The 71,878-nt window shown below is 44.3% G+C and overlaps 3 protein-coding genes across 4 annotated transcripts; all 3 read right to left on the bottom strand.

Annotated features, from left to right (window-relative positions):
- Positions 1-11,888: 11,888 nt before the first annotated feature.
- LOC120059445 (rho-related GTP-binding protein RhoA-B) lies at positions 11,889-17,875 on the bottom strand. Its single transcript, XM_039008494.1, has 5 exons — positions 17,697-17,875; positions 15,643-15,800; positions 14,201-14,321; positions 13,790-13,920; positions 11,889-12,713 (listed from the first exon to the last, which is right to left on the bottom strand). The coding sequence occupies exons 2-5, from the start codon at positions 15,796-15,798 to the stop codon at positions 12,540-12,542; spliced, it is 582 nt and encodes a 193-aa protein (XP_038864422.1). The 5' UTR covers positions 15,799-15,800; positions 17,697-17,875; the 3' UTR covers positions 11,889-12,539.
- A 7,709-nt stretch (positions 17,876-25,584) lies between these two features.
- On the bottom strand, positions 25,585-31,322 carry tmem115 (transmembrane protein 115). Its single transcript, XM_039008493.1, has 2 exons — positions 29,450-31,322; positions 25,585-29,130 (listed from the first exon to the last, which is right to left on the bottom strand). The coding sequence occupies exons 1-2, from the start codon at positions 30,304-30,306 to the stop codon at positions 28,899-28,901; spliced, it is 1,089 nt and encodes a 362-aa protein (XP_038864421.1). The 5' UTR covers positions 30,307-31,322; the 3' UTR covers positions 25,585-28,898.
- A 3,172-nt stretch (positions 31,323-34,494) lies between these two features.
- Positions 34,495-66,545, bottom strand: LOC120059443 (helicase ARIP4-like). Of its 2 annotated transcripts, none has more exons than XM_039008491.1 (20): positions 66,423-66,545; positions 65,783-65,914; positions 55,281-55,509; positions 54,530-54,666; positions 54,230-54,361; positions 52,165-52,397; positions 51,729-51,911; positions 51,381-51,514; positions 50,427-50,620; positions 48,825-49,167; positions 48,411-48,588; positions 48,061-48,273; positions 47,695-47,813; positions 47,246-47,361; positions 45,245-45,344; positions 44,849-45,054; positions 44,061-44,236; positions 40,170-40,366; positions 39,537-39,940; positions 34,495-39,418 (listed from the first exon to the last, which is right to left on the bottom strand). In XM_039008491.1, exons 1-20 carry the CDS (start codon positions 66,424-66,426, stop codon positions 38,493-38,495), a joined length of 4,356 nt encoding a protein of 1,451 aa, XP_038864419.1. In that variant the 5' UTR covers positions 66,427-66,545; the 3' UTR covers positions 34,495-38,492. The 2 variants fall into 2 exon arrangements, with proteins under 2 accessions (XP_038864419.1, XP_038864420.1); XM_039008492.1 differs by having other exon boundaries at positions 39,561-39,940; positions 66,423-66,544.
- Between the last annotated feature and the right edge of the window lie 5,333 nt (positions 66,546-71,878).

Here is a 71,878-nt window from a genome sequence, read left to right as displayed (position 1 = left end):
ATCACTTCCAAGATCTTAGACCTCGTAAGGAAAAGGGATCGCTACCTGGCCAGATTCAGAAGGACAAATCTACAACAAGATTATGATGATATTAACTGTAGAAACCAGGCAAGATACAAAATGGATAGGGTCAAATCCCAACATTATATGGATGCCGATAATGACAGCTTACACCGGCCTTGTAAACTGTGGAAAATGTTAAAGGACATTGGCTCAAAAACTCCCCATAAGGTAAAATCCTGTAGTATTGGCCTGGATATTGAGGATGTTTTATGTTATGAACAGGCAAAGGTTGCAAATTATTTTAACACATTTTTTACCACTATTGTCACGCCCTGACCTTAGAGATCCTTTTTATGTCTCTATTTTGGTTTGGTCAGGGTGTGAGTTGGGGTGGGTATTCTATGTTCTATTATTTGTATTTCTATGTTTTCGCCGGGTAGGGTTCTCAATCAGGGACAGCTGTCTATCGTTGTCTCTGATTGAGAACCATACTTAGGTAGCCCTTTTTCCCACCTGTCTTTGTGGGAAGTTGTCTTTGTTTGTTGGCACTAAAGCCTTTAGCTTCACGGTTGTTTTGTAGTGTTTATTGTTTTGTTCGGCGTTATTTCTAAATAAAAATAAAATGTACGCTCACCACGCTGCGCCTTGGTCCTCTTCTTTTGACGGTCGTGACAACTATAGCCTCATCTCTGGTTAAGAAGTTACCCACCTGCTCTGGACACTATGGCCAGTCTTTCATTAACCACTTTTACCATAGCAAAGGTATCACAAATTATTTGTTTGAGCTGTGCATGGTAACAGAGGACAACGTTTCCAGTCTACAATGCTCAGTGAGCACAAACAAAGAAACTGGGCTGGATAACCTTCCTGCGAGATTCATAAAGGATAGTGCTTGTGTCACTGCTAAAACGATAACGCATATTGTAAACCTTTCTATTAGTAGTGGTACATTTCCCAAGAATCTCAAAACAGCCCGGGTGGTTCCACTCAACAAGACGAGCAGTAAACAAATGTAGGAAACTACAGGCCTGTGTCAATCCTCAGCACCTTATCCAAAGTTGTTGAGAGATTCCTTTTTTTTAAATCAACTTGAGGGAGACTTTCTCGAGCACACACTTCTTTATGAACTACAATCTGGCTTTAGAACAGCTCATTCCACTGATACTTGCTGTATCCACCTTTTTGACCACATTAAGCAGGAAAGTGAGAAGGGGAACTCTACAGGTATGGTCATGTTAGACTTGCAGAAAGCTTTTGACACTGTGGACCACGATATTCTCCTGATGAAACGGAAATGCACGGGTCTAAATTATATGGCAGTGAATTGGTTTAGGTCTCATCTGACCAACAGAACACAAGTACAGTTGAAGTCGGAGGTTTACATACACTTAGGTTGGAGTGATTAAAACTTGTTTTTCAACCACTCCACAAATTTCTGGTTAACAAACTATAGTTTTGGCAAGTCGGTTAGGACATCTACTTTGTGCATGACACAAGTCATTTTTCCAACAATTGTTTACAGACAGATTATTTCACCTTTAACTCACTGTATCACAATTCTAGTGGGTCAGAAGTTCACATACACTATGTTGACTGTGCCTTTAAACAGCTTGCAAAATGCCAGAAAATGATGTCATGGCTTCTGATAGGCTAATTGACTTCATTTGAGTCAGTTGGAGGTGTACCTGAGGATGTATTTCAAGGCCTACCTTCAAACTCAGTACCTCTTTCCTTGACATAATGGGAATATCAAAAGAAAGACCTCCACAAGTCTGGGTCATCCTTGGGAGCAATTTGCAAACGCCTGAAGGTACCACGTTCATCTGTACAAACAATAGTATGCAAGTATAAACACCATGGGACGACGCAGCCGTCATAACGCTGAGGAAGGAGACACGTTCTGTCGCCTAGAGATGAACGTGCTTTGGTGCGAAAAGTCAAATCAATCCCAGAACAACAGCAAAGGACCTTGTGAAGATGCTGGAGGAAACAGGTACAAAATTATCAATATCCACAGTAAAACGAGTCCTATATCGACATAACCTGAAAGGCCGCTCAGCAAGAAAGAAGCCACTGCTCCAAAACCGCCATAAAAAAGCCAGACTCTGGTTTGCAACTACACATGGGGACAAAGATCGTACTTTTTGGAGAAATGTCCTCTGGTCTGATGAAACATAAATAGAACTGTTTGGCCATAATGACCATCATTGTGTTTGGAGGAAAAAGGGGGATGCTTGCAAGCCGAAGAACACCATCCCAACCGTGAAGCACAGGGGTGGCAGCATCATGTTGTGGGGGTGCTTTGCTGCGGGGGGACTGGTGCACTTCACAAAACAGGTGGCATCATGAGGGAGGAAAATTATGTGGATATATTGAAGCAACATCTCAAGACATCAGTCAGGAAGTTAAAGCTTCCAAATCTCGCAAATGGGTCTTCCAAATGGACAATGACACCAAGCATACTTCCAAAGTTGTGACAAAATGACTTAAGGACAACAAAGTCAAGGTATTGGAGTGACCATCACAAAGCCCTGACCTCAATCCTATAGAACATTTGTGAGCAGAACTGAAGAAGCGTGTGCGAGCAAGGAGGCCTACAAACCTGACTCAGTTACACCAGCTCTGTCAGGAGGAATGGGCCAAAATTCACCCAACTTATTGTGGGAAGCTTGTGGAAGGCTACCCGAAGCATTGCCTTTAAACAATTTAAAGGCAATGCTACCAAATACTAATTGAGTGTATGTAAACTTCTGACCCACTGGGAATGTGATGAAAGAAATAAAAGCTGAAATAAATCATTCTCTCTACTATCATTCTGACATTTCACATTCTTAAAATAAAGTGGTGATCCTAACTGACCTAAGACAGGGAATTTTTACGAGGATTACATGTCAGGAATTGTGAAAAACTGAGTTTAAATGTATTTGGCTAAGGTGTATGTAAACTTCCGACTTCAACTGTATGTAATGTTGGTGATGTTCTGTCAGAGGCCAAAGAAATATCCTGTGGAGTCCCGCAGGGATCAATTTTAGGGCCTCTCTTATTTATTATATACGTTAATGATATGCCAGATACAGTAAAGTGCAAACTCTTGCTTTATGCTGATGATTCAGCCATACTGGTATCAGGGAAGGATACAGTTTACATAGAGGAGGCCCTGAGTAAGGAATTGCATTTTGTTAGAGATTGGTTGTCTGACAACAAATTGTCACTACATTTGGGAAAAACTGAATCGATTTTGTTTGGAACAAAACGTAGATTGCTTAGGGCTGACAAGATAACGGTAATCTGTGCAGGCAAGGAGATTGATTCTAAAACAAGTGTATCTTATCTTGGTGTGTCGCTAGATCAATCCCTTTCTGGAGACCTGATTGCTGCTAAAATTCTTTCAAAAATGGCAAATAAATTGAAATGTTTATATCGTAACACTAGATATTTTAACATTAATGTTAAGAAACTGCTTGTCTCAACCTTGATTCAGCGTCATTTTGATTATGCCTGCTCTGCTTGGTATAGTGGGCTATCAAAAAAGCTGAAAAAGAGAATGCAGGTCCTGCAAAATAATGTTATCAGGTATATGCTGAATGTCCCCCCTAGGACCCACATAGGGGTACAGTAGTCCCGGGAGGTGGGCTTGTTGCCTTTGGAGTCCAGAGTGGAGCAACTTAAACTCCATCATATGTTTAACATCTTAAATAATCATGCCCCAGGTTACATGAAAAACCACATTGATATGGTCTATGACCAACACAGTCACAATACCAGACCTGGTGTTATGTCTTGTAAAATCCCAAGAGTAAACAGTACTGCGAGGAACATGTTTTTCCATACAGGCATTTGTCTGTGGAATAGCCTCCCCTTAGAGATCAAGCAAAGAAAAAGTAAAAATAGCTTTAAAAAGCAGGCAAAGGTTTTCATTTGGACAAGGTTGTCTAAGTAAGAGAAACCACTCCACTGCCCCTTGTGCTCCTTACTGCTGGTCAGGTGTATTTATTTGAAGGATCGGTATGATGTGAAATTAATAGATTGTTTTAATGTGAAATGAATATGGTTGATCTTTTAAGGTTAGGGAGAAGTGCAGCGAATAGTGCCACTTTATAGGATGTCAATATAAATGAATGTATTTATGGTTGTTTGTCATTTTGTCTTGCCTTTTAATCATTATATGTGTTATTGTTTTGACCATCGAGCACCACTTTGGAAGCAAGCGTTTTAATTAATACTTTCAAGTGATATCCTCTGGGTCCACATTGTACGTTTGTTGTATATGTCTGTTACCCAAAATAAATTCAATTCAATTCAATGGAAACAGGATACAATTTCGAGTCTCACAGCAAAAGGTCTGAATACTTATGTAAATTGGGTATTTCTGTTTTTTATTTGTAATAAATTTGCTAAACTTTCTAAAAACCTGTTTTCACTTTGTCATTATGGGGTATTGTGTGTAGACTGCTGAGGTTTTTATTAGTTTTATTTAATCCATTTTAGAATAAGGCTGTAACGTAAAAAAAATGTGGGAAAAGTCAAGGGGTCTGAATACTTTCCGAAGGCACTGTATGTCTACCATAGCCAATAACTAATCAAAATAACTGTTGGTGTCTTGAAGACACAAGGACAAATACTCACTTATATGTGTATTAAAGTACTCCAATGTGTATAATTGTAGGGGTTGATGCATTTTTTGTTAGGGCAAAAAGTTTGCATTTTCTAAGTGGAAATTATAAACTTTAGTTTTTGTTTTTTACTTAAATACACTACAAATTTGCATTTCCTTCTGTAAAGGGAAATTCTCAGCAGCAAAATAATGATCAAATTAAGATCCTACAGCTGCATAGCGGTACAGTGAGCTACAAAAGTCTTGGACAGTGACACATCTTTTGTTGTTTTGGCTCTGTACTCCAGCACTTTGGATTTGAAATAATACATTATACAGGTTAATACATAATACAGGTTAAAATGCAGACTGTCAGCTTTAATTTGAGGGTATCCATACTGGGTGAACCGTTTAGAAATTACAACACCTTTTGTACATAGTTCCCCCCATTTTAGAGGACTAAAGTATTAAAGTAGTCCAAAGTGTAGTATTTGGTCCCATATTCCTAGCACACAATGATTGCATCAAATTTGTGACTCTTTAAACCTGTTGGATGCATTTGCTGTTTGTTATGGTTGTGTTTCAGATTATTTTGTAAAAATGTATCATCTCATTTTGGAGTCACTTTTTATGTAAATAAGAATAGAATATGTTTCTAAACACTTCTACATTAATGTGGATGCTACCATGATTACGGATAGTTCTGAATGAATCGTGAATAATGATGAGTGAGAAAGTTACAGACGCACAAATATCATACCCCCCTGCTATTGTAATGGTGAGAGGTTTACATGTTTTGGGAGTATGATATTTATGCGTATGTAACTACGCTGCCCTCTCATGACTACTATGGGTACAGCCTTGAGAATGAATACAGCGTCCATTTTCCCTTTACCTGTTTTGATTTTATGACAAGGAAAATGTTTCAAAGTTAAAAATAAAAAAAAACTGAAATGGCATGATTTTTTGGGGCTGAGTTGGCGTCATCATCTAGCAAGGGTGGTTGACCTGCTAGCATATCTATTTAAGATATTAGTAGTATTGTTCATATCAATTACTTTATCAATGAGTTGTTTGGCCTGCATAAATACTATCCGGTCATGATTTTCAATGATGTAACAGTAAGGCATGATGTGGAATGGATAGAACAATTTAAATACTATGTTCATGGTTTGTTGATGACGTCACAAAACATAATGCCATAGTTGTCACGGGGAAAGAACCTAAAGAATTAAAATGCAAGAGCTTCGATAGTGGGGAACAGACAGAGACAGACAGTTGAGTGGTGGATTTTGGTGAGTAGACATAGCTAGATTTATCAAAATGATCTGTGTGACCATAGACTGTAGAAGGGTCGCAATTGCAACTTTCTGACTCCAAAGTATAAATGCAATTGTAAAATGTAAAAAGACACCGGGTATGCCATGGGTAAAAAAAAGAAGAAGTTCAAATGGGTGTTTTTATGAATAGGCCCATGGTCCTAGTAAATAACGGAAATTGGTAGAAGCGATCAGTGTGGGTGTGGCCATGAGGGTCAAGTTTTAGGGTTAGAGGTGGCGGTAACCATGGAAATAGAATGAATAGAAAGGTCATCCCCATTCAAGTCAATGGCCATTTCTCAATTGAATTTGCTAAACTCCTGTGTCCTCTCTCCTCCATCCTCTCTTGCCTCCTTTTGAAAAAGGTCAAAGGTAATCTAGGAGAGGCGACGAGGAGAGGGAACGTGGACGAAAATGCCCTTGTATGAAATGAGACTGTCCTCCACTCGCACATCATCAGGCAAATTAGGTTTACTGGGGTGGATCCCAAAATAAATGTGATAAAAACCAACAAAGTAAGTTGTGCAATACATTTTATAGTATTTATTTTTACGTAGCAAGAAGCACATTGTTTTTTAAACATGTGCATGTGTAACAGTATAACTTTATCGCGTCCCCTCGCCCCGACACGGGCGCGAACCAGGGACCCTCTGCACACATCAACAACTGACACCCACGAAGCGTCGTTACCCATCGCTCCACAAAAGCCGCGGCCCTTGCAGAGCAAGGGGAACCACTACTTCTAGGTTTCAGAGCAAGTGACGTAACTGATTGAAACGCTATTAGCGCGTACCCGCTAACTAGCTAGCCATTTCACATCCGTTACACATGCATTTCTCCTCTGACAAAACAAAAGCTGAATCAAAGAGGGTGTGGCAGATATCAAAACTCTTCCGTGAAGGCCTCAGGTAGGATAGCCTACACATGACTATCTCCATGAATGGTGGCTATCAAGAAGGAAAGGACACTCTTCCGTTCCCCTATTAACGAACTGACATCTCCTCTGAGATATACAACACTATTTTCTATGAACAGAAAGTGGATTTCTATGTTTTACAGAATTAAGAATGGCGGATAAATTGAACAATCTTAACCCGTGGGTCAGCGGTCAAAATGTATTTAAGAACAAACCAGTGAGAACAAAGACCATCACTGCAAAGCTGAGGTGCAAGTGTAACAACTTGATGCACAAAGGAATGGAGAGGTGTAAGTAGAGCGAGAGCGAGGTAGAGCGCTTGAGAGACGAACTCTGTCAAATGGAGGAGGAACGAGAAGGAGAAGTGGAGAGAGCGCAGGAGGCCAGGAGAAGCCTAACTGTAAGGTGCAAGAGAAGGATCCAGAGAGAGGTGGAGAGAAGAGAGGAGTTAGAGGACGAGAGAGAAAGAGAGAGAGATGGCGAAAGAAAAGGAGACCCAGAGAAAAATGGCAAGGAAGATGGAGATAGTTCTAAGGGAGAAGATAGAGTTTGGAGAAAGAGAAAAGCTTCAGAAGAGACAGAGAGCAAGAAGGATGCAGCGATGGAGGAATTCAAAACTCTTCTGCCGGGAAGACCAGAACATGAAAGACTAGGACTATCAGCTCAGAATGACTACGATGAACAAAGCCTCTCGAAAGAAACAGCAGCAGTTTCAGAGAATGAGACGGTAGCAGGTGAGGCAGATATTATATGATAGGATTATCATTAGTAGCAACTGTAGTACAGTAGTAGTAGATGGTAGTTGTAGCATTGTGATAGTTAATAAAGCATGTAAAACTGTAATTACAAAAACAGAGTGGGATCATGAGAAGCCCTGAATCAGAGAGAGTTGCTGGTAGAGGATGGTGAGACAGGCCAAGAGGACATGGAGAAACAGGTAGAGAAGGAAAGCCATCAGATATGATACGACAGACTTATTTCTTTGAATTGTGATGTTGTTATTATAGCTTGAGAATATTAGCTGAGTTAACAGCTCAGCTGTAGAGTCCAAGAGTATCCTTGTTTAATTACTCAGTGTTCGCATTCAAAGGACAAAGAGAGGAGAGAGAGAGAGCTGGAGAAGGAAAGGGAGAGAAAGAAAAAGCTGGCTTAAAGAAGGAAATACGGGCAGAAGAGCTGAGGCAGAAGGCTTTGGAGAAAGAGACGGAGGAGGAGAGAGAGATAAGGAAGAGCAGAGGCATCATGAGGTGGAAAACCAGTGGGATGAGAGACTGAGGGAGACAGTTGTAATGACCGAGGGAGAGACCCACTTGGCTGTGAAACAGCAGGGTAGATTGAGGGAGTTCAACAGACTCAGAGAGATGGAGAGTCTTACCAACCTGGACAAAAACAGGTTTGTATGTATTGTCTGTATATGTTTGGATTTGTCAGTGTGTATGCTTGATGATGATGTGTAATAAAGTCATTGTCTTATCTAGTAGAAGATGGCAGAGGATAGACCGGTTGGAGAGGAAAGGCGACAGAGGAGGGAGAAAACCTGGGAAGGGATGTATCTGGAGAAGGTGCAGAATAAGGTGCAGAATGAGAACAAGAAGTGGCAGCCGGCTGTGGCTTTTCCCGTGTCCAGGTTCATTGTCTGCAAGGGAAGGTCTCAGGCCGACCTCACATCTGACTGTTGGCTCCAGACCCAGAATGACCCAGCTCTAGAGTCCGACCAAAATCCAGAGCCTAGCCAAGCCCCAGAGGCCACGATGGCTGCTGCCGAGGCCCAATATTAGGTACTGGACATTGAGTTTGATGAGAACGTGTAGATGTAGATGTGGTTTACAGGGGACGGATCATTCCCCTTGAAGAGCTCTGAGAGGCTAAGCAGCAGCTCCTCCAGGAGGCTTGGGACACTGAATTCCAGGCCGAGGCCAAATCCTACAAAACTCAATGGAGGAACTACATTGACCAGCTGAAGAGGAACTCAAAGCCCTTCCTTAGTGATAGAGGAGGAGAGAGTCCAGTGGCAGCGAGAGCTCCAGCCTCAGTGGTGAGACTAGGAAGATGGAGGCACGTGCCAATGAGGAGGAGGGGAAGGACCCCAGAGAGGAGGAAGGAAGTGAAGAGCGCAAGAAGAGGAAGGGCAATGAAGGAAGGTGATTCTGGGTGAATGGAGAGGTTAAAGACCGCTACCAGAAGAGGGTTGAGCAAACCAATTACAACGAAATGCAGAAAGGAGACAGAATGGGGTACTAGGGGGCGTATGACATCACCCACACAGAGCAGGAGCAAATTAACCTGGGCAAAGCTGCTGAAGGCTGAACAGAAGAGGCAGAAGCTGGAGGACCGCTGGACAGAGTGGGAGAAGGAGAGAGCTTAGAAGAAAGAGGCCAGGAAGCTCAAAAAGAGGGAGAAGGAAGGTTCCAATTCTAGAGACAACATCAGCACATTGAAAATGGCCAGGGTAAATATTGAGCTGAGCTGAAAGGACATGGGGACGAGTAAAATGAGGGGAAGTGTTTTTAGTATTGAGATCAAGGTCAAAGTTTTCTGTGGGATTTACATCACTTGTATGACCCAAATATTACAATTGATATTTTGCTTTAATTAACTAGGCTAACACTCATTTGCCCTTTTCTGACCTGTTGTCCTTGTATTTTTCAGCTTATGGTGTGCTTGGAGACTCTTTCAACTCCAGACCACCTCCCCCACCAGATGACCTTTCATTTATTGTTTGTTTCTCCTCTACTATCTTATTCTTACTACTTAGTAGTAGTACTTCTAACTATTGTTTCTAAGAATTATTGCTAATTTGTGGCTAATGAAAGTCAATATAGCTAATTGTATTGTTTCTTTGTCTCTTTGAGAAGCCAATTAACCAGACCTATTAACATTGTCTCTACATGTCACATCTTACGGCAGAGTAGCATAAAATCAATTGCCAAATTGACCTCGTGGTGGGGCAGAAGGAATTATGCATTTTAAATGCCAGGCTTTAGGTTGTCTACTACTTATGTCCTTTTTCATAATCATAGGGCCTTGGCGCCACCACGTGGCTTAGACTACCCAGTGGCCAACACCATTTGAGCCAAAGTGCAACTACAGTAATTTACCAAAGGGCGTCGCTGCAAGAATGCAAGTGGAAAATAAGAAAAACGTTGCAGACCGTCATGTCCCAAAACCTGTTTTGGGACTGGGCAGTGGGCACAGGATTTGCATGATCTTGGCTTCGTGGTTGCACGAGATTGGTGACAATAAGGGACCACCGTCTTTTACCCATGTCACTCACCTGTGGAGTTCAAAATCATTTACAAAAATAACATGCTAATCGATAATAAACCATTAAAATGTACCTACTGATCGAAACTGTAAGTTTGTCTTGAACTTAATTTTGAAGCATTTGACATTTTAGTCGTTTAGCGGACGCTGTTATCCAGAGCGATTTACAGTAGTTATGTCAGTATCTTGTTACCTGCGCTGGTGGACAAAGGACAATTCAGTGTCGAACAAGAATCTCGCACATCAAGGCCACGTCTTTCTTTTTTCTTTACAGCCCTTTGGAATGGGTTATGGGTGAAACTTGTTATCAGACTTGTAGGCAGTATGTGTTATAGGGCTAGGCCTACTATATTCTAGGAATGTGAAATGGAATTTGCAGAGGGATGATAGCTCTAGGTAAATAGAACAACGCTCGAGTGTGAGATAGACTGTCTAGATTGCACAATAATGTGATGGGTTATCTGATCAAGTGTTGCCATTTCTAATCTATTTTTACTGTTATTATAGGGTGTAGCATATGTCAAGGCCAGAAAGAGCAACCTACTAGGTAAAAACAAGCCTAGACATCCGGATACTGTTTTTGTAACGGCTCTTCACTGAGTCATTTGTGGATTGACAGACTGAGGTGACTTCGATACACTGTGGGAACGGACCATCGTCTTGGCTTTCCAGAAGCAACAAAGTGTCATAAAAAATAGTTCAGACCAAAAAAACTGACCATGGGTATGGTGTTTTTCATCTGGGCGAGTCCAAAACATTTTGGCGCCGATGAATCACTGCAAAGCAATCTGTGTCGTTTCGGTAAGATATTAGACACTGGGCAGGTAGAGCAGCCACTCACAGCAGATAGGCCTACTCGTTGTTTAACCCGCCTCCAAACGACCCATCCCCCTCATTGGGCGGCTCAGAGAAAGATGAGCTCATATTGGTTAAAAATAGTTTCACTCTTTGAGGCTAAAAATAGCCCGGTATATAAAGCAGCAGTTTGACTCTACAGTGCGCTACTACCAAACTGGCCTCGGTCGGTGGAGGCTGAGAGAACAGGCCGAGAACGAAAAGGCGGCAACGGAGGCTTTTTCAGCTCTAGCCTCATGTCACGGCTCCTCTCAATCCTTGCACAAGAAAGAGCGAAGCTGTGCAATACATCAGCCTTTCTCTAGATGGGTGTTTGGGTGTAACCGGCTGAAGGTGGGGGCTCGGTGACGGGTTTCCTTCCTTTTTAGCAGCTGTGTCAGATTTTGCTGCCTCAAATGGTTATCCGTTGTTTTTTCAGTTGCAGTCTTGACAGCAGACAAATATTGAAGCTCCGCAAACAGAATGACTTGTCTCTAACCTGGCACGAAATATTGTGCCAGCTATGAAGTTGTAATTTATTATCCAATTGTCACAATGTAAGGGGCTGGAAGCTTGACCTTCTTACAAACAGCCTAATTGATTAATATTCTACAATAATGTAATTGTATATAAAAAATATATATATAAAAAACTTAGAATCCTTATTGACCCCAAGCTTTGTCAAAAAATAGCCAACCCAGATTTGGACTGGTCACCACTGAGCCTGGGCACTCCAGGTTTCTTCCTTCTAAGGCTAGGAAGTTTTTCCTGGCCACTGTGCTTCTGCATTGCTTGCTCTTTAGGGTATCTGTTAAGCGTTTTGTAACAACCACTGATCTAAAAAGGGCTTTGTCAAATAAATTAGATTGTTGTCAGGTGGTTCTCAACTTTTAACATCTCAGAAAAACATCCCCATTCTAGCGCAGTCATTCAATTCCCACACCACAAAAAAAGGAAATGTGTTAAAGAATGTAATTTATTACACAATGTAACTAAGGCTAGTTTAAAAATACAGTTTCCAGTTATGTACGTGTGTACATATGAATATACCCATGCCTTATATTTACAGATTTGCATACATCATGTTTTCCTGTTTATTTGTTTCAACACTTACTTTACGGTTTCACATCCAAAAACTAAGAATGATTTGTACATAACAGAGACTACAATTTAAAGCAGTTATCAGCCCTGTTTGTGTTCCAAACAAACTGAAAGCAGCCAACACACAGAGTCCAGGCAGGCAGAGCACTTAACTGGCAGTCCCGAGGCCAGCCCTTCTCCCGACAGGCCCAACAACAGCATTTGGAAGGGGAAAGATTTCAAGGTAAAGCAGTTTAAAACAAAAAGCAGTCCCGGGTTCTCCCCTCACCTCCAATTTAAATACTGATAAATGTTTTCCATGACTTTTTAAAAATGAGTACAAAAAAAAAAAAAACTAGAAAAAAAATCTACGTTCAGGGATCATCTCCCAAAGCAAGGAGACAAGTTCCAGCGGCCGGCGAGTGTGAGGGGGGTGGAGGAGGGGGTCAGGGATTTGGTGGGATGTAAACGGGTGCTTCTCCAACCACACACTTGCCAGAGCCCCTGGTACATGGTCCTGTCATGCACTCTACAGCAGGAGACATTTATTGCTCTTCTTGCCCCTCCGGGCCTGTAGCGCCGCCCTGGTGGCCATCTCAAACACCTCCCGCACCCCATCCTTCGACTTGGCTGAGCACTCCATGTAGCCGAACGCTCCAATCCTGTTGGCCATGTCGCGGCCCTCCTCTGGCTTCACTGGCTCCTACAGAGTTAAGAGACACTGTCAGGACAACCAATACACTGAGCATATAATGGGGAAAGAGTGATACAGTTGAATGGTATATGCCAGGAATGGAAAAGGCCGTCATTATAAATAAGAATCTGTTCTAACTGACTTGCCTAGTTACATAAAAGGTCAAATAAAAATTATATAAAATAAACTGGCGGCCAGTAGGCACTTTAAGGCCCTCGTATCAATTGTCTGATTCTCTAATAATGGTATGGGAATAACAATGCATTTTATTTTGAAAGTGGTTTCTTTCATCAAACATTTTCAGTCACCTTGTCTGAAGGACAAGTGGATAAGCAGGTTAATGTCAAGCCCTGCATATTCTTTTCGAAAGTCTTGTGGAATGTAGGCCTACATTAAACACCACACATTGGCTGCTACTGTAGGCTGAATGATAGAACAGCTATTTCCATGTTTAAATGTTATGGGATGCATTTTCTTATATTGTTTTTGGTGGTAGGCAACTCTGGTAGGACCACATTGTGATCATATAGCCACAGTAGCCTAATTGGCAACTGTTAAAACTTAAAGCGGGTACAGCCGCAGTGTTCACAGTAAACACACGCTGGAAGTAACACTTCATTTTCAATGTTTAAGTTTGCGCTCAGCAAACCAGTGCCGGAAAGAATTTGAGGGAACATTGCCAGGTGCCCCCATAGATTTCACTAGTCAGTCTCACTCAGATATCATATTAAAAACTACTAACAATTCTTTCCACCCTTGTGGCAAAATGTGTAAAATTGCAGGAAATGAACTCTAAAACTTCAACAATGTCTCCCGCTGTCAAGAGGGGGGCCACTAATGTTTTGCTCACAATGTGGGAGGGATGGATATGGGTACGCAGACCCCCCGAGCAACTGCGGTCCCTCAAGATGAGTTTGGATTTTGTGGCCCCCACCCCCATCAAAGTTGCCCATCCCTGGTCTAGACCTAGGGCGAGTCCCCCAAAAGCTTTGTGGCCAATGTGGAACTTTATTTCTCAGCCCAGTTTGTTAATCATCTGACGAGTTGGTGTAGAGATGGGAAACATTGGGGTTCTTCCTACGTGCCTGTTTCATCTTGGCCAGCTCGCGGCGTGTGTGTTCATCATTGCGCAGGTCCTTCTTGTTGCCTACGAGGATGATGGGAACATTGGGACAGAAGTGTTTGACCTCGGGAGTCCATTTCTCTGGAATATTCTCTGTAAAAGAGCAAAAGGTTGGGGGGGGGGGGGGGGGGGGGTCAGACAAGCACACGTGCCAATGCCCCAGTGCGCTAGGCCAGCTGTAGGTAGTGTACAGTACAGAAGGTTGGAGAGAAGAGCTATTGCTGTCTTATGCTTGTGTGTGAGTGAGTACTTCACTAGCCAGAATTGGCTGAACAAACCACCTTTATTCCCGTAATGGCAATGGACATAAAAGGAAACTGTGCTGATGATGGTAAGACAGAGGGCAAGTCTGAGTGTGTGTGTGTGACCTCACCCAAACTGTCTGGGCTGTCAATGGAGAAGCACATGAGGATGACGTCAGTGTCGGGGTAGGAGAGGGGGCGAAGCCTGTCGTAGTCCTCTTGGCCAGCTGTATCCCACAGAGCCAGCTCCACCTAGTACAGAGGAGACAACCACCACTGGTAAGCCACATAGGGCTAGACGTGCAACAACAACAAACATCTCTATACCGCTGAGGATTGTGATACTTTATGGACTTGCTATACAATATACATATGGAACTGCAATATGTATCAAACCAGGACCTTGTTTTGAAACCGGGGCCGTACTACCAGCAATCCAATATATCTATTATTCATCTTAGAAGACTGCCCATTTCAAAACCATTTCCTATTTAGTCCCCACTGAACAAGAACACGGTGCTGCTCCTATTACCTCACCAAAAAACATTTGCACAAAGGAGAAAGTGTATGTGTACAGCAGCTGTTAGTGTTCATGTGGATGGATGGCAACTGTTAGTGTTCATGTGGATGGATGGCAGCTGTTAGTGTTCATGTGGATGGGTGGCAGCTGTTAGTGTTCATGTGGATGGATGGCAACTGTTAGTGTTCATGTGGATGGATGGCAACTGTTAGTGTTCATGTGGATGGACGGCAGCTGTTAAGTGTTCTAGTGACTTGGGTTATCAGAAAAACCCGGCAACAGAAATAAACCACAGATATGCCATCTATATATAAAGAGTAAAATGTAAATTCAACAGTTAATGAGGTCTGCCTACCGCAGACTTTCGTGAACACACAGGACATTGTTTGGAAACATTTGATAAATGGATATTGGTTTTAGAGGTAGGTTAACTTCCATGACTAATGCATAGAGGACAACGTCAGAAAAACACAAAACTCTTTGAAAATGGATAACTGAACATTTCATGAAGGCATTCATCACTGACACACTAAAGGGGAAAAAAGAAAATTCACTACCAACGGTAAGTGGGGAAAGGAAATTAGAGCAAGACACTTCTACAAGTATGACACACGAAGTGGAATTAATTTAGCCAATAAAAACTAGGCTTGACGTCCCAGATACCCAGTCAAAGCATATTGAGGACAGGGCACCTGGGTTTATAACCCCCTCGGACCTCTATCTAATAAAGTGCCATAAGATCTTACATTACAACTTTAGATTACATTATTCAGGAGCATATGCTGCACCTAATATGTTCTTATTACTTGGTCAACTGAATAAACATGTGCCATGCCATTATACCAGTCTGCCTCTATAGCTCCTGGTAAATTCAGCTCAATCCCAACCAGCCGATACCACGACAGCCAAGACCAGCAATGCCACCGTTGAACACACCAACACTGAAGCCACCCCTGAAAACCTGCTAGCAATTAGGCCTATGTATTTCACCTAACCTGGTAAACACCTTCAACAGAGAAATAGACAGTGTGTGGTTGCGTCTGTATGCATTACCTGCTTGCTGTCCACCTCGATGTCAGCCACATAGTTCTCAAAGACAGTGGGTACGTAGACCTCGGGGAACTGGTCTTTACTGAAGACTATCAACAGACAGGTCTTCCCACAGGCACCATCTCCCACGATCACCAGCTTCTTACGAATCGCCGCCATGCCTGAGAAGAGAGAAGACACATGAAGAAACAAGCAAGACATCCTGTTCAATATGAGACAGGTTTTCACAACGTCCGTGGCCTCATACGATCAGTGTGATCGATTGACTGGACACTTCAACACCATTGTGGGGAAAGCAAAGCTAACAGCCAAACTTGTATTCTTGAATGACCCTCCCCAGAGGAAAAAACACAGGGTTCAGCACCAGCAGAGGTTAAGGGATAGTTTATATTTAACCCACTGGTTGTCTGTCAGTGTCCTACAATTCCCTGCCTGGGCAGAGCTCAACAACCAATGTTAACCAATCAGGCTGTTGATCCAGAACAAACTGCAGGTGTGGTGTATACCCTACACCGTACGCTGGTAATTCCCACTAATAACCGTTGAGTGAGGTTCCTCATGTAAATATGTGTGCAGGGAGGAGGGAGAGAGAATGATGCCGTCCATTTAGTTATTGAATTGATGGTCGGGTTAAACTAATTGTTGAACGTTAGGATCACAAGTCAGGACCCACAATGAATGGTGCATTCAAGGTGGAAAACATGCCCCCATGTATTTTAGACTGAGTGACGTGTGGCCGACAAGTATGCACCACACAGAACGCAGTACAACTGCCCCTGCAACTCAATGCTGCAAGGCAAATACAGTGTTCCATTGGAAATGAATGTACTTCTGGTGTACCAAAACGCAATTACACTGTCGAGGCGTTAGCTTCTAACACCGCATGGTGTCCACAGGGTGGTCGTCAAATGATGGCTAGACAGAAATGGTAGCAGAATGTGAAGGTTGAACTTTTGTTGCACCGTATCCAGACCCTGCTGCATAGCTACCATTTTGCGCAATAACACTGTTGGTGTGATCGAGGGGTAAGTATTTATGTCACGCAGTATCGTAGTGATCAGTGATGTCCCCATTAACCGCATGAGCAGTGCAATGAAGTTCCTCACATACAAGATAATCAGAAACCGTCATGCAGATTTTAGTTTATTGGCTGACCAGACATCAACTCCGACTATTTAGGACGGGCAAGAATTTAAGTAGGCAACGTTAGCTACAATAACTAAGTACATTTCCCTATAGGGTGGGTCATTAAAATGTTCAGTAAGATGGCGTCAAGACAACAGATCGTCACATTCCAAACAAACTCACTTCGCTAACTCTCCACCAGCTAAACAGTCTCTGGTCACTGAAGTGAAAATTGTAAAAAATTAAATACAAAAAAGCTAGTTAGAGACCAACGCTAATAGTTGCAATTTATGGGCAAGAGCTGAGCCACCCAATCAGATCTAAACAAATGGGGTTTGATAGCTAACACAGTTAGATAACTAGCTAAGAAGAGTAGTTACCGTAGCTAGCTAATGTTAGAACCCGCTTACAGGATTGCACGTAAAAGTAAAAAAATACCACACAAAAAACAGCCACTACTTGGCAGAGAACAGTTAACATAGCTAACTAACTGATCAGAATATGGTCGTGATGATGATCGATAACGTTCGAGTTTGGCTAGTTTGCCTTGGTCAAGTTAGTTAGCTAACGTAATTGTTACATTAACTAGCAACAAACTGACACGCCGGTTTGTTTGAAATACTGACTTGTTACTGCTAGCTGTACCAAGCTAACTTCTGTGGATACGTTAACTACATGGCGTGATTCAGCGATTAAATTAATTTGAGGATAAACACTTTGTAATAAAACAATGGAGCTTATTTGTCAAGTGTTGGCTAACTAGCCAGTTGGCTGTCAGTGCGGAAGCTATCGAGGACGTCCTCGGCTCGATTGGAAAACCGAGACAGACGACGGTAAGGGACAACTTTCTAACAATTTATCCTACAATTACACTCCACCAATGTTGTCATATGAAACTTTTATTGCGATAAGTGATTCAAAAGTAGTTTTACCTGTTGTTTAGATGGCTAGTAGTCGTTTTCCCAGGGCAATGGTGCTTCGTCGATAACCCTCGTTTCAATCCGATACAATGAATTACTTCGCGTGTACGCGAAAGGGGTTAGGGGGAGGGGTGGCGGAAACGAGCGTGAGCCACGCCTGCGCGTGCACGTTGCATGAGTAAAGTATTTCTGCCTTAACATATCTCCGTTTGAGATTCGGTTTCGATCAGCATCCAACAGTTTTTTTTGGTTGTTGACATAAAAGCTAGCTAAGTGCATTCAGAAACATTTTCACACAAAAAATGATGCAAGAAAGGACCCAAGAAGTGACGAACTAGTATTCTAAAAGCAGCACACACGATGACGTCGCTTTGTATGGTAATCACTAAACCTTCAAAATAAAAGCCCGCATTTCTAAACATTGCAATATTGATAACTAATTCAAATGATATCATTTTTATCAATGGCCACTTTTATTGTGCCAACAAGAAAATGCCATTAGTAATTTAAGAGAAAAAACAATAATGAAAGAAAATACAATGTTGACACTGATAGTATGCTGACAATATTGGGCTGTCGAGATAACTTTTCCACCTGTCTCAGCTAAAGGGGGGTGGGAAATACTCAGTAGGATATAACCAAATATGGTTAGTTTTGGAGGGGCACTGTGTTATATTATACTAATTCCAACACAATAAATGAACATACTGTTGTTGTGTTGAATATCATTTTTTTTCGCTTGCCTTGTTGCTTCCGGTGTGAAATAAAATGTAAACAAAGACAAAGACACAATGTAAACAGTGATGTACTGGCATACGTGTTAGCGACCTAGATTAACCTAATGGTGATGGTAATAGCTGCACCTTTACACATTTAAAATCAGCCTAAGGCCAGCCTTCACAAATCAAATCAAATTTTATTGGTCACATACACGTGTTTAGCAGATGTTATTGCAGGTGTAGCGAAATGCTTGTGTTTCTAGCTCCGACAGTGCAGTAATATCTAACAAGTAATATTTAGCAATTACCAAACATATATCCAATACACACAAATCTAATTAAGGAATGGAACTAAGAATATATACATACATATATATATATATAGAGCGGCATAGACTAAGATATAGTAGAATAGGATAGAATACAGTATATACATATGAGATGAGTAATGCAAGATATGTAAACATTATTAAAGTGACTAGTGTTCCATTTATTAAAGTGGCCAGTGATTTCAAGTCTACAGTTGAAGTCGGAAGTTTTCATACACCTTAGCCAAATACATTTCAACTCAGTTTTTCACAATTCCTGACATTTAATCCAAGTAAAAATTCCCTGTCTTAGGTCAGTTAGGATCACCACTTTATTTTAAGAATGTGAAATTCCAGAATAATAGTAGAGAGAATGATTTATTTCAGCTTTTATTTCTTTCCCAGTGGGTCAGACGTTTACATACACTCAATTAGTATTTGGTAGCATTGCCTTTAAATTGTTTAACTTGGGTCAAACATTTCGGGTAGCCTTCCACAAGCTTCCCACAATAAATTGGGTGAATTTTGGCCCATTCCTCCTGACAGAGCTGGTGTAACTGAGTCAGGTTTGTAGGCCTCCTTCCTCGCACACGCTTCTTCAGTTCTGCTCACAAATATTCTATAGGATTGAGGTCAGGGCTTTGTGATGGTCACTCCAATACCTTGACTTTGTTGTCCTTAAGCCATTTTGCCACAACTTTGGAAGTATGCTTGGTGTCATTGTCCATTTGGAAGACCCATTTGCGACCAAGCTTTAACTTCCTGACTGATGTCTTGAGATGTTGCTTCAATATATCCACATAATTTTCCTCCCTCATGATGCCACCTGTTTTGTGAAGTGCACCAGTCCCCCCTGCAGCAAAGCACCCCCACAACATGATGCTGCCACCCCCGTGCTTCACGGTTGGGATGGTGTTCTTCGGCTTGCAAGCATCCCCCTTTCCCCTCCAAACATAATGATGGTCCTTATGGCCAAACAGTTCTATTTTTATTTCATCAGACCAGAGAACATTTCTCCAAAAAGTACAATCTTTCTCCCTATGTGCAGTTGCAAATGACGGTTTTGGAGCAGTGGCTTCTTCCTTGCTGAGCGGCCTTTCAGGTTATGTCGATATAGGATTAATTTTTACTGTGGATAAAGATACTTTTGTACCTGTTTCCTCCAGCATCTTCACAAGGTCCTTTGCTGTTGTTCTAGGATCTCCTTCATGAGCGGTATGATGGCTGCGTGGTCCCATGGTGTTTATATTTGCGTACTATTGTTTGTACAGATGAACGTGGTACCTTCAGGCGTCTGGAAATTGCTCCCAAGGATGAACCAGACTCGTGGAGGTCTACGATTTTTTTTCTGAGGTCTTGGCTGATTTCTTTTGATTTTCCCATGATGTCAAGCAAAGAGGCACTGAGTTTGAAGGTAGACCTTGAAATACACAGGTACACCTCCACTTGACTCAAATTATGTTAATTAGCCAATCAGAAGCTTCTAAAGCCATGACATAATTTTCTGGAATTTTCCAAGCTGTTTAAAGGCAACGTCAACTTAGTGTATGTAAACTTCTGACCCACTGGAATTGTGATACAGTGAATTATAAGTGAAATAATCTGTCTGTAACAATTGTTGGAAAAATGACTTGTGTCATGCACAAAGTAGATGTCCTAACCGACTTGCCAAAACTATAGTTTGTTAACAAGATATTTGTGGAGTGGTTGAAACACTTAGGTTGGAGTCATTAAAACTAGTTTATGTAAACTTCTGACTTCAACTGTATGTATATAGGCAGCGGCTTCTCTGTGCTAGTGATGGCTATTTAACAGTCTGATTGCCTTGTGATAGAAGCTGTTTTTCAGTCTCTCGGTCCCAGCTTTGATGCACCTGTACTGACCGTACCTTCTGGATGATAAGGTGGTGAACAGGCAGTGTGGTTGTTGTCCTTGATGATATTTCTGTCCTTCCTGTGACATCGGGTGCTGTAGGTGTCCTGGAGGGCAGGTAGTTTGCCCCCGGTGATGTGTTGGGCAGACAGCACCACCCTCTGAAGAGCCCTGCAGTTGCGGGCGGTGCAGTTGCCGTATCAAGCGGTGATACAGCCCGACAGGATGCTCTCAATTGTGCATCTGTAAAAGTTTTAGGTGCCATGCCAAATTTCTTCAGCCTCCTGAGGTTGAAGAGGTGCTGTTGTGTGGGTGGACAATTTCAGTTTGTCAGTGATGTGTAGGCAGAGGAACTTGAAGCTTTCAACCTTCGCCACTGCTGTCTCGTCGATGTGGATAGGGGGGTGCTCCCTCTGCTGTTTCCTGAAGTCCACAATCATCTCCTTTGTTTTGTTGACGTTGAGTGAGAGGTTATTTTCCTGGCACCACATTCTCAGAGCCCTCACCTCCTCCCTGTAGGCTGTCTCGCGTTGTTGGTAATCAAGCCTACTACTGTTGTGTCGTCTGCAAACTTGATGATTGAGTTGGAAGCATGCGAGGCCACGCAGTAATGGGTGAGCAGGGAGAACAGGAGGGGGCTGAGCACGCACCCTTGTGGGGCCCCAGTGTTGAGGATCAGTGAAGTGGAGGTGTTGTTTCCTACTTTCACCACCTGGGGGTGGCCCGTCAGGAAGTCCAGGACCCAGTTGCACAGGGCGGGGTTCAGACCCAGGGCCTCGAGCTTAATGATGAGCTTGGAGGGTACTATGGTGCTAATGCTGAGCTATAGTCAATGAACAGCGTTCTTACGTAGGTATTCCTCTTGTCTAGATGGGATAGAGCAGTGTGCAGAGTGATGGCGATTGCATCGTCTGTGGATCTATTGGGGCGGTAAGCAAATTGAAGTGAGTCTAGTGTGACAGGTAAGGTAGAGGTGATATGTTCCTTGACTAGTCTCTCAAAGCACTTCATGATGACAAAAGTGAATAGTCATTTAGTTCAGTTACCTTTGCTTTCTTGGGTACAGGAACAATGGTGGCCATCTTGAAGAATGCGGGGACAGCAGACTGGGATAGGGAGAGATTGAATATGTCCGTAAACACACCAGCCAGTTGGTCTGCGCATGCTCTAAGGACGCGGCTAGGGATGCCGTCTGAGCCCGGCAGCCCTGCGAGGGTTAACACGCTTAAATGTCTTACTCACGTCGGCCACGGAGAAGGAGAGCATCAGATCAATTGCTTAGCCTGACAAATAAAATATCCTGCATATATAACATACACCTATTGGAATTATCTAGTATTATAGCATTTTCAGAAAGTAACCCATTTGGGAAATAGTAAACATTACATGGCAAACTCAAGTATCAATATATACCTTAGAGAATGTCCAATCATTCCTAAAGCAAGCTGTGTTCTATCTGGTATCGTACGAAAAGTAACATAGTGAAAAAGTGCAAAATTTTCTTCAGAAAGACAAAAGTAATCTGTGTTCTGACAAATGACTCATCTGGGTCTAAACGTCAAATTCCAGAGACAGCCAAAAGTCTTCCATCTCCACTTGCTAAAGAGGATTATAACATATTATTAAGCAGTGACAACAAGTGGTTCAATGACCGAATAATTGATGGGTTCAATGATCTTTTGAATTCACATCTGAAGGAGCAATTTGTGTTCATGTCTTTTGTGAGTCAGGAATTATTGAGTCTGTTTTGTGACAGCAAAGAGGTTATGCCAATTGTGGCTGGAACGGTGCACAATTGGTGGCGTTTTGAGCACGTAATAGTGCCTGTCAACTTAAAGTCACATTGGACAGTTATAGCCATAGATTTGCAGCATATAGTTAGTAGCTGTAATTGCATTACAATAAATCTTAAAATGTATGGATTCCTAAACCAGTATGAAAGAGAATTAAAGGACACACTACTTCCACTTCAGAAATACATGGCATTACATTATCTGGCAATGCATGGAATTGTAGTGGAGGTGACACTAAACTATGATTTTCTCATTGGTCCCACCATTTTATAAAACACTTAGATGCTAGTAGATGGGGTGTTTATGTGTGCTTATTCTGTAAAGCAGTCTTATTAGAGGGCAGTGTGAATATGCTTTGTCACAATGGCATGCAAGTGTATGTTTTATATTTGAAACTCTACAGAAAAAGCCTTTGCTGACCTTGATAGATAATACAATACAGAGACGGAATTATGTATTATCTTTCAATCTTGTCTCTGTTATTGGTTTAGAAAACTTGGTTGACAGGCATTGACAGTATACTGCTAAAGCAACACATTAGAGGCCTGTAACTTGTAAATGTTCTTCATTGTTGTTCTGAAAGCTTGATTATACTGTTTACTGTCAGCCTTGTCTTCTGTAATGCATTGTAAACTCTACAAAAAGTGCCGTTGCTGTCCTTGATCGATAATCATGACAATATAGCTTGTAAATAATCCACCTTTTTTGCTGAAACTAGTTAATAGGCCTTTACTGTATACTGCTAACCTTGCTAGATCAAGAAGCACATATCGGCCTACAACTTGTAAATATTTTTCTCCATTGCTGTTCAGCAAGTGTGATTATACTGTGTCCTAGTAGCCTGGTTAATCATCACATTTGTAAATAAATGAGATTTATTTTCGCTAAAAAAAACATTCAGCTTTTGTTGTTGTTGAGTGTGTATTCATTTCAAGACCATATTTGGTTAGTAGAGACCCTGCTGAGTATTTCCCACCTCACTTTAGCTAGGACAGGAACTAAAGTGTTATCTCTACAAGCCAATATGCATCTCATGTAGTCTATTACAGTGTATTGAATGAAGTAAGTAGCGTAAGGAGTCACCATCACTCTTTATTAAATCGATTGCCCAGCACCAGAGACCCATTTAAGTTTAGGAGACGATTGAGTAATTCCAATAACATATATTTGTATTTTATTAAGTGTATTTCTTTAAATATAGCCTACACAATAGCTTTCAACATACCAGTATTTGAGTAAACTTTTAAAATAAATGCTGGTATAAATAATAAAATGTTAAGAATAAAGTACGTACCAATATCCATACATTTTTTCAAAGGTGGTTGCAATGCTGTGAAAACAAGATGTACTTCACTAGAGCAACAACAAAAAAAAAATCGATATGCCCAAAGTTTAGCATGTCTTTTGCAGGACGACTCTTATTTTGATTTTTTTTTTATATGCCAACATAATATCCTGCTGCTAGGAGAACGATAATCAAGGAGTGGACCGGTTATGCTTCCTTCCTTCGTTTAACAAATTTAAACTACCCTTATCACGGCTGTTAGTGTTAGTCACACATATCAGAAGTCAAGCTAGATACATGCTTACCATTACTATTAGGCCTTTTAAAGGAAGTCAAGGTCACCTAAATAAGGCTAGGAGTAATCCATGGAAAAGCTTGTCACTTCAAAGCTCTGGTCACTTTCATGACATACAGTGCATTGGGAAAGTTTTCAGACCCCTTGACTTTTTCCACATTTTGTTATGTTACAGCCTCATTCAAAAATGTATTAAATTGTCCCCCCCCCCCCAAAACTAACGGAAATATTACATTTACATGTATTCAGACCCTTTACTCTACTTTGTTGAAGCACCTTTGGCAGCCATTACAGCCTCAAGTCTTCCTGGTTATGAAGCTACAAGCTTGGCACACCTGTATTTGGGGAGTTTCTCCCATTTTTCTCTGCAGATCCTTTCAAGCTCTGTCAGGTTGGATGTGGAGCGTCGCTGCACAGCTATTTTCAGGTCTCTCCAGAGATGTTCCATTGGGTTCAAGTCCGGGCTCTGACTGGGCCACTCAAGGACATTCAGAGACTTGTCCCGAAGCCACTCCTGCGTTGTCTTAGCTGTGTGCGTAGAGTCGTTGTCCTTTTGGAAAGTGAACCTTTGCCCCAGTCTGAGGTCCTGAGCACTCTGGAGCAAGTTTACATCAAGGATCTCTCTGTACTTTACTCAGTTCATCTATCCCTAAATCCTGAATAGTCTCCCAGTCCCTGCCGCTGAAAAACATCCCCACAGCATGATGCTGCCACCACCATGCTTCACCATAGGGATGGTGCCAGGTTCCCTTCAGATGTGATGTTTGGCATTCAGTCCAAAGAGTTCAATCTTGGTTTCATCAGACCAGAGAATCTTGTTTCTCATGGTCTGAGTCCTTTAGGTGTCTTTTGGCAAACTCCAAGCGGGCTGTCATGTGCCTTTAACTGATGAGTGGCGTCTGGCCAATCTACCATAAAGGCCTGATTGGTGGAGTGCTGTAGAGATGGTTGTCTTTCTGGAAGGTTCTCAGACTCTGGAGCTCTGTCAGAGTGGCCATCGGGTTCTTGGACACCTCCCTATTGCTCAGTTTGGCTGGGCAGCCAGCTCGAGGAAGAGTCTTGGTGGTTCCAAACTTCTTCCATTTAACAATTATGGAGGCCACTGTGTTCTTGGGGACTTTCAATGCTGCAGAAATGTGTTGGTACCCTTCCCCAGATCTGTACCTCGATACAATCCTGTCTCGGAGCTCTACAGACAACTCCTTCGAACTCATGGCTTGGTTTTTGCTCTGACATGCACTGTCAACTGTGGGACTTTATATAGACAGGTCCAATCAATTGAATTTACCACAGGTGTACACTCAAATTGTAGAAACAGCTCAAAGGTGATCAATGGAAACAGGATGCACCTGAGCTCAATTTCACATCTCATAGCAAAGGGTCTGAATACTTACGTAAATAAGGTATTTCAGTGTTTTATTATTATGTGCAAACAGTTCTAAAAACCAGTTTTCGCTTTGTCATTTGGGGTATTGTGTGTAGATTTATGAAGAGTATCAGAGACTGTGTTAACTGCTCCATCTAGTGGCACATTTGAGGGGCAAGCAAGCAGCACCCTAAATAAATATCAGCTGAATTGTCCTATACTACTACCTACCTACCCAGTGTTGCAAAAAGGCAATTCATTGTTACATTTCATACAATCGTATTTTATTTCATATAGAGACAGAGAAATATCTGAAACTAAATAGGAGTCTGCGCAACGGTCACGGTACAAAGAGAAACACATCATTAGTGGAAATCTGAGGAACCTGTCTGGTGCACGGAAAATCTGTGAAAATCAAGCTTCGAGTCACCTTCCCCAACAAATTAAACAGAACGGCATCAGAACCAATCCTTCAGCCACCTTCACCAACAAATTAAACAGAACTGCATCAGAACCAATCCTTCAGTCACCTTCACCAACAAATTAAACAGAACGGCATCAGAACCAATCCTTCAGTCACCTTCACCAACAAATTAAACAGAACTGCATCAGAACCAATCCTTCAGTCACCTTCACCAACAAATTAAACAGAACTGCATCAGAACCAATCCTTCAGCCACCTTCACCAACAAATTAAACAGAACTGCATCAGAACCAATCCTTCAGCCACCTTCACCAACAAATTAAACAGAACTGCATCAGAACCAATCCTTCAGCCACCTTCACCAACAAATTAAACAGAACTGCATCAGAACCAATCCTTCAGTCACCTTCACCAACAAATTAAACAGAACGGCATCAGAACCAATCCTTCAGTCACCTTCACCAACAAATTAAACAGAATGCATCAGAACCAATCCTTCAGTCACCTTCACCAACAAATTAAACAGAACTGCATCCGTATTGGCATCATTCACCACACCTTAACATTTCAAACCTCATTAATAAGGTATTTGATTTAAAGACTCAAGAGTGCAGATCTTATCTTAACCAACATTCAGAGACATGACACAGATTGTGGGGAAAAAAGGAGAAACTAGAAAGAAACAAAGAGCAAGAGATTTCGACAAGATGTTCCCTGGGGAGAAGAGAGCCTGTCAAGACTGCATCAGTGGCTGTATTGCTCCGTCATTGTCAAAAGCTGCTGAACTTTGTCAGGCCAAAACCATCCAGAAATGACAGGAAACCACTGTCTACAACATCTAGTCCTCTACCTCTCCCTGTTACACACTCATTCGGATAAAAAGAAACCAAATAAAACTGTCTGGCCAGAAAAACTAAAGATTCGGACAGAACTCAAATCAACAGTATGAACAAAAAGGAAGATAGACCCACACACCGTCAATCTATTATGGCCATGGTTCCCCTTCGAGTAATCCAACTCCGACTTCCGAGCAAAAGTAAACAACTCAAAACAGGAACCACATCATCATCATCCACAGAGCAACTTGTCCAATTATCAGGTGTCCCATAAATGTTGGAAACATTTGAAAACAGAAGATCTAGCAGTGGTAAAATAGCTGGGGGGTAAACCTAGACCTACAGTTGAGGCCAAATATATTGTCACCCTTCTAAAATAAGTTGAAATAGAAAAAAAAAGTTTGGTCTCCACACATTGTTATTGGATTTTCCACATTGCAGAACCAGTTTAATTTTTTGTAAACTTAAGTTTACAATTTTCATTTAGAAAATAAAGACAAATGGCATGAACAAAATGATTGGCACCCAGGATCTAGTCAAGATGCATTTCAACAAATGCTTCTTGTAGCCATCAATAAGCTCTCTGTACCTTTTCCACTGGCAATTTGGCCCACTCTTCAGCAACAAACTGCTCTTACTCTTCAATGTTTGAGAAGTGCCCTCTCTCGCCATAGATGGATCATCACACATGTGATTCAGATCTGGACCCTTCACTGGCTATTAGAACAGTCCAGGGTGCTTTTTATGCGTGTTTGTGGTTGTTGTCCTACTGGAAGATCCACAACCTTCGACAAAGACACTGGGTTGAACATTGCACTCCAAAACACCTTGATAATCAGCAGATTTCCTGATGTCCTGCACACATTCAAGGCCTGCACTACCAGAGGCAGCAAAGCAACCCTACAGCATTATCAAACCTCCCCCATGGCTGATTGTAGGGAGGGTGTTATTTTCTTTGAATCCTTAATTTGTTTTTGGGTAACATAGGAAGACCCCACTGCTGGAGACAAAAAAGCCTGTTTGAACTCTTCAAAAACTCACAGAAACAAGCCTAAATCCTGGGGAAAAGGTCCTGTGGACCAATGAATCAAAATCGGAGCTATTTGGCAATACAGATCTGTGTTTATTGACAAATTTTTATTATTTCAATGAAAATAACACCCTCCCTACAATCAAAGATGGGGGAGGTTTGATAATGCTGTGGGGTTGCTTGAAATTAGAAGATTATCAAGTGTTTTGTAGTCCGGTGTTCAACCCAGTGTCCAAAAGATGTGTCTCCACTGAAGGTTGTGGGTCTTCCAGCAGGACAACAACCCCACACACATCAAAAAGCATCCAGGAATGGTTAAGAAGAGATGCTGGACTGTTCTGAAGTGGCCAGCGAAGTCACATCAGAAACCTATTGGCGAGATCTGAAAACCGCAGTTGGTGGACGGCCCCCCTGAAATAGTGAAGAATTATAGAAGTATGCTGCTGAAAATTGGGCCGAATTGTCAGCAGAAAGGTACAACAAGCTCATTGATGACAAGATTCATTCATCTGCAGTTATCTTGGCCAAAGGTTGCCAATCATTTTGTCCATGTCATTGGTCTTTACTTTCTAAATTAAAATGATAAACAAGCTAAATTGGTTCTGCAATGTCGAAAATCCAATGTGTGGTTACTGTTTATTTTTAATTTTAACTTATTTCTTAGAAGAAATAGGGAATTATTTAAGAAAAGTGCAAGTGTGCCAATATATATTTGGCCATAACTGTATTTCAGTCTTTCAGTGATGGAGAAGAGAGAAAAGATGTCAAAGACATTGAAGACTAAACACTAATCAGCACAAAAGGATGACCTAGAAAACCACTGAGAATCTGCATCCGTCTGCTGAAAGCTTGCTCTGGTACAATAGCAACACACAGCAACAGATGGAGAGTTTGCCAAGAGTCTCTGCTCCAGTCGTAGCATCTCAGACACAAGGTCTGGGAGTCAGACGAGCAGCAGGTGTGGAGCAGGCGTCTCGGGTCAAAAGAGCTGTAATTAAAAAAACATTTTGTACAACCATTCAATAGTTTATTCAGGAGAGACGTGACAAACTAGGGAGAGTCCAATGTGTTTGTACATTGCATTAATGTTTCAATGGACATATGCGGGTGGGGCCAGGAGAGCAATCTGTGTACAACTTCGGAGAGTCAGAGCGAAAAACTGATAAGCCTGACAATGTGTCAAAAACTGCTAGAGCTTGTGTGTGTGTGTGTGTGTGTGGGTGTAGTCAATGTAGTGTGTGTGCTATTCAAAACTTAGTATGGCTGAGTGTGTATCAGTGTGTCTGTTATGAGCTGGAGGGGGCGTCCTCAAAGCTGATGATGCTGGACTCCTGTCCCGTGGTGTTCTGGGAACCATTAGACCCCCCTGCTGGCGAGGTTCTCTCATGTCCAGAGAGCAGCGGGGTGTCAGCTCGAACCTCGTCCTCATCTTCGTCCTCTTCGTCGTCCATGCTCGGCCAGGCCGACTGGTCCTCCACCTTCTTCAGTCGCTCGTTCAGGGCCTTCAGCGCCAACTGCCTGTAAGACGATCAGACAGAGTCCGTTCTAAAATAAACAGTGTCTGCCCATTACCAAGCAAGGCCGAGCAAATGTTTGCATTACATCATGGCATAGCAGGTGTCTCGGAGTCCCTTTCAAACAGCCACTGATCCTCTCCAGGTGCAGAGCGAGGTGATATGTAGGCCTAACTGCCGTCTACGTAACTGAGGACAAATAGTGTATGCATGGCAGCTTGCAAGTGTGTCAGTCACATAATGAAGGTAAACAAATATTGGGCTGTGTGCTGTAATGGATCCCTGTGTGTGTGTGTGTTTATTTGGGCCTCTACAGCACTCACCTCCTCCTCTCTGTGTCCTGGGGATCCGCCCCCGGCAGACTGATGGTGATGGAGGAAGGTGCCCCGACGTCGTAACGCTTCACCATCTTCCTGCACACCTTGATCTTCACCAGGGCTGCGTGCACCAGGCCAGCCAGCAGCCCCACCACTGGCTGCACCACTTCAGGGAAGAAGGAGGCAAAGGCAAAGTGGTCTGACATGTCCCCGCGGCCCCGGCTGTGCCTCTGGTAGAAGCGCAGGTAGACCCAGCCTGCCAGGGCGCCAAAGCTGTAGGCCGCCAGTGGGGCGGCATTCTCCAGCAGGCCAGACAGGCGTAGCAGGGCCAGGCAGAGGAGGACCAGCGCCGGGGACGCTTTGAGCCTCACCTGTGGAACCCGCAGCACAGTTGTGTCCCCCATGGTCTGCTTGAGGGCCACCAACACCCCCCCGAGGAAAGCTGGTGCCCCATGGATACGCACAGAAAACAAGTAGTCCAGGTCAAAGGTGGCGACGTACGTGAGCAAGTAGGAGAGGCCCGCCAGGAGGCCTGCAGAGATGTTGACCACGGCAAAAAAGATTAGCAGCTCCAAGGCGCCCCACAGAGGCTCCAACAGCCGGCCACAGGCCATGACAGTCCCAACATTGGCCACCAATCCCCACACATGCTGCTCCACCACGGCATGGGTCACCAGGGTCCAGATCCAGAAGTTAGGGGGGAAGAGGTAGCCAGGCGTCACACCCAGGGCGTATGGAGTGTCAACTGCCCATGAGAGCAGATACAGAAGTAGCACTATGGCACTTATGGACTTCACCACAACGCTAGTGTTGGTTAATGCACCCAAGAAGTGCTGTCGTGCAACTGGCAGATAGCGATTCATTGTGTCGTTTGTCAGTCTCGCGCAAGGGCCGTTCAGTAAGTTTGTATGACCTGCAGCTGCTCACGTGTTGGCCGTTAATCAGCAGTGCCAAGAACAAACGTAATCTGCTGATACAGACAACATCCACTCTCGACAGTGATGCTTCATAGGGGAAAGAATCTGACTGATCAATGCTAATGGAAGGTTTAAATTAACCTTTAATGGTATTGCTGTTCAAAAACACTTGATGGGGAAACTTTCCTACCTCGCTATAACCCTTTATAGTTGCCGAACTGAAGCGACCTTACTAGTGTGATTAGATATTAAGAGTAGGTAACTGGGCTAATTTACTAAGCTAACAGATGTAGCAACCTGTGAATTACTCTCAATTGACACCAAACGGTGTCATACTCGAAGCTTACATACATCACAAATATTAAATAGCTACTGTACTTTAGAAATCATACCAAGAACTTCAACCAGCTAGCTAGCTGGCTAAATGAATATGTCTGCATTAGCTTGCTGGCTAGCAAGCACTGGAATAAGTAGCTAATAAGCTAAGTTAGCTAGCTTGTTATTGCTAAATTACTATTAAATGGCTAGGGAAAGGTCTGACAGTTTGTTACGATGTTTTATATCCACCATTCGAATTCATAAGACGACCAGTCAACATTTGATTAATGGGTTTGAGTTGTATAGCTCCAAAAACGATAACAATTAGCACCAGCGCCTCTTGTTTTCCTCGGCCCAGGATTCACCGCTAGCTAGCTACAGTAGCTCGAGTTTTTCCTGTAACGTTAGTTAGCAGTAGCTACAGGCCTTCAAAACAATGTTGTCGAGGTGATCAAAAATCGGAGATTCACGCGAAATTCATTAAGTCTTCACAATGTCAGAGAGCCTATTCGGTTACGTCAACGTTATTCCGATATAAAATCACAGATTACTGGCAAACCAGCATTTCACACACTGACCAAAAAACTGAGCCTTGGGGTCACCGTCACCGTCACCAACACACGAAGCGTTAAGTCACGCCAGCGTGGTGCACTGGAGCACTATGGGAAACAAGTTTTTTTTTGTGACTTCATTATGGTGGGCCGCAAATAAATATTATTGGTGCATGCCACCACCTACTGTATTGACTGTGTATCAGCCTACTATCATGTAGTATGAATTCATTACACTATGTGAAAAAATTGCCCTACCAACTAACCCTACACCCATTAAAACCTCATCACTATTCCACTACTTTGGCCCCATTTGATCCTACACCAGGCAAACAGCCTAGGAGGATGGGACACTATCGTTTAAATCACCTTGTAACTCTCCTACAGTAAACTCTCGTACACCCAAGTGTAACAGTATAACTTTAGTACGTCCCCTCGCCCCGGCACGGGCGCGAACCAGGGACCCTCTGCACACATCAACAACTGACACCCACGAAGCGTCGTTACCCATCGCTCCACAAAAGCCGCGGCTCTTGCAGAGCAATGTGCAACCCTACTTCTAGGTTTCCGAGCAAGTGACGTAACTGATTGAAATGCTACTAGCGCGTACCCGCTAACTAGCTAGCCATTTCACATCCGTTACACAAGTACTTCTCTCCAGCTGCCACCACAACATCTATCCTCTGTGATTTTCATTCCATTCCTGCGGTACAGTTGATCACCATGGCCATGAATGCGCCCAAAAAAACCTACTGAAGCACATGCTATTCCTACCTTTCTACTGATTTCAGAGGGGTTGGGTTAAATGCGGAAGACACATTTCAGTTGAATATATTCAGTTGGACAACTGACTCGGTATCCCCCTTTCCCTTTTATTGGCCTCGTCCCACTCACAGGGATCCTCTTAGGATCCCTCATCCTGAACCCATCTTCCTCTACTACTCTCTTCCCTGCCTCAGCATACTACACCTTCTGTACTACTCTGATGCTGGCAACCTCAACCTGCCTTTCTCTCCCTGGACACCTCTGATCTCCAGCACCATGGGTACCCCTACAGTTAAACATACAACGTTTTCCACAGATACTACACATTCCTATGTCTCAAGTCCTCCTGCACACTTCTCACATCTAGGATTCTCCCTCCTGCACACTGTTGCCACATGACCATAAGCTTGACACCTAAAACACCATAATCGATTCGGGACAAAAGCTCTCTCGGGATAACTGACAAATCCTAACTTGACTTTAGACTCTGCATCAAAACTCAATAGTACAGACAGTGTCTTCTCTGTTTCACCACGCTCTCCACCGGGTCTGCGTCGCACCAAACGTTGGGCGTCACAGACACCGGGAATCTTCAACTTCAGTTGACCCTCCTCAACACTTAACGCCACTCCAGTTATCACTCCTTTCCACAGGGCCCTGCTCCGGAGAGGAAAGCAAAACACAGTTATTGTCCTCAGGCGTGCGGTGCAGAGCGCACGCTCCCTCTGAATGGCAGAAATGCAAAAAAACGACACGATTCCACTTCAAGTCACTTTCACGACCCAACATTCCCCAACCGCTTTTCTCCACCCAACCTGACACCACATATGGATCAGCCAGAAGGCAAGGATCCATTCTCTCCCAAAATCTCACTCCCACTGGGCCAAAATCATCTTTATCACCATCTGAATGAGGTTCAAACTCAGCGGTCCGCACCTGCCACCGCAGTTAATTCATCCTCACTCTCATCATGTTCAATTTCTTTCTGCAGCACTCAATATTTACTCTTCATGTGTTCCACTTTCTTCTTTTTTTCCCTGCCCGTCTTCTGGTCGACCTCTATGGGTTCCCCTGACTCCATCTCCAAGTCTGACAACCATTCCCGCGTACCCGCCATCTTGTTCCACTCGCCAGATACCTGTTCACCCTCATTTAGCTCCACATGGTAGGGCAGCCTATAGATGGGTTAGCTGACAAGCAGAAGTCTGTGAGATGTGATTTTGGATGGCCAGATAGCTACCAACAATGACAAGAAACTGCCATGTGGGGAATTGGGAATCATGATTTTAGGTGTTTTGACTGATTTCATGTCAATGCTAATATAGTTCAAATGCAGTAGCTAACTAACCAACAGCTGTAATGATGTGTTTGAGAGACAAGTGCTCATTGTGCAAATGTATGCGTTTCCAATTAACATTGGAAACAAAATAGTTTACATGTTGCCAACCCAGTTTGTTTTTCACCATAGTTTGTTGCTAAACAACCAATCCGTCTATGGGTCATGGATAGCTTTTTTACTTGGATTATGATCTAGGCTAGGCTGCTCTTCAGAGACTAGATTTATTTCAAATTTAGCACCATTTCGTGTCAACCCCCCATCCCCCATAGCAGTCAAGGGATGCTCTAGTCTAGGTGCCTGCCTGTCAGTCTCCAGCTCTTTATGCATAGCCTAATACCCAACATTTATTTGCTTTGAGGATTCTCCTGCAATCTGTTTCTTGTGATAGGCCAATCCTTATTATCTTGTGTGTTTACATCATCCCTGGTCCAATCCTTATTATCTTGTGTGTTTACATCATCCCTGGTCCATCTCTCTGCCCACCTGGAATACTTACCTCAAATATCATCACGATGTTGTTTTTTTTACCAGAGATCTTATTACATTTTAGGGATTCTATATGGAATTCTATAGATTTTTACTGGACTGGCTACAAATGGAGTGTTAGCTGTCTGAGTAGTGAGAAGCTAATCTGACTACTAAAACGTAAATGTATTCAAACTGACATGTTTGGAGATGGACAGCAGCACACTAGCCTGTATTCCACTGCTGGCTTGCCTTTGAAGCTAAGCAGCATTGGTTGTGGTCAGTCCCTGGATGGGAGACCAGATGCTACTGGAAGTGGTGTTGGAGGCCCAGTTAGAGGCACTCTTTCCTCTGGTCTAAAAACAGAACTCAATGCCCCAGGACAGTGATTGGGGACCTTGCTCGGTGTATGCAGTCTTTTGGATGGGACGTTAAACAGGTGTCCTGACTCTCTGTCTCTGTGGTCACTAAAGATCCCATGGTACTTATTGTAAGAGTAGGGGTGTAAAACCTGGTGTCCTGGCTAAATTATAATCTGGCCCTCAAGGCCACATAATCATCCCCAGCTTCCATCTGGCTCATTCATCCCTCCTCTCCCCTGTAACTATTCCCCAGGTAACTTACCTGGTAAAATAAGGTTTAAAAAAAATGTGCGTGTTGAACACGCATTGATTAAAGAGACAGAAATGACTGGGATAACTGCGTACACATTCATTTTATTCAGTAATTAATTGCCATAAAAAATATTACACTAAAGAATTCACATTTCTCAGGTGTAAAAAAAAAAGACAAAACTCTCTGCCAGCAGAACTCTATGAGAATCAAACATCATAGATAGAGAGAGAGCACAGCAAAATCTGATCTGAAATCAAACCAAGATAACGTGAATAGCTCACTGGCAGGAAATGCAGTGGAATAATGGTTGGCTACCAAAAAAAACAAAAAAACATTTGAGGGACCTTTGACTGGCAAAGAACAATGGTGCGTTTGCACGTTGTCCTCTGAAGACAGGCATACAAATGAAAACACCCGCAAACAACAAAAAAATGTGTAAAGTAAGCAGAGTTATAATGCGCTTGTCCACTTACAGTGATAAAAACACGAGACAAAGGCTGTTTTATCGAGACCCAGATGAGACATGCTTGGATCTGGGATGCCTCAGTGGTACTTTCCTTATGGAGAACAAGAGCCACAACACTGGACGCAATTGTACCGCTCGGGTAGTGTTTCAAATGTCAATGTCAGCATTTTGGAATATTGATGCATCTCTCTGAATAACAGTTCTGCTTTTACAGAATAAAAAGACAAACCACTGGTACTGTGAGGTTAAATTGTGAGCTTGCGATGGTGGTGAGGGAGACAATTTGCATGAACCAAATCCCTGTGAACGCTCGACTTATGTAAAGGGTTGGTTTATGTAAAAGACCAAGGTTAGGCAACCCAAACAGAGTCTTCAATTCAAAACACACAAATATCCACGCATCTTGGTCATGTAAGAGGACCCATACTGGGACAGAAAACCATGGCAGTGTGACAGTCCCAGATCTCTGCCTGCATCTCCCATTCCCAAGCCGTGACAACTTTACATTATAGATCAGACGGTAACACAGAGCTACAACACCAAAGAGCGGTAAACACGTCAAGTGACATCCAGTCCACCGTGGCCAAGCTTCCTGGAAAAAGCAGACATCATGGAATTCCTTTTTACAATGTTAAGATACGTAAAAGCACTTGTTCCCAGATACAACTGAACAGAATCTGCTTGCATAGCTGATGATGAAAATCTAAGGCTTCTAAGTAATTTAAGATATCACTGGCGAAGTCGATGTACAGAACTTCAGTTTCATAGTCAAAACATGTAAACATTATCAACTTGAAGGCTGGCAGACAGCTCATTTTACCAACGCTGATGTAAACACTAAAAGCACGCACCAGACAACTATAAATTAATTCTACATACAAAACAGTAAACCTGTCTTCGTGTAAAGAGAACAGTTTTGATCGAACGTGTTTGTTTCAACTTTTTTTAATGCATTGTCATCTAGGCTGACAGCTATTCTCAATTTTGCCCTCTTCTTCTGATTTTAGGTCATGTCATCTGATGGATATGACTCTGGACAGGTCTCTAGACCAAATGCTCAGTCCCCTCCAAAAGTTAAGCGAAAGAGTTACTTATGTTCAGATAGTGCTTGAGAATCTGTGTGCGAGATAAGATATTAGTGTGCGATTAAACATTTGCGTTTTTAATCAAAGTAAATGAACTTGAAATGCCATTCAAAACAATTTTATTTACAAAAGATCTTAAAGCCATCCATTGTTACATGTCCATTCACAAACGATGTACTGTACAGGCTTTGCTAACCATGCTAGCACATACTTAGACTTCCTGTCATTGTGCCAACGCTAGTTAGCATTGGCTCGCAAAAACTACCTCTAACTTCCCAAAGTATCCCTTTTAACTAAATGGAATTTACTGGACAGTCAGTTGGTGGCTGACTGAATCGATTTATAAATAAATACTGAAATTCAAGTAGAAAGCTATGAAAAAGATCGGTTGGTAAAACAACTGAAAACATTGAAAACTGAGGGAACTAGCTTTCATTTGCCATTAGGATATATAGATTCAAATGAACATCTGGATGATATGAACAAAAACAAAAACACTGGGTGACATTTTCTCTCTGCTAATGAGTGGTTTGACCGCCCGTGACTGGTTGGTCCTGAAACTCACACACACTGAGTCAGATGTCTAATACCACATTTCTCAAGTCATGGAACACAATAATTGACGTGTTCCAGTAAATTAACATTAAAAAAAATCCCCTTACAAACAAAAACAGAACAAAAAAAAGTACAAACATTTAAAATAAGAATGAATAAATATGCACGGTCATAAATACATTAATTTGGTAAATTCAAACATTGAAAAAAGAAAAGTACATTAAGTATGGTATGAATGAAAAGAAGTCTGATGATACTAGGGTATCGTAATAAATGCAAGAATTGGAGTTTAAAGCTCTTGCTGAAGAGACTCAAGGCTAGGGACTTGGTGGGCTGGCCTTCCCTCTTCCCAAAGTGGGTTGGATTGAGACAGTAAGTCTATGTAAGTAATGAGAGGGGCAGTAACAGTCAGAAGTAACGAAAATGAAAGTGCTGTTTAAACAGAACCAGGTCTCACACACCTGACCCCCCCCCCCCCCCCCCCTTTTACAATGAGCTCACAACAGGGTCTGTAATGACATTCTGTGACCAAATTCGAAAGACACCCTCTTCTTTAGGCCAATAGCAGTTGGTGACATTCGGTCGCTTCAGAGAATGATCCTCCTGCTTTAAGTTTTTTTTGGCACAGCTATTTTTGAATTTGCTCAAATTATTTTGGTTTGACAATGACCTCTTGAACCCTGTTTGTTTTTCAGTTGAAATCACGTATGCCAGAGATGAGACAAAGGAACAGAAAACAAGCGTTCAAGCTATCCACCGAGACAGAGCGAGCCATTATGAGACAAGTTCACTACTCTAGAACACTTGGGTACCCAATGCAGAAACAGACAGGGAAGGAGACACACACAAAGGGGTCACAGGTCATATTTGCATCACTTAGAAAAGCTACAGTAAGACTATGGGTGAGATCCAGGTCCTAGGACTGCCCGTCTCGCTGTTTCTCTACTCCCACTAGGTAACATTCAGAGACCGAGGCAAGGCATTTTTAATTCACCGTCCCTTTGGACAGTTGGTGCTTCGCAAGAGCACAGTTTTCACATCATCACCTATGGACAGGCAATCAATTAGAAAAATGGAGAAGATGACATAAAACGTGGAAATCAGATCTTCCCAAAAGTGATGCCTGTCCCAAAGATCTGCGTTAAAGGCGTAAATAAGCGTACATTCTTTGAGTTGAAGGTTCTTACTTTGAAATTTTCACCCAACAAAGAGCCTAACTGTTTCTTTGACTTCAGTCTCGACTAGTCCATTTTCAGATTATCATCCAATTTCTCAAAAAAACTCAACACTTCTGTCCTGGCAGTTAATTCAAGAGCAAATCAAATTGATTTTGAAAACAGTTTTAGAGTAGGACTACCACATAAAATAATATTCAGTAGCAAATAATGACAATCAAGAACAATATCATCTAACAGATATTTTGGGCCAGACCATAATTACTACCAACTATGTCTCTCAATTTGATTTATTAACTCTAGGCTATTGTCAGTTAGTTATTAACCTAGTCTATCATCAACTGTTGGAAAAATGCAAAAAAAAGTTATTGAAGACAACCAAGCAAATTAGTCAGTCTTCTGAACAAACAGTACACCCTGGTGGCGATTCAGGGTCACTGCAGGTTCAAACCCAGCCGTCGCTTCAGCGATTTGAATAAGGACAGGACAGGACAGAACATTTTGGAAGCCCCAAGTCCGTTTCCTTTTCATCTACGTTCTCTCTGGCGCTCAGTTCTTCTATTTTCTTCTTTTTAAATGAGATATTCAGCATAAGGATTTGTTGCTTTGTCCAGTTTGTGTTATATTCCAATACAGACTCATTTTCTGAAAGGCGTGCATGTTGCACTTGGGATGGGAAAAAGGGCTAGTAGAGGTGGATGGGGCTTGATTGTCCCTTCCTCTCCAGATCTCCTAGCACCAACAACCTACTAACTGTCCCCTACAACCCACATGCCTCTTCCCTACGGTTGGAGGCTCTCATTGTCCAGTCACCTCAATGACATCATCGTCATCGCTGTCTGAGCTACTACCAGCGTTCTCTGCCGAGCCGTGGGCGTCAGAGCGACCCAGCCCCGCCCCCATCAGGCCAGAGGAGGGGAAGTGGGAGAGGAAGCTGGAGCCAGCGGGGCCTGGGGTGGCGGCCGGGAGCCCCCCAGGGAGCAGCGAGCTAGGGTACATGCCCACGGACTGGCCGTAGGACATGGGGAAATCTGGGGGTAGCATGCCAGCCATACCAGCACCCAGCATGAAGGGAGCCAGGGAGGCCGAGTCAGAGGCAGCCGAGGAGGAGCTGGTTGTGGTGGAGGAGGAAGACCTGGAGGAGGAGCTAGTTAGGGTGCCGTCCCCCAGGCCGAAGGTGTCAGAGGTCATGGGGAACATGAGACAGGGGTCACCAATCTGGCTGTGGGGCTGGAAGTAGGGCGAGCCAGCCCCCATGAAAAGGGGTTGCTCAATGGAACCCAGCATGGCCGGGTTGAGGCCCATGGGCGGGAGGCCGTAACCCCCGGTGAAGGGAAAGCCCCGGGGGGGCAACGGGGCTGAGGTGCGCTTGCCGGTGGCCAGCTGCTTGTTGTTGGCCCATTCGTCGGCAGACGGGGTGGAGGCTTTGCGCTTGGTGCCCATCAGGTCCAGGGCGGCCGTGGAGTCTGTGTTGGGCTGGGCCGCGGTCTCTCCCCAGGGCTTGGCATGGCTGGTCATGCTGCTGCCATTGGTGCTCTCTGCCAGCGCCGTCTCCAAGGATCCTGCAGACGGAGCCTTGGAGGCCTGCTGCTGCTGGATCTTGTTTCCGGCTGCAGCTGTGTACCTCTGGAGCTCGTTCAGGATCTCGGGGCTGTCAGGGGAGAGCGGGCGAGTCACACAGCCGCTGGTGCTGTTCGTCGAGTCCTCCAATGCCTTCTGGGTGTCTGAGGGAGGGGAGGGAAGACAGACGGGTCAGATACTGCTCTCTGGTCTAGATTAACAGAAACCATCAGCACTCAAAAACAGATCCATATGGACCAAATGGGTAGAATTTATACTGACTAAGAGTTGAGTTGGGATCGTTACTTTTGGGTGCAACGGCTGAGTTCTCCTCCCCAGCCTTGAGCTTGCTTGCAACACGGATGGCAAAGATCCTCCCGTCACAGGTTCTGATGTAGGTCCCTTTAGTTCCTCTGATGACGTGGATGCTCTCTCCTGCACTGATCCTGGCCTTGACATCAGTTGAACGGTTGGTTCCTGGTATCACGATATCTGTGGTGGTGACGATCTTCTGGACGAAGACGCCTGCCTTCTGCAGGTAGTTGACGGGAAAGCCCGAGCTGGAGTCGGAGTCCGCCGTGGAGGCGGAGGCATGAGACGCCTGGCGAGGCAACATGGGAATTGGAGTTGACTGAACGGGGCGGATGCTGGCCACGGGCTTCTCATCTTGGCGAGGGGGTGGGCGCCTGAAGAGAGGGGGGGGGGGGGGGGTCAAGGGAGAGGAAAGATGAGAAGGTAGTGAATTGGCGGTCCAAATTGAGGGTGGAGGGTGAAAAGAACAGTTTAAAGGAATTAAAAACTTGGTATCACATTGACTAAGCAATTGTAGTATTGTACAGTATGTTACTGAGAAAATAGATTGATCGGGTGAAAACAGGAACTAAAAGAATGTCTGTCTTCGGGGGACCATCTCACCAGTTGCGCTGGCTGAAGGCAGGGATGTTGGTGAGGCTCTGGTCGCTGGCGGGGTAGTAGTGGGCGTAAGAGGGCCGCGTGTAGGGCACCGACGCACGCTTCTCGTCCTCGTAGCTCTTTTTGGCAGCCTTCTTCTCTGCTTTGGTGAGCTTCATCTCCCGCCGGTCCACCAGGAGAGAATCGTGGTGGAAGGGTTGCTAGAGAGACCGACATGGAGAGTAGTTTGAGTAAAATGAGAATTATATCCTGAGTGTACAATACATTAGGAACACCTTCCTAATGTGGAGTTGCAACCCACTTTGCCCTCAGAACAGCCTCAATTCATCGAGACATGGACTCTACAAAGTGTAAAAAGCAATCCACAGGGATACTGGCTCCAATGTTTCCCACAGTTAGGTCAAGTTGGCTGGATGTCCCTTGGGTGGTGGACCATTCTTGCGACACACAGGAAACTGTTGAGCGTGAAAATCAGCAGTGTTGCAGTTCTTGACACACTAAAACCGGTGCGTCTGGTACCTACTACCATACCCCGTTCAAAGGCACTTAAATATTTTGTCTTGCCCATTCGCTCTCTGAATGGCACGCACACACAATCCACGTCTCAATTGTATCAAGGCTTAAAAATCCTTCTTTAACCCGTCTCCTCCCCTTCGTCTACACCAGGGGTCGGCAACCTTTCTTGTGTGGAGTGCCAATTTACAATTGATCCTACCATTTCTAACGATCTGCGTGCCAGTTATGATTGTCATACGTGCATTACAACTAAGTGTCTATTGAATATCTAATTGCCTACAAAACGGAAGAATTCCACAGCTCGCTAAACAGAGGCACTGTCCATTAGCACCACAGGCTTGATCTTAGAACACAGATTGTCTTGGTGAATGATATAGTGACACAGGGTGGCCAATCTCCTCTTCAAAATCAGCTTTGTGAATCCTTTGTTTCCCCACCATAGCGGGGGCACCGGCAGTTGTAAACAGCGAATATGTTTAAGAAAATCGACACCTCTCTCCTCAAAATGATCTGTTAAGGCTTTTGCTACATCTTCCCCTTTAGTAGTATCATGCAAGGGTTTGAGACAAAGCAGCCCCTCACGTACCTGCTCTGAATCACAGTATCTTGCAACAACTGCCAGACGTGGAATGTTATTCACATCCACTCTCATCAAGAGCCACATAGGCACATTTTTTTTAACACTGCAGTTTGCTGCTCCTATACGTTTTCAACCATCTCTGTAACGCGCCCTTTCAACAGTTCTGGCAGACGCAGGCATGTCTTTGATCGATGAGATGATTGTGTCTTCGTTAGGCAATCCATCAAATAAAGCCTGCAAACTACTGAGGAAAGCCTCCTTGATATATTCCCATTAGTAAATGGGTTTCTATGTTTAGCAACGCACTGTGTTTTGTAGCTCCCCTCGGTAGCTTGCATTTTGACTGCATGTAGATTTTAAAACATTCTGCTTTGCTTTTCATGCCTGGACACGGCCCTTGATTCCTTCAGCCTTGTCCGCCTCACCCTTGATGTTTTTCTCATGTCTCGTTTCAAAATGATGTCGTACACTTGATGCCCGACAAACAACAGTTTTACAACACAGGGGCGCAAACAGACCGGTCCTTCAGTAAAACTAATCCATATTCCTTTGTCCAAGAGGAAACAAATGAGCGTCTGCCTTATTTGTCTTTGCTGATGACATTTTGCGCCCTGAACATTTTTAAATAACAAAAGAAGGCTTGCTAGCTGATAGCCACGTGAAAACGAATCTCTCATCTTCAGTGCTGGTTTTGAATTTGGAGGGAGAGGCGGGTCATCCTGCACTGAACTAATAATATGAAATTCATGCAAAATCATGAATGCCCATTGGCTAAATCAGGGTTGACATGGGAACTTGAACATTGCAGTGAATTCCAATGCAATTTCAATGATCTTCTCCAGTTGATAAAAAAAATGTAATAAGTGAGATAATAAACGTCAAGCCAAGGCTTAGTCAGCCACGTAAGAATAATACAATCAATATATCCATTTATGTTTTTCTTTTTGGGGGGTGGCCAAAGCAAATACCCTCATGTGCCAAGGCTGGCACGCGTGCCTTAGGTTGCCAACCCCTGATCTACAGTGATTGAATTGGATTTAGCAGGTGACATCAATAAGGGATCGTAGCGTTAGACGGACCAGGTGAATCCAGGTTGTCATGGAAAGAGCATGTTTTGTACGTTCAGTATAAATAATAGAGGTTATCTAACAGTTGGGCAGCAAACCCGTCCCATATGAAATAGTGAAATCTATTGTAGTTCTAACCTTGGTCACCAGATGTGGGTAGAGTGTTTAATACTGTATGGTGTTTATAGATATGTACAGTTTCTTCAGAAAGTATTCAGACCCCTTGACTTTTCCCACATTTTGTTAGGTTACAGCCTTATTCTAAAATTGATTAAATTGTTGTTTTTTTATCTCGTCAATCTACACACAATACCCCATAATGACAGAGCAAAAACAGGTTTAGAATTCTTTTGCTAATTTATAAATAAAAAAAATATTACTTTCACATAAGTACTGAATACCTATGTAAATAAGGTAGTTCTGTTTATTTTGAATACATTTACAAACATTTCTAAAAACCTGTTTCGCTTTGTCATTATGGGGTATTGTGTATAGATTGCTGAGGATTTGTATTTATTTAATCCATTTTAGAATAAGGCTGTAATGTAACAAAATGTGGGGGGAAAATCAAGGGGTCTGAATACTTTCCGAAGGCATATATATATATATATATATATATATACACACACACATATATACACACACACACACACACACACACACACACACACCTAAAGTAACAGGGTTGACGATTTCATCTTAAATTAGCCATTCATCTCATTGTGACAAGGGGAATTAAAGCTTGTCATGTGCAACAGGGAGGGGCGATTGAATGCAAGCTTCACAAAAAAAGAGCAAATTGATAAAAATAATTCTACCCTGTATATCTATGGGTAACGTGGTTGCCGTGTCATGCTCGACCCACTCAGTTTTCCACCATAAAACCCCATAAAATGGCCAAAAAGAGTAGAACCGGCTCACCTCCTTTTACACTATGCTTTGACTATTAGATGTTAAAAAATTTTTTTTAAGGATTCGTTTCACCATATTAAAATGAGAGTTCGGTTCAAGTAACAGGGTTGAGCTTAAAATGAGGGACAGATTGTTGTTTTTTTATACCTTAAAATGAATCACTAAATAAATGATAATATTCAGAAATGACTTTGTCAAAGCAACAAAATAACTAGGGCTTTACAATGATGGTGAAAACTTGGAGAAATGTTGGGGTTAAGTAGATTAAAATCTTCCTAGAAGTCAAGAGTGCACAGATCTATCTATCTCGTGTAGTTCTAACCTTGGGGATGAGGTGAGGGTTGAGCTGGCAGGCCTGTCTGATGTAGTGTGTGTACATAGATGATCTGTTACCTTGGTGACTAAGTGAGGGTAGAGCTGGCAGGCCTGTCTGATGTAGTGTGTGTACATAGATGATCTGTTACCTTGGTGACTAAGTGAGGGTAGAGCTGGCAGGCCTGTCTGATGTAGTGTGTGTACATAGATGATCTGTTACCTTGGTGACTAAGTGAGGGTAGAGCTGGCAGGCCTGTCTGATGTAGTGTGTGTACATAGATGATCTGTTACCTTGGTGACTAAGTGTGGGTAGAGCTGGCAGGCCTGTCTGATGTAGTGTGTGTACATAGATGATCTGTTACCTTGGTGACTAAGTGAGGGTAGAGCTGGCAGGCCTGTCTGATGTAGTGTGTGTACATAGATGATCTGTTACCTTGGTGACTAAGTGAGGGTAGAGCTGGCAGGCCTGTCTGATGTAGTGTGTGTACATAGATGATCTGTTACCTTGGTGACTAAGTGAGGGTAGAGCTGGCAGGCCTGTCTGATGCTCGCCTCCATCTCCTGGCGGGACTGCAGCTGCACCTGTGACACGTCAGGCTCCTCCTCCACAAAGTGCAGCAGAGACTCCACTTCCCTCCGTGTGAACGACAGCATCGGGTTCAGGTCATCCACCACTCGGTCTGCAGAGAAGAGAAGAGGGATTGAGGGAAGAGAAGGCGTTAGTCTACTACACAAATACAGAGGAGAAGATTGTGTGCCTTTAGACCATCACCAGCTAAATGAAAAGTTATCTGAGTGCGACATGAAACGTGGCATACAGCAAACCCTGGCCATGTATGAAAACGGAATAAATCTGATGTTATTTTTCAACTAAAATTCTAAGAGTGTGGGCCTTCTCAGTTTGTGTATACAGCATAGCTGAAATTGGAGAGGACCGATGTAACGTGTTAAAAAAACAATTATGTCAAAGCACTTTGGCCGTGGTGCGTGTGAAGTAGAGCAGGGATGCATGGAGTGCACTTAGCCTGAGAGGAGTCATGACTTTGCAGAGTCCGACAGAGCTCAGAGAACTGCTGTACATCACACACAATGTTTCGTATGCTAGTGAAGTGGACTGGCCTGGATGAAGTGCAATTAGCAGGGGAGGCTTGGGGTAAGAGTAGACTGCAGTACTGATAGAGGTTCACGTAATAGTAAGCCTAGTAGACTCGGCAGGCCAGTGTATAGTCTGTATGTAGTCAGTGTCTATTCTATTCCATTCTATGTGTTTGTTTGGTTAGCTGGTTACTTACCAGACATGCCCTGCTTGGAGATCTGTCGGTCGTAGATCTTCTTCTCCAGGGTGAAGTCACAGACCAGGCGGTAGATGTGGCAGGGTTTCTTCTGGCCGTAGCGGTATACTCTACACACAGCCTGGGCGTCGTGACAGGGGTTCCAGGAGGCATCGAAAACCACCACGCGGTTAGCCCCAATCAGGTTTACCCCCAGGCAGCCAGCCCTGGGGATGGGGAGAAGCACACGTCACTGACCTGAGGTGTGTATGTTGTGTGTGTGTGAGAGAGAGAGTGTGTGTGTGAATGAGGGATTGTGTTTGTAACAAATGTGGTTTCTAGTGTGACTGTACAGAAGTACGATTATAAACAAATGATAATTATTTCTGCCAGTGTGCTCCTGAGAAGGTCTATTACCTGGTGGAAAGCAGAAAGACCAAGGTGGAGGTGTTGGACGGGTCGTTGAACTGGTTGATGAGTCTCTCTCTCTCGGAGGCAGACGTGCTCCCATCCAGTCCTAAAGAAAGGAACCATAGAAAGAGTCATTCCCCGGTCTCCAACACACAGGACCAAGAACAATGGAGAGATACCAAGATAACCAGCAGGTGGCGATAGTCAATGCAAGTCAATAGGAAAAGCGGCAGCATGGGTTGGAGAGGCTGAATAACAGTTTGTATAGCTACAGTAAAAGACATCACTGGATAAATGGAGTCAGAGACGTGGTGACAGCAGTGGTTGAGACATTTAAGGCAAATGTATAAAAATAAAATACGTAAATATCACATATACATAAGCATTCAGACCCTTTACTCAGTACTTTGTTGAAGCACCTTTGGCAGCGATTATAGCCTCCAGTATTCATGGGTATGACACTACAAGCTTGGCACCTATATTTAGTGAGTTTCTCCCTTTTTTCTTTGCAGATCCTACTCAAGCTCTGTCAGGTTGGATATGAAGCGTCGCTGCACAGCTATTTTCAGGTCTCTCCAGTGATGTTCGATCGGGTTCAAGTCCAGGCTCTGGCTGGGCCACTCAAGGACATTCAGAGACTTGTCCCGAAGCCACTCCTGCATTGTCTTGGCTGTGTGCTTAGGGTCGTTGGAAGGTGAACCTTCGCCCCCAGTCTGAGGTCCTGAGCGCACTGGAGCAGGTTTTCATCAAGGATCTCTGTACTTTGCTCCGTTCATCTATCCCTCAATCCTGACTAGTCTTCCAGTGCCTGCCGCTGAAAAACATCCCCACAGCATGATGCTGCCACCACCATGCTTCACCGTAGGGATGGTATTGGCCAGGTGATGAGCGGTGCCGGATTCCCCCAGGCGTGACGCTTGGCATTCAGGCCAAAGAGTTCAATATTGGTTTCATCAGACCAGAGAATCTTGTTTGTCATGGTCTTTGAGTACTTTAGGTGCCTTTTGCCAAACTCCAAGCAGGCTGTCATGTGCCTTTTACTGAGGGGTGGCTTCCATCTGGCCACTCTACCATAAAGGCCTGATTGGTGGAGTGCTGCAGAGATGGTTGTCCTTCTGGAAGATTCTCCCATGTAACCAGAGGAACTCTGGAGCTCTGTCAGAGTGACCATCGGGTTCTTGGTCACCTCCCTGACCAAGGCCCTTCTCTCCCGATTGCTCAATTTGCCCGGGCGGCCAGCTCTAGGAAGAGTCTTGGTGGTTCCAGACTTCTTCCATTTAAGAATGATGGAGGTCACTGTGTTCTTGGGGACCTTCAATGCTGCAGAAATGTGTTGGTACCCTCCCCCAGATCTGTGCCTCGACACAATCCTGTCTCGGAGCTCTACAGACAATTCCTTCAAACTCATGGCTTGGTTTTTGATCTGACATGCACGGTCAACTGTGGGACCTTATATAGACATTTCTAAAACCTGTTTTCCGCTTTGTTATTATGGGTTATTGTGTATAGATTGATGAGGAACATATCTTTTCTTAATCCATTTTAGAATAAGGCTGTATGTAACGTAACAAAATGTGGAAAAAGGGGTCTGAATACTTTATGTATGTATGTATGTATGTATGTATGTATGTATGTATGTATGTATGTATGTATGTATGTATGTATGTATGTATGTATGTATGTGTAACAGTTTAACTTTACGTCCGTCCCCTCGCCCATACCCGGGCGTGAACCAGGGACCCTCTGCACACATCAACAACTGACACCCACGAAGCATCGTTACCCATCGCTCCACAAATGCCGCGGCCCTTGCAGAGCAAGGGGAACCACTACTTCAACTCAAGGTCTCAAAGCGAGTGACGTAACTGATTGAAACGCTATTAGCGCGCACCACCGCTAACTAGCTATCCATTTCACATCCGTTACATATGTATGTATGTACACACACACACACACACACACACACACACACAAAATACAGTCATGGGAAGCACAAATAAAACATACTGTAGTAGTTGTGGTTGCGGAGCCAGTTTTGGTTGTGGCCCTCTCTGGCACTGCCCGCCGGTATGGGCCTCTTGGCCAAGAACTCCTCGATGACCGAGAGGGTGGACAAACTCTGGCTGCAGGAGACATAGTGGAGAGGGCGATACGGTGAGGAGGGGTCCTTGGAAATTACAGTCAAACTAATTAAACCAGTTGAGATGAGGTTTGTCCGTATATATATGCTACCATTTTACATTTACGTCATTTAGCAGACGCTCTTATCCAGAGCAACATACAGGAGCAATTCGGTTAAGTGGCTTGCTCAAGGGCACAGACGCTAGGCTACCTGCCGCCGGTTAAGACTTGACATGGCAACAGTTGTTTTAAAGCGGCTAAAAGAAAAACGTGTAAAAACTTAAGATCAAAACAGTGAACAAAATAGTAAAACTTGGTCTTGTTTTTGTGCCGACCTGAAGACCAAGATCTTGTCTCCCTTCCTGACGCTCTCGTCGATCAGGTGGAACAGCAGGACCATCTTAGCAGAGTTCTCCAAAATCCCTGGCTTATAGTCAGACATGATCTCCTTCGCCTGCAAAAGAGAGAGCGCGAGAGAGATAAGTCAGTACAGTGTAATTATAGTGCACAGGTAATAACAGGTAATAACCCATTTTCACTGAAACCTATGACAGTATCCATTCTAAATGAGCAGTCCTCAAATTGTTTTCCAAACGGCATAAATCCACGATGACAACCCAACTGCCACTTAAACGGAGTGGAAAACCAAAGGCTTGGCAGTTGGAAAACCAAAGGCTTGGCAGTGTTGTGTGGCTGCGTACCCATTCGTAGGTGATGACCTGATTGGCCTTCTCCTGCAGAGCGTTGAGACTCAGCCCTCCGATGCTGTTGGGGTCCTCCGGAGTCTTGCCCTTCTGGTTGGGGGCGGGGCAGCGGGCGTGGCTGTTGGTGATGTCATCCAGGTCCAGGTCCTGCTCATTGGCCAGATTCTCCTTCTGCAGTGCCTCGTAGAGCACGTCTGTGTGGTTCCAGATCTGGTGCAGGCAAACATTACTACAATATTAGGATGACGTCTGAATGAAATGTGGACATGTATACAGAATATGATATACATGTACTTCACAACGTTTCTTAAATTCCTGTGCATGCCTAAACAGAGACACACACACACCTTGCAGCAGACGCAGAAGGCCTTGAGTGGGTTGAGGCTGAGCCAGCCGCTGTTGCCTGCCTCTCTGAAGCGGTTCATGAACTCTGTGTAAAGGGCCCTCTGCAGGGGCGACAGTCGCACCAGTATCACATGCTCATCCTTGGAGGGGAGCTGGTCTCTCAACACGTCGTGACCACGCCTGGGAACAAACAAACCGAGTTAGACCACAAATCTCTCTGCCATATACTGTGGATCTCCACATTCATGAACAAACACAACCAGACTACAACTAGAATCTCTATTGAAAGTGCTTTTTAGTCCAGGAACAGACTTCATCTGGGAAACTTATAAAGTGTCCCAGAAAAGAGATACTGCACTAGCATCAGTTCATGTGGGTTCTAACCAGCTGCACCAAGCCAGAGATCTCTGTCTCACCTCTGGACAAAGCCCTCCAGCAGGCTATGGAGGACATGACTTCGGTATCTCATCAGTTGGACGTCCTGTGGCGTGCTGTCCACACACTGCCCGTTCAGAATGGGCCTCTCGAACATGTTACTGAACTCCTGCCTGGTACCTAGGAAATCAGGCCTAACAAAGTCCACCATGCACCAGTACTCTATCAGGTTGTTCTGGAGGGGGTATCCCGTGAGGACCACACGCCGCCGGGTACGGATGTTCTTCAGGGCCTGCGAGGTGCTGGCGTGGCAGTTCTTAATGCGGTGGCCCTCGTCACAGATCACCATGTCCGGGCCGGGGCGAGATAGGGCCTTCTCTATGCCTACAGGAGGGTAGAGGAAGAGAGAGGGGGGATGTCAAGTTAACTTCTTATGGATGAGGGGCAGTATTGAGTAGCTTGGATGAATAAGGTGCCCAGAGTAAACTGCCTGCTACTCAGGCCCAGAAGCTAAGATATGCATATTATTATTTGGATAGGAAACACTCAAGTTTCTAAAACTGTTTGAATGATGTCTGTGAGTATAACAGAACTCATATGGCATGCAAAAACCTGAGAAAAAATCCAACCAGGAAGTGGGAAATCTGAGGTTTGTAGGTTTTTAAGTCTTTGCCTATCCAATATACAGTGGAAATTTGGTCCGATTGCACTTCCTAAGGCTACCACTAGATGTCAACAGTCTTAAGAACCTTGTTTCAGGCTTCTACTGTGAAGGGGGAGAGAATAAGAGCTGTTTCAATCAGGTGTCTGGCAGAATGCCATGAGCTCAGTCAGGCGCGCGCCCGTAAGAGCTAGCTGCGTTACTTTTCCTTTCTAAAGACAAAGGAATTGTCCGGTTGAAACATTATTGAAGATTTATGTTAAAAACATCCTAAAGATTGATTCTATACATCGTTTGACATGTTTCTACAAACTGTAATATAACTTTTTTGACTTTTCGTCTGGACTAAGTGTGCCTGCACAAATTTGGATTTGTGAACTTAACGCGCGAACAAAAAGGGAGGTATTTGGACATAAATGATGGACTTTATTGAACAAAACAAACATGTATTGGTGGAACTGGGATTCCTGGGAGTGCATTCTGATGAAGATCATCAAAGGTAAGTGAATATTTATAATGCTATTTCTGACTTCTGTTGACTCCACAACATGGCGGGTATCTGTATGGCTTGTTTTGGTGTCTGAGCGCTGTACTCAGATTATTGCATGGTGTGCTTTTTCCGTAAAACTTTTTTGAAATCTGACACAGCGGTTGCATTAAGGAGAAGTATATCTTTAAGAGCCATTTCAGGTACAATGGTAGCCCTGAAAATGTGTATGTAGGAGTACGATCCAAGCAATTACTTTATGTTCAAATTCATCTATGTGACTCATGTTATCTGAGTCACTCATAAATGGCAGCTGTGAGTCATGCTAAAGTGACGGAGCTACTGTGTGACTTATCGACAGTAACATGGGTTCTAACAAATTAGATCGAGCAAAAGCCTTGTGTGCAGATGGCCTTGCTTTGATGAAAGAAAAGCTGCCATAACTTATGGTCTGAAAAGTTTGAAAGTGCAGACCGTGACCTTTGACCTACTGACCTTTGAGGAGCTCTTGATGCCGGTCCTCTTCGTTCAGGTCGATGACCACCGGTCTTTGGGCCTTCTTGGACTTCTTCCGGCCCGCCACAAAGCTCTTCTTCAGGGACAGCAGGCGATACATCTCATATCCCATCAGGAGCACGCCGCCGTCCCGCGACCAGTCAGAGATCACCTTCGCTCTGGTGGTCGTGGTTCTGAGAAAAGAAGAAGATAGAAAGAAAGAGAGCACAGAGAGAGAGTAGAGAGAGCAGAGAGAACAGAGTAAAAGAGAGATAGCACATCAGTGACAATGTTCGACACATAATAGCACAGCCATTTAGACACATTTAAGTAGACTTGAAGTAGTTACATACTTGGGCGATAGATGAGTCATGTTTGTGCATTTATTTATGAATTTATATTTATTTTTTTACAAACATTTCCCTGGTTCCTGTACAGTAGGGATCATTGACTGATAACTCTGCAACACTGTCTGGTTTGTCTGATGAGCGCGGCCAGGCTTACAGAGAGACTTATTAACACGGGGGAAAACATTATAGAGCCAGCAGCCAAAGACTCAGCTTCACTCACAGAGAGGGAGGGAGCGAGGGAGGGTGAGGGGTCGATAGAGGACAGGATGAGGAACAGCAAGAAAGGGAGAGAAAAAGAGGGATTGAGCAGTGGAAGCGATTAGGTCACTGGGTCAACTGCTATGACAAGCCTGCAGGAGAGCAGTAGTGTGCAAAGCTGTGTGCGATGGAAAGCCACACTCTTGATACACAGCAGTGGAGTACTAGAGACAGATCTTTGGCAGTTGTGTGATGCAGAACACTTTGCAGAAGCAGAGCGAGAGCTATGAGTGAATCATCTCTAGTTCCGCACAAACACAAAACCATGATCAAGCCTAAGAAGGCTTCAGCTTTTAAAGAGGAGGGAGTGGGATATCTCCGTTCCCAGAGAGGACGGGAAACTCACTTGTGCTCGTCGTTCAGGATGTGGACCTTGAAGGTGCGTGGGGAGACCTGGGTGGGGTCCACGTCCACGGGTAGCGCATCAAAGGTCGGGATCCAGAGGTTAAATTCGGCCAGCCAGTTCTGTAGCGTGTTGACCTATATATAGAGAGAAGAAGAGTGTGTGAGAGAGGAAGAGTAAATTCTCAGTCAAGAGACTACAAGCTACATCCAGTATGTACGCAAGTAGGCATTTCACTGTTAGTCCACCCCTGTTGTTTACAAAGCATGTGACGAATAACATTCGATTTGATCCTGATTACAAAGAGAACACCGAACGCAGAGAGAGAACAGAGTACAGGAAGTCACTCACAGGCACGATGGCGAGCACAGTGTGGGCCTGGGTGTGTCTGAGCACAATGTCTATGAAGGAGATGACCTGCAGGGTCTTGCCCAGGCCCATGCTGTGGGCCAGGATGCAGCCGAAGCCCCCGCTGCTCTCATAGCGCTCAAGAGACTCAACCAGGTTATCATAGAGGAAACGGATCCCACCGATCTGACAGAGAAAAGGGGGAGAGAGAGAGAGAGACAGAAGAAGTGGGATCCATTAGATTCAACTCATTAAATTGTTGCATTTGTTTGACTGCATTGTATACAATGGTTCGTCTCCATGGGGTTTCCCAGAGACAGACAAACTTAATTGAAAGTGCTTTTTAGGCTTAATATGGATCAGGGGAACTGTCCCTATTTTAACTGCTAGGCTGCCTGTGTTAACAAGAAAATCCATGTCTGTAATGAGTCAGTTGTACCTGATGAGGTTTGGTGACCCGGGCCAGCTGAGGGGAGAGGAACAGGTCTGCCTCCTCGGTTGGGTGGTTCAGGTTGACCAAGACACGCCCCTGGGCGTCCGGTTGGTTCACAGCGTCGTTTGCGTGGGCGCCGGTCGCCTCGGGTGCCGCCGACCGGTCCTCCTCCTCCTCATTGGTGGACGCGCTGCTGATCTGTAGGGCGTCGTCCTCGTCGGAGCTCAGCTCGATCACGTCTATGGTTGAGAAAGGAAAAAGAGAGACGCAGTGTTTTTGTTAGTATTGTAGATGGAAATGGAGAAACAGTTAATATATATCTACATCAGGGATGGGCAACTTGGCAGCCAAGGTGGGGCCCATTGATCATCAGTTATATTAAAAAGGGCAAATATTTGCCTCCACCCGATGGCAAAATGTGTAGAATTGCAGGAAATGATCTTTAAAATGTAATTTTTTCCCCTCTTCGCTGTCAGGAGGAGGGCCGCTAAAACGTTTTGCTGGTGAGTCACTGCGGCCCCTCATGATGAGTTCTGTTTGTTTGTGGCCCCCACCCACATCAAAGTTTCCCATACCTGATCCATATAATACCCAGTTTCCATTGCATTGTGCAGGTGCATTTTGATCAAAACAGTCATTTTGACCATTATGTTACACAATACTGCCGAACATTTAACATTTAAGTCATTTAGCAGACGCTCTTATCCAGAGCGACTTACAAATTGGAAAGTTCATACATATTCATCCTGGTACCCCCGTGGGTATTGAACCCTGGTCCCCCCGTGGGAATTGAACCCACAACCCTGGCGTTGCAAGCGCCATGCTCTACCAACTGAGCCACACGGGACCACACAAATAAATGAAATATTATATATTTTATTTGTTTCAATAATAAGTGTTTCAATAACACCATTTCTCCAAAAGATGGCATGTGTTTTCACAAATTCTATGAAATTAATGTAAAAAAAAAAAAAAAATTCTGCCATTATATTTGTCTTAGTATCTTTAGGTAAACAAATCTTTAAAAAAGAAGTTCCCACCTGACCTGTCCTCATCTCAAATAGCAACATCAAAACCCCCAAAAATAAAATAATAATATCCATATCTTCTAAACGGCTCTCCACGTCGTCTATATTAAGTGATAAGTAACGTTTGTTAGACTTCAGATGTGGCATGGAGGGGAAGAGAGGGGAGGGCGATAGAGGGCTTATATAAATCTGGTGAATAGGTGGTTATACAAGTTAGATTATAGTAGTGGAGGACGGTTTTACATAACCCTGGGCAGAAATGGCACCACGCTGAGGCTGGCTGGCGCTGAGGCTGGCATTAACCAGGATTAACCAGCTATTTGCTCCATAAACCAACTTCCATTTCTGACAGTGTCACCTTATCTGCCTTCCCTCTTACGCAGGACCCAGCAACACCAGACCGGTCTCTGATGAACCCCCTTCCACCCCGCTGGCTTTAACTGGGAACGGATCTGTTCGGTGTGGATCTATACCCACAAGCAGACTGGTGTGTTTGTGTCTGTGTGAATAAGTGACAGAGTGTGTGTGTGTGTGTGTGTCTGTCATGGCCAGCGGAGGAAAAGCACACGATGCCCACCGGAGATGACGTAGTTCTATACTATAGCGACTCTCCTTCTCTAGCCAGCTAATCCATCTAAGACTGTTCAGAGCCAGTCCCAGTCGATAACTAACCCATACTGCTATTTGGAGCTAATTTCATGAAGTACACTCTACAGCGAGACCATTTCCATTTCCACTTGACATACAGTAAGTATCTGACCCACATTTGATCCCATTTACAAAAACCTGGGGTTCAAAAGGTCATTTCTGTTTATAAGGTATAATGAGCGACATTGAAAGGCTAGAGAAACGGGTCATAACATTACCAAGCATATCAAACATGGCAATCTGGCCATCTGGCGCAGGAGGACCACAGTCAGTCTCTAGTACATGTGCAATAATATGTAATGTGTGACAGACAGAGACCCCCCCCCCCCCCGGGGTCATCTCCATTTTAATGAGCGATACTAAAAATCGGTGTCTCGTAGTGACTGGGGTCTCACCTTCTTTTGGGGCGTGTGCTTCTGTGATCAGAGCCCTGGAGTCGTCCTCGCTGACATTAGTGCTGCTGTAACTGGTGCCCAGGCATATCACATGGTCTCGTTCGGCCACGCTAGCAGACACACTCTGATCTCCTGGAGGGGACCGAGGTAGATATGCAGTGGTTAGTTACCAGAGTGGGTTAAGTATCAAATCAGTACATTGATATTATGATATATTATATTTCAATACAAATACATTTCTGATGACACAAACATTTCTGATTTCACACTCCAGCTATCAATCATGTGTGTGTGTCCTACCTGGAGTGTACTCGGGTAGCAAGGGAACGGGGAAGTGCCCTTCCTTCCTCTGCTGTTCCAGCCTCTGCCGCCTCTCTAGCTCCTCCTGCTGGGCAGCTTTGGTCACCGCCTCCAACTGGTGCTCCCTCAACAGCTTTCTACATCCCAGAGAGAGAGAGAGAGAGAAGTGGAGAGGGAGAGTAGAGATCTCAGAATAGGCCTCAGGCATCCATCTCTGTTATAGGGCCAACAGACTGACTAGAGCGTGCCAGATTGCATGGGGATACAATACATTACTAATGCTGTATGTGTTTAGTGCAAACTCGGTCCTCAGGACAAAAAAAGGTTAAAAAAAACTAAATGTGGGGGTCCTGAGGACAGAGTTTGGGAAACGCTGGTTTAGAGTGTATTTGTGTGCATGTCTGTTTATCGCCGTATGGGTGTTTGAGTATATCTGTCTGTGTGAGAGAGAGCTTTAATAATGTAATAAACACTGGGGAAATAATCCCACTCATGGCAGCATGGTTGACTTGTTGCCAGACTGAGTAATACAGAGATCTTCTTCATTCACTAGAGAAAACCAACGAGACAGGCTAGAGAACACAGCTTTAGATGCACTACGTGTGCTGTAGGGATGATTAAGATCACAAGTTAGTGAATGAATGGTTGAATATCGCTGTTCATTGAATCTTTGAAGTTGGTTAAGGGCCTATATTTGATGTTGCTCTCTATATATGCGAGTTTGGATGTCGTAAGAGGTCAGAGGTCATACCTGATGTTCCTCCTCATGTGTGCGGGTTTGTTGGAGTAGGAGAGGGAGCTCTTTTTGGTTTCCCTCAGGGACCGCGAGGGGGTTTGGCTCTCGGGCCGTGAGGACGGTCGAGAGGGGTGGGACGGCGTCTCCCCCGAGGGTGAGGTAGATGGGGCGGTGCACTGCCATCTCGCAGAGTCCCCTCCCTGCGCTTCATTCTCCGAGCTGAAGGGAGCGCTATGAGGCTGGTCTGTGGAGAGAGAAGGAGGGAGGAGATCATGATATGCAAGACGTAAATCAAGGAAAATGTATGTCGATTGAGTATCTATAAAAGGCGTGCTGTATAACAGGCATGGATTTCTCCATCACTGAAGGAGTGGTATAGACTGATTCAAGAACAGTTTTTTTTTTAAAGACCCAGAAGGATTTATATTTAAGATCCATTGAGACAGTAATCCTTTGTGTTTAAGAGGGAGTAACTTGGTCAGAGCTAGATACGACTCTGTCTGGCCCTCCTTCCCTGCAGACAGGAGGCACCCTGGACTGGATCTGAGGTGCTTATGTAAGAGCTCATAAACATGGAGCACTTATGAAACACTGAGCGCTGGTGCTGGGTTATGGGCAGGGGGGCTTGTGGTGCTTCATGGACAGACCGGTTTAAATCACCAGCTTCGTCAGTCAAAGATACTGCCCACATAAACAGCCCCCCCCCAGTATGAACCACATCTCCACTGTCTCATTGTAGCCAACACTGACAGGCCCAATCCAACCCAATACAGCTCAACCCAGCCCCACCTAACCAAGAGTAAAATAGACACTGCAGATACAGTGCCTTCAGAAAGTATTCACACCCCTTGACTTTTTCACAAAAAATTGTGTTACAACCTGAATTTGAGGAGGTAGGAACACCTGGAGCTTGTTGTTTCATTGAGGTTGCATTCAAAACAGCACCCTATACACGGCACCCTGGTCAAAACAGCACCCTATACACGGCACCCTGGTCAAAACAGCACCCTATACACGGCACCCTGGTCAAAACAGCACCCTATACACGGCACCCTGGTCAAAACAGCACCCTATACACGGCACCCTGGTCAAAACAGCACCCTATACACTGCACCCTGGTCAAAACAGCACCCTATACACTGCACCCTGGTCAAAACAGCACCCTATACACCGCACCCTGGTCAAAACAGCACCCTATACACCGCACCCTGGTCAAAACAGCACCCTATACACCGCACCCTGGTCAAAACAGCACCCTATACACCGCACCCTGGTCAAAACAGCACCCTATACACTGCACCCTGGTCAAAACAGCACCCTATACACTGCACCCTGGTCAAAACAGCACCCTATACACTGCACCCTGGTCAAAACAGCACCCTATACACTGCACCCTGGTCAAAACAGCACCCTATACACTGCACCCTGGTCAAAACAGCACCCTATACACTGCACCCTGGTCAAAACAGCACCCTATACACGGCACCCTTGTCAAAACAGCACCCTATACACGGCACCCTGGTCAAAACAGCACCCTATACACGGCACCCTGGTCAAAACAGCACCCTATACACGGCACCCTGGTCAAAACAGCACCCTATACACTGCACCCTGGTCAAAACAGCACCCTATACACCGCACCCTGGTCAAAACAGCACCCTATACACCGCACCCTGGTCAAAACAGCACCCTATACACCGCACCCTGGTCAAAACAGCACCCTATACACCGCACCCTGGTCAAAACAGTACCCTATACACCGCACCCTGGTCAAAACAGTACCCTATACACCGCACCCTGGTCAAAACAGTACCCTATACACCGCACCCTGGTCAAAACAGTACCCTATACACCGCACCCTGGTCAAAACAGTACCCTATACACCGCACCCTGGTCAAAACAGCACCCTATACACCGCACCCTGGTCAAAACAGCACCCTATACACCGCACCCTGGTCAAAACAGCACCCTATACACTGCACCATGGTCAAAACAGCACCCTATACACTGCACCATGGTCAAAACAGCACCCTATACACTGCACCCTGGTCAAAACAGTACCCAATACACTGCACCCTGGTCAAAACAGCACCCTATACACTGCACCCTGGTCAAAACAGCACCCTATACACTGCACCCTGGTCAAAACAGCACCCTATATACTGCACCCTGGGAAAATGTAACGAGTAAAAAGTACATTATTTTCTTTAGGAATGTAGTGAAGTAAAAGTTGTCAAATATAAACAGTAAAGTACAGATACCCCAAAAAACTACTTAAATATACTTTAAAGTACTACTACAGCTCTTTAACCCAATGACTCAAACCGATGCACCTGGCATCTACTAACATACCCTGTTCAAAGGCACTTACATATTTTGTCTTTCCCATTCACCCTCTGAATGACACATGTCTCAAGGCTTAAAAATCCTTCTTTAACCTGTCCCATCTCCTTCATCTACACTGATTGAAGTGGATTTAACAGGTGACATCAATAAAGGATCATAGCTTTCACCTGGATTCACCAGGTCTGTCCATGTCATGGAAAGAGCTGGTGTTTTTAATGTTTTGTACATTCAGTGTAAATAGAGGTTACTGAAAGGTTGGGCACCAAACCCTTCCCATATGAAATAGGTAATTAAACAATTTAGGGATACGCAATGTAATCCAGAAGGTTGTTGAAAGTTTGTGTAAGTCTACTCGTTGTATATCGGGGCTTTGTCCCTCCGTTACAGCCTAAAATGACCCTTCTGTAGGAAGCAAATCCTTTGTCAATTGCCAGGCATTTTATCAGTCCTGCTCTACATCACCAGTCACTCCCACCTCCCTGCACTGGGTCAAAGGTTAAAAAAAGGGAAGAAAACAGACTGAAACAGAGGTAATTCAGAATACAAATGTTTTCTGTTGCATGCGTTAATGAATATGACCCTGGTGTTAGTGCCAGGGCCAAACCCTTGCAAAAGGAGACTTACAACAAAAAATACATATCTTTCACATTCACAAAGGTTACAAGACAAGGAGGGGGAGTGGTTAGCGTCGTCCAAAATCAAGCATTCGCTTGGTAACAGCAGAGAATCCCCTCCTGGATCAAGAGCCTTGCGGTCTGATATTTCTTTTGTGCGTGCAGCAAACTGTGAGTGGCATTTGAGTTACTTGTATAACTTTATGAGCTAGTAGGTCTGTCCTGCAAATAGTTTACGTCAGAGACTGTATAACATGTTAACCCTGCCCTCGTTAGCATTTTTTTAATGGGGATTTGACATGCACTTGTTAGCATTGCTAACCTTCAGATTACAGATGCTAAGTGGCGTTTGAAAATTGTGCCCCTTGTGTTCAGTGCCGGTATTAACAAATATCCCAGGATGGCACAAGGTCGGTATGAAGGTATGACAATCTGGATACCGCCCAAGCCTAATGTGCGTGACCGGTGTAGTAAGCATGTTTATGCAACAGCCGGCACTAAGCGTATTAATAGCTAGGTCAGTTTTGATTATCAAGATCCTCAATTACCCCAACCCTCCTGCCATCAAGACAAAAGCCCATTGGCACCAGGGGGGGGGGGGGGGGGGGGGGGGGTGATGTGGGATGGTAGGTTAAGGCTTTACCATGTAGACCAAAGCCTCATCGGGCCAAGTTAAGCTAGCCGGCATCCAAACATGAATTTTAACAGCGTCAATCTATATCGTTAAGCGATTCTGGATTACTATTGCTATAGGAGCCTCTGACCAGGTGAGTTGCCAGTGGAGGCACACACACACACCTTGAGGAGAACGTCAGCACTGTCCAACCAAACAGTGGGGACATGATGTTACAGTACACAACCCACTGTTACATAACCAAAATAAAAGTTCCATTCTCCCAACACAGGACCCAGGACCCCCCACCCCCAAAAAAATCTGAATGGTACTGAACAAATCATGGCAATACACACACTCTCTATCTCCCCTGGTTTCTGGGAGCAGGGATGGAGGGGACTAGCCCCATGGCAACGACACTACACACACATCGAGCCGTGGCAGTCGTCCAATCCTAATAGCCGTCCAACCCCAGTAATCCTATTAGAGGGAGGGGCGGTCTGACAAAGGACTGCTGGGATATCAAATAGTAAAACAGCCATGGAGTGAAATGAACCGAGGCAAGGAAATTAACCAGTTATAAAAGTCAAATGACGCAGAATAGGCCTCAGGACCCGACACCACCGACCCTCACCACGGTTTCCTTCCTGGGGACCGGGAGGGGGACAAAGGGCATTCTGAGGGAAACAGTGTACAGCGCTCCCCTGCCACCCCTACAGTACGCCACTAAGCCGTATGTTTGTTTGCTCGGTGGTGTTATTCTGTGTGGAAAATGATGCCGTGCCTAGTTGGAGATGAACAATGCAGTGTACCAAAACAGCATCTCTGGTCTCTCTAAACCCACTAGCTAGTAATCCTCTTCAGAGAATACACAATTCACACTCATTCATAATTCTCCTGCCTGGCTCCATTCCACCAGATTACACAACCACATAAAGCAGTTACAGTACAAATGGGAGAGGGGATACGTTAGACGTCTGACTGAAGAGACTGTCTCTTATCTATAGACATCATTGGACCTGGGGGCGGGGGTCTACTTTGGGGGGAGGGGAAGGGAGGCAGCCGCAACTGGGGTAGTGGGAGGGGGGTCATATTGGAGGCATTTGAGGCAAAAAAAAACAAAACAAAAAAACTGACTAACACACAAAAAGGTCACCACAGCGACGACAGACTACCATTCAACTTTCTGTCACAATTCAGTCCAGAAGCATGGAGAATGCAGACAATTTTTTCCACTTCATGCTCTTTCACATTCATTTGACTCGTATGCATACTGTGCTTCTTAAAGGAGCGTCGCATTTACACACGAAAGCAGACCTCCACTGACTCCCTCCCTCTCTCCTGTTTCCCCTGTGGCTGACTGACTGACCCCTCCTTCGTATAGAGGGGCGTCTTCAAAAAGCCACAGGGTTACACAACTGTGATACACTGGCTTGGCTGTTTATGTAACACTGCTTTACAGGCAGCTCTGGCTAGCGTCACGCGGCTCCCGTAGTACCGAGTACCAAAGACAGTCAATTATCAACCCAGAGTGGCAGTGTGCCCTGGGGAATACCAGGGGGTGCCATGACGACAACAGTGGCTCGAGGTTGTCATGATCTCCCTTGTATGTGCCACTCAGACAATGATTTGTCTAGAAAGAGTAACACTATCTTCACCAATCACTTTTTAACCCAGTGTTTCTCAACCCAGTCATTTTACAAAGTCTATTTGGTCTATACTACCACACTTGATTCAACTCGGCAACTAATCAAAACATCAAGCCCCTGAATGTTGGTGTTGGTATACAGTAAAACCTCAAATAGCCACCTTTGCCATTTAACAGCAAAGAAACACCCGTTTCAAATAAACACCGGATCTAAATTAAATTGTTTACACAGGTTACCATGGACACATCTTTGATATTCCCACAGTCATGTGCATTAAAAAAATAAAAAACATTGGAATCCATCATCGTTGCTAGCCATGGCGACATCAAATTCAAGCTGGCAGTGATCAAATTCGCAGAGCAAAAATCAGGCAAGGCAACAGCCAGGCATTTTGGAATTGATACAAAACAAGTGAGAGAATGACGACGTCAACGTTTGTCTGAGGTAGACCAGAAAAAGGTAAGTAAATAAATACATGCCTGGCTCAAATAGAAGCCCATCTTTAATAAGCGCCGGTTGTGGTCAGTGATGTTTTAATTAATTGAAGTTTTACGGTAGATCAAATATGTGTTGCCATGGATAAAACATGTGAGGAGTTGAGAAACAGTTGAAACTAGGGCTGGGAATTCCCAGGGACCTCACGATACGATATTATCAAGACACTTAGGTGCCCGTACTATATGTATTGCGATTCTCAATATTTATTCTGTATGTACTGCGATTCGATACTGTGATTTTGATGTTCCAAACGTATTGCGATTCGATACCGTGATTTTGATGTTCCAAACATATGGCTCACCATACGTCTGCTCTAGAGAGACAAGAGAGCACGAGGAAATTTGTTTTGATCAGTCACGGAAATAAAAGTGCTGAAAACATGTTCGCTATTTAAAAAGATGGAGAACAAGCTATAGGATGAAAAATAAGCGACTAGCGCTACCTAGCAAATGTTTTTATTTTTACAAATCAATACTTGGGAGTCAGAGTCCAATATAATATTGTCCAAAATAATATTGCGATATGCAACTATCGATTCCCCCCCCCCCCCATCACTGGTTGAAACCACAGGCTTTCAGAATGTCATCTGAGTGGAGTGGACATGTGACACCGATGCTGATCTAGGTCCATAAATGCCTTGAGTGTAGTGTTTCAGAGGCCCTGTTTCCTGGCCTACATATTTGTGTTTGTCATTTTGATACTTTATACTCTGCTGCTGACACTCGCTCTGACCGACAGTTACACAACAGGTCTGCAGGCGGCGCGGGACTAGGCCAACTAAACAGGGGCAGGACGACGTCGCGGACAGTGCGCGCCTGGGGCTGCGAGGACGAGGGATGAGAGACCTCAAGCTGGGTCAGAGGGGGCCTGTGGTAGGCAGGGTTGCCAGTAGCATGTTTCGGGGACGAGCGGGTTACATTTTTTACATTTACATTTTAGTCATTTAGCAGACGCTCTTATCCAGAGCGACTTACAGTAGAGTGCATACATTTTATTACATTTTTACATACTGAGACAAGGATATCCCTACCGGCCAAACCCTCCCTAACCCGGACGACGCTATGCCAATTGTGCGTCGCCCCACGGACCTCCCGGTTGCGGCCGGCTGCGACAGAGCCGGGGCGCGAAACCCAGCCCAGCCTGGGCGCGAACCCAGAGACTCTGGTGGCGCAGCTAGCACTGCGATGCAGTGCCCTAGACCACTGCGCCACCCGGGAGGTTACCACAGCGACTAACGGCCCGCTCCAGTTCCAGAAGACCAGAGCCAGCAGGTATAGGCCGGACACCTCCACAGCTCTTCAACAGGCTCCAGGCTTGGCCTCTGTCACACCAGCTACCAGGCAGCCGTACCAGAACATTTACCAGAGCGAGATCACACCGCAGAATAGAAATGACTAATTCTGCAGATCCCACAAAACACCAAACCAGAATCAGATAAACACAGTGCTTCTGACTGGAGGAAGCCTTTTGGTCTACTAGGAACCGAAAAGAATAAGACCAGGTCTGATTAGGGAAAAGATAAAAATGGAGACATTTGTTTTTACACTGAGAAACACACACACATTTTAAAAAGGGTGAGTGAACTGACCCACTGAAAAAGGAGGAGAAAAATAAAATGGCACTACTAGAGCGGTCTCCCTCTCTCCATCTACGTCAGTTAAAGAGATTATAGAGATTACGCTCAATCCAGCGCACGAGTGAGTTTTATTACAAAAACCAGGGAAGACCCTATGCTCGGCATCACAGCAGCAACACATGTTCCCTGAGCGACTACAGGTCACAGAGCAGGAAAACTGCTGGAAGCTTTTCAGGAGGTTGTCATCAGTTTCACATCAGGCCAAAGGATTTACCAGACAGTCCCTAGCAGGCATTAACCAGAAATTGCAATACGCTTGATTAACTCAAGTGGATATAAATTTCACACGGACCATGTGAGCTCGGAGGAGATTATTCACAAAAGACACAATCAGTACCACCCTAATAGACGGCTTCCTGTGTAAATTCGACGTGAGAAAGGTCAAGATGTGCCAACTTGGAAGATCTCGGAGTGCTGCAGCTGTGAACAAAGAAGGGCTAAGAAAGTGGTCAATAGGCTGCATTGAAATCTATGAGCGCAACGGGTTCTCCCCCTGTCCCGGTGCTTACCACCCTCTGGCAAGGAAGCACAAGAAGATGACCCACTTTCTGTCTCTATTTCTTACTTCTGTTGACACACACAGGCCACCAGTGCAATGATCATGGACTAAGGTAGAGGGAAGCTTACGTAACGGCAGCCTCTGGCCGTTACATAATCCCAAGAACCGCACGTCCCGTACGTCCCGTACACACAATCACAAACACACCTCATCATTCACATACCTAATCATGTACACACCCAATCGTAAACTTCCTACAAAACAGACCGATTTGTACAATTTAGATTCGGCATTCACAAACAAAACCATATGTTCTATTGCCATCAACAACGTATGACAGCCCTTCCCCTAAAACAGTGTGTGTGTGTGTGTGTGTGTGTGTGTGTGTGTGTGTGTGTGTGTGTGTGTGTGTGTGTGTGTGAGCAGCAATTTCAGCAGCCCCAAGCAAGTTGTTCTTGTGTGTTTTACAATTGCTTCCATAGGAAACAACCCTCAGAGACAGAACGTTTCTCATCTTCCTATGAACCAATTGCTATTAAATGAATGTTTTTTGACAGAAAACCTGCGGCTAGGATAGGATTCTAGGCAAACCTGGGCTGGCTCCTCTGTTCTAAGATCGTCAGGAACAGTCGGAAGTGGAGGGGGCTGTGGCGCCATTATCCTAGTGGTGCTTGTGGAAGGGTGGGCAGGCTCTGCACTCGTCGCTGCTGGGCTTGGCGGTGGCCTCGGCAGTTTGATGCTGCTGCTCATTGCTCTCCTTTGGCTTGGTTTGGGTGCTCTGGCGAAGCCAATTTCAGATATCCATCTTGGCAGTGGCAGATTAGCTGGTTTTAGCTAGCTAAATAGGCTAAGGCGAATAACACTAACGCTTTTTACAGGTAGCTAAGAAGCTAACTAACCGCCGTAGTGGTGGGTCGTGAGGCAGAGTTTAGTGAAGCAGCTTCAACGGTAAACTTGACCCGCCCTTATAAATCGAAATAAAATTTTACAAGCTTATTTTACAAGCTCACGTTATTCACTTAGATGAGAAGTGTTTTTTCCCGCTTTAATGGAAACACAAATGAATCATACCTAACCACCCCAGTGACTTTCCATAGCCCCCCCCCTACACACCACAGCACGCTCTTCCCATTGCACCAACCGTTGCACCACTCAATCATTTTAACCTTTTGGACATTAGACCGGTGGAAATCTGTCCTTTGGTCTGATGAGTCCAAATTTGAGATTTTTGGTTCCAACAGCAGTGTCTTTGTGAGACGCTGTAATCATCCGTTCACTTACTCTGCATGTGTGGTTCCCACCGTGAAGCATGGAGGAGGAGGTGTAATGGTGCTAATGGTCTAAATTTATTCAAGGTGACACAGTCTAATTTATTCAAGGCATGCTTAACCAGCATGGCTACCACAGCATTTCGCAGCGACATCCCATCTGGTTTGCGCTTAGTGTGACTATCATTTGCTTTTCAACAGAACAATGACCCAACACACCTCCAGGCAGTTTAAGGGCTATTTGATCAAGGAGGAGAGTGATGAGTGCTGTATCAGATGACCTGGCCTCCACAATCACCCGACCTCAACCCAACTGAGATGGTTTGGGATGAGTTGTACCGCAGAGTGTAGGAAAAGCAGCCAACAAGTGCTCAGTATATGTGGGAACTCCTTCAAGACTGTTGGAAAAGCCTTCCAGGTGAAGCTGGTTGAGAGAATGCCAAGCTTGTGCAAAGCTGTCAAGGCAAAGGGTGGCTGCTTTAAAGGATCGCAAATATATTTTGATTTGTTTAACACTTTTTTGGTTACTACATGATTCCATATATGTCATTTCATTGTTTATGTCTTCGCTATTATTCTACAATGTAGAAAAAGAAAAACCCTGGAATGAGCAGGCGTCTCCAAACTTTTGACTGGTACTGTATATTTTTCAGTTAGGGATTTTTCTCCACGTTAATGATCCCAAGTTCGTTTAAACGTACATACCCTAATAAAAAATTCCCCCATGACCATCTAGAGGTGGCCCCCACTGGGATCACAACACAACTGTCCATCCAATCAACTACCAAAACCAGAGGAATGGACAGAAAGAAGAGGATAACGAGACCGAACCACAGGCTACCAGTAATCACAATCTTATAGAAACAATGTGGCCACATCCCTGTATGATGTGGGCTGTCGTGTATAAAAACATGGTTGTTGTAGTTGACCATATGTTGCTCCTAATGCTGCACCCAGCCAGACTACTACTAGTTTAATCTAACACTAATCCTCCCACTTGTTTAGGTTACCATAGAAACAGTCAATCAAATAGCCCCCAGATCAAAGAAACGGAGTGCTCCCCAACAGGGAACAATATGAGAGTGAAGAGAAAGAAAGGCTAGCGGGTGTCAAACTAATGCATAACTGGGAGCGTTACACAACGCTGTTGCGCACACTTACAAAACAACTCCAATTCACACACAGTAATAACCACAATGTAAAAACACCCTTGTTAAATCATCACCATTTCTCACTCACAACAAATAATCCATCCACACCTCTTTTTCCGGTCATCATTTATTCATTCGAAGTGTCCTCCTCAGACATCACCCCGACGTGCTGCGGTCATAAGGGTGACGCTCGCACAGAGAAGCGGGGTTCAGGGGATCACAGTGGCAGCGGGGATCACCTACCTGTAAAGGTCTCCGACTCTTCCAGCAGCAGCATGCTTAGTCTCCGTGAGTGGTGTGTGGGGTGTCCAGAAAGCGTGTAGAGGGCGTGCAGTTTGCCCCTCTCTGAGCAGTCTCCCTCTCCGTTCCCCTGCTCTGATGGTGAGGAAATAGGTGGTCTAAGTCCGAGTACCGCTGTCTGCTCCCAAACTCACTAACACACTTCCTCTAGTTGAAAAAGTCTGCCTCAAAGCTGTAAGGCAGAACCTATCTTCTTGTTTACCTTTATCTCTATCCTTTTATCTGATGAGATGTTTTTCCTACTGACTTACTGACTGACTTACTGAACCCGTGAGCGGCTGGCAATGCGAGTTGTGAGTCAGGCTCACAGCAACCAGGAAACTACTAAAAACTCCTTACATAAGCTCTCATGCTGGAGCCGGGCCCCTAGTGGGGGGGGGGGGGGGGTCTATGTACGCACATATAGACTATTGGAGGATGGAAAAAAATTCCAAAAGATGCTCAAGCTAAGACAAACTCTCAAAGACTAAGTAGTTAACATAAAAAGTATACCGAAGCCTGACAATATGATAAAACCTCTCTCCACTGCCATTCAGCTCTTGCTAGAGCCAGATTCACCCTTACTCAGGATTTAGACACTTACCCATCACCTCTGTATGAACGATGATATACTCCTACTCTGGAATGGGTTTCATGTCTGTCCTCTTGTCAAGCCAGAGTATCCGTGTCAGCTCTACTCTGCCATGCTGCCCCAGTCTCACAAAGAATAGAGAGCATGGTTCTGTAACCAGGGCCACCGCCACAAAGGACAGAAGGCTATTGGGACCATTATAAAACGCTGAGGCGCTGAAAGCAGCCCGGCCCTGACTGCCAGTCACAAACCCCCCTTCCACCGGTAGCGTCAGTATGTCGTCAGCAGACACCTCCCCCTTAGCAAGGCTGCCTTAGGTAACAGAGGTAAGAGAGTTCATTCGGACAGGGGGAACGAGGGAATGAGGAAAGAAAAGGGGACGTTCAAAACAATGCAGCGGACTTCGATCACGGGACCCTTTCAAACACACACACCCATCCAGCTTACCCAGATCAATTTACAACACACACGTGTGGAGGCTGCATAAAGCAACCCACATCTTTACACTCCCCTCCCCACTTTGTGGAAGAAAGAGCTAGAAACAAGAGAGGGAGGGAGGAGGAGAGGAAAGAAAAGGTAGAACCAGCCCTGTGAAGGTTGCTAGCTTGATATTACATCACTCAAAAACGATCTTTTGTTATTTTCATATGATGTGGCTGGTGACACCATCTTGTAAGTCCAATATCTTGAAAACTTGACCGCTGACATGCAAAACACGGTGAAGCTGTATCAACAGTGGACTAATGGAAAAAAAATACCCAAATATTGTTTCTGAGTGTATTTCCTCTCATCCCAAAGAGTAGGCTGTTTCCCCCATGCTCAACTTTGCAACACTAACACACATTTCCATAGACACGCCTTTACTTTTCTCAAGTCTTTTAGCTCACATTTCTCTCTGTTTACATACTCAGTCTCAGCAAATGAAAGGGAGGCATGGACTGAGTAATTGACACTGATAAACAACATTTCAATCCAAGTCAGAATGTACCCGTTGAGTGACATAGCAAAAGGAAAGCAGGGACAAAACAACGTGCTGGATTTGTTTACTGCTGTACAAAACAGACTTCCCGACTATTTCCAGCAACAGACACACTAAAGAACCACACACACACACGTGCGTGTAACAGGGCTCTAAAGTGGGACCATTTTGGATTGCATTCGCACCTAAATATTTTGCTCTACAACTTGGAATTGTCATGTAGGAGCACGAGATAATAATAGTAACGATTAGGCTTCTCCCTACCGTACTTTAGAGAAGGAAAACAATGCGCATAGTCATTAGCATCATGGTTGTACCATTACTACAGCGATAACGGCTTGTTTCTAACACAAACAGTTCAAAAGATATGACCCGTATTACAGACGCAACATTTTCTTCTTTCTACGGCAGATTGGCTGGCCATATTACATTTTTCCATGGGCCATTTGTTTACGCCTTGTTCAGTCACGTTACGTCAATAGCTAGCTAGCTAACGACCTGGTAACTTTACTAGGAGGCTACATCCGAACGTTTGGGGGCACAGAAAGAAAGGAAAAGGGATAGCTTCTCCAGGAGATCAATGATCATTGCAATGAATGAATAACAGATATCTCGCATGTCTTCACTTACTAACAATGTTCTTAAAGAGACTAACATTTTATGGTAGATTGTGAAAAGCACTATGTAGAAACCTAATATTCCACAAATGTCTGGTATTTGCGTCAACATTTTAGCGTGATATAATAAAATATATTTACAGGGTCACATATTAGTTTCTAGAGCACAGCATGTGCCTCAGAAGTAGCTATAGGCACAATTAGGATATTCCTCAATCGATAAACAATATTTTCTGGTGCTGCTAAATGTTATGTCGTGCTCCTAACTTTTATAAATTGGGAGAACCACTGCTACCAATGAAAATGTTTAATTTAGAGCCCTGATGACAAGTGCAAAACATCGACCACACATAAAACAGCTGTATTCTTTGATGGGGAGCAGCTATTTCGTGACAGTGACAGCGTGACACAGCCTGACACAGTCTGTTCAATCATTAAGTTATCCCCAGGCCCAGCTGTGTCTCCAGTCCCCCATCCCTCTTGTTCCCATCTTCTCTGCTCACCCAGTATCCAGGTCTCTCACACACAACCTGACCCAAAAACAGGAGCTGCTGCTGGGCCGAGAAACCAGCTCTGGGTGTGCTTTCTGCAATTATGAAAAGCCCAACTAGTGCTTGTGAAAGTGTCTTTTGGGGCATTTAAATAAAACAAAATCTGCCACCGAATAATGCAGAGGACTTACACGTGTGTGCGCTTGTCTGAACAATTTGCACATCCATGGCCTCACAATATATATAAAACACGTGAACACACACCCTTGACCTTGTACAGAGCCTCCGCCTGGTCTAGTCTCGTCAACAGGATATTGTCAGCTGCTCTCAGCCACCCTCGACTATTTGTTTCAAAAGTTTAACCAACGGCTCCTGTTGTTCACTGGACTGTGGTGCATATGCTGCAGCTCTGTGCTGCTCCACAGGAACCAGGGGGTGGGGATGCCTGTACACCCTGCTCGTTTGCTCCTCTCCCTCCATGCCTGCAGCCTGTCCTCCTGCTTCACACAGACAGTCACTCTATACTTTGTTTCTGGCAAACCTTTTGTGTCTGTCTGACCTCCGCTGCCACCCTACCTGTACATTTCCACTGCCTCAATGTGTGGCTGTTGTTGTTTTGAACTGTATGTCTCAGCTGGGTGAGTAGGCAGTGAAAAACATTTAAAACTATGGGAGCCGGGCCTGGTTGCATAAAACATTCTAGGGGACAGGGTTCAGGGTACACAGAGAGGGAAAGAGGGCCACAGCACAGGGGGAAATGGGCACACCTCACAGAGCTGAGCTCTCACACCAACACAAGGGAACTAAAGACAGACGGGGAGAGGGATGGGAGGAAAGAAAGAGGAGAGAAGTGGGAACGGAACTTCCCGTGGGAGCGTTGTGAAGGTATCGTAGCAAAAGGGTTGGTCAAGAAGACAAAACAGGGATACAGAGAGAGGGAGAAAAACAAGTATGCTCACGACTTTGAGAAAGAGAAAGGGGGGGAGAGAGCGCCCAGGCTCCGGTTGTTATGGCGACAGTAAAAGCGCAGAGAGCGGGTGGCATGGGTGACGGTGCTCTGTGACTATTACCCGAGAGAGAGGAAAGGAAGGAGGGAGGGGAGGGAGAAAGAGCACAAAATACACTTCAGAGCCCAGATTAAATATGCTCATTCAAGTAACATAGGAGAACGAACAGTTAATTGGCCAGCATGCATGAGTCAAATGGTAACATACAGACTGTTGCTGCCCCAATTATGACAAACACATGCATTAAGCTCCCTCTCTCTCTGTGTGTGTGTGTGTGTGCGCGTGTTGGCACAAAAAGAACATAACAGGAAATCTGTCACGTTAGTTACATGGCCCCAAAAGACACCATGTTCTCTGTGATGCGCCATCTTCCATGGTCTAAGATAGATATCATCAACACGTTGGACTGCTTGTAAGTGGTGTACTTGTAAGTGGTGTACTTGTAAGTGGTGTACTTGTAAGTGGTGTACTTGTAAGTGACGCTCTGCTTTTTTGACACCACACACCAAAAAGCAAGTTCTGCAGGCTCTAGTTTTGTCTAATCTTCATTATTGTCCAGTCGTGTGGTCCAGTGCGGCAAGGAAAGACCTAGTTAAGCTGCAGCTGGCCCAGAACAGAGCAGTACATCTTGTTCTTCATTGTAATCAGAGGGCTGATATGAATACTATGCATGCCAGTCTCTCTTGGCTCAGAGTTGAGGAGAGACTGACTGTCACTTTTTATAAGAAACATGAATGTGTTGAAAATCCCAAATTGTTTGCATAGTCAACTTACACACAGCTCTGACACACACACTTACCCCAACAGACATGCCACCAGCGGTCTTTTCACAGTCCAAAAATCCAGAACAATTTAAAGAAAGCGTAGAGTATTATATAGAGCCATTATTGCATGGAACTCTGGTTCCATCTCATATTGCTCAAATAAACAGATAAAGCAACACCTCGACACAACGCCTCTCCCCTATTTCACCTAGATAGTTTGTGTGTATGTATTGATATGTAGGCTGTGTGTGCCTTTAAAAACAAATATGTTTTTCTGTCCTATTCTGAGCTATTCTTGTCTATTAATGTTGAGTATTATGTCATGTTTCATGTTCTGTGTGGACCCCAGGAAGATTAGCTGCTGCTTTTGCAACAGCTAATAGTTATCCTAATAAAATACCAAAATACTAAAGATGGTGTGGAATTTTAGGCCCAATTCCCAGGCTCATACAGCTACAGCTGAATGGCAACATGATAGTTGATACATATATCATGTGGCTCAGAAGGCTATTTTGAGAACGTTTTCATATTTAGTTAAAGAAAGAGACTGTGCCGACCTCAGGGTACATGATATGTTATGAACGAGGTCAAGAACCTTGCCTGCGGCTTGGAGACCTTTACGGTATACCAGTGATTTTTCCAGGAAATGTTTTAAATGTTTAAACACAAGCAATTCTGTTTTCAAAATGGCACCAATCACTTTTTAAAGGTGTGTCCTGAAAGTGTATTTCTGCACTACACTGACTAGAAGCCACAATAAAACAACTCTACTGAATCATGTTTAGGGTTCCAAAATTCTGGTTAACTTTCCCAAAAGTCAGAGATTTCCCAGAAATCCCAATTGGAAGATTCCCGGAATCAAGAAGGAATAAGCAGGAAATCTGGAATCCTCCGACCAGGATTTCAGGACAAACATGGGAATTTGGGGGATGTAAGTAGAATTACGCAACCCTAAGCACGTTGAATGTCATGTTGTCGTGTCGAAGCTGATGGGTCAGTGCAGCACCTGCTTGCGGCTATATGGATAGATATCTGGTAACCAAAAGACAGGAATAAAAGGAAATTAGACAGAGTTAGTATGGAAATGGTAGAGGGAGGGAGTGATCCTCACTTCACCGGGCCTGCCGTTGGTACTAGTGACCTTAATCCTACAGCAATACGTTAATATGTTAACACCCAGACAGGCTTGGGCATAGAGCAGACGGGGAGTAGGGTTACGTAATGTGTACATATGTCTGATGTATGTGTGTCAGAGTAAGTAGGAGTGTGAGAGTGCATAAGTCCAGACACTGAGCAGAGCTAAAGTACAGTAGCTGGCCTACATGTTGAGTAGTTATGGGGGGCATATTATGGGGGGCATATTTTTTTATAGTTACATATCGGGATATAATGTTTGCGCTAGTTGGGAATACCTGTACCAAACCTCCAGTATTTTCCCTTCATAGTTTGTTCTCCGTCTTCTTTTTCGTTTACAGCACTTTTATTTCCCTGACTGATCAAAACTCGTTCTCTCATGTTCTGGTCTCTCTGCAGCAGACATATGGTGAGAGGTATGTTTACTACCTCGAATCGCAATAGAATCAAAGTAAAGAACAGTAATACACATCGTA

Source organism: Salvelinus namaycush, chromosome 14 (assembly GCF_016432855.1).
Source record: "Salvelinus namaycush isolate Seneca chromosome 14, SaNama_1.0, whole genome shotgun sequence".
Taxonomy (NCBI): domain Eukaryota; kingdom Metazoa; phylum Chordata; class Actinopteri; order Salmoniformes; family Salmonidae; genus Salvelinus; species Salvelinus namaycush.
This window is presented reverse-complemented; position numbering and strand designations above follow the sequence as displayed.

Coding starts and splice junctions, on each gene's coding strand:
- LOC120059443 (XM_039008491.1), bottom strand. Junction 55,510..65,782: donor AGAGTCGGAGACCTTTACAG/GTAGGTGATCCC, acceptor CTCTCTCCACAG/ACCAGCCTCATAGCGCTCCC. Junction 54,362..54,529: donor GCTACCCGAGTACACTCCAG/GTAGGACACACA, acceptor GGTCCCCTCCAG/GAGATCAGAGTGTGTCTGCT.
- LOC120059445 (XM_039008494.1), bottom strand. CDS start 15,798: ATGGCGGCGATTCGTAAGAAGCTGGTGATCGTGGGAGATGGTGCCTGT. Junction 14,322..15,642: donor TCGAGGTGGACAGCAAGCAG/GTAATGCATACA, acceptor CCTCTGTACTAG/GTGGAGCTGGCTCTGTGGGA. Junction 12,714..13,789: donor AGCTGGCCAAGATGAAACAG/GCACGTAGGAAG, acceptor TTAACTCTGTAG/GAGCCAGTGAAGCCAGAGGA.
- tmem115 (XM_039008493.1), bottom strand. CDS start 30,306: ATGAATCGCTATCTGCCAGTTGCACGACAGCACTTCTTGGGTGCATTA. Junction 29,131..29,449: donor CAGGACACAGAGAGGAGGAG/GTGAGTGCTGTA, acceptor ATCGTCTTACAG/GCAGTTGGCGCTGAAGGCCC.